General features: G+C 44.1%; 1 protein-coding gene and 1 long non-coding RNA gene across 2 annotated transcripts; one reads left to right on the forward strand and one right to left on the reverse strand.

Annotated features, from left to right (window-relative positions):
* Nucleotides 1-13,107: 13,107 nt before the first annotated feature.
* On the forward strand, nucleotides 13,108-15,436 carry LOC123124200 (F-box/FBD/LRR-repeat protein At1g13570). Its single transcript, XM_044544861.1, has 5 exons — nucleotides 13,108-13,369; nucleotides 13,602-13,719; nucleotides 13,801-14,664; nucleotides 14,749-14,898; nucleotides 15,005-15,436. Exons 2-5 carry the CDS (start codon nucleotides 13,609-13,611, stop codon nucleotides 15,323-15,325), a joined length of 1,446 nt encoding a protein of 481 aa, XP_044400796.1. The 5' UTR covers nucleotides 13,108-13,369; nucleotides 13,602-13,608; the 3' UTR covers nucleotides 15,326-15,436.
* A 25,808-nt stretch (nucleotides 15,437-41,244) lies between these two features.
* On the reverse strand, nucleotides 41,245-46,649 carry LOC123119270 (uncharacterized). The gene is made up of 3 exons (XR_006458578.1): nucleotides 46,315-46,649; nucleotides 45,669-46,115; nucleotides 41,245-41,770 (listed from the first exon to the last, which is right to left on the reverse strand). It is a non-coding gene; the product is annotated as an uncharacterized lncRNA (long non-coding RNA).
* Between the last annotated feature and the right edge of the window lie 25,440 nt (nucleotides 46,650-72,089).

Here is a 72,089-nt window from a genome sequence, read left to right on the forward strand (position 1 = left end):
TTAGAATTAAAGATCATGAATGCTATGCTTTGTGTGATTTGGGTGCTAGTGTTTCCACGATTCTAAAAGCCTTGTGTGATTTGCTAGGATTCCATGAATTTGATGATTGTTCTTTAAACTTGCACCTTGCGGGTTCCACTATTAAGAAACTTATGGGAAGAATTAATGATGTTCTTATTGTTCCAAATAGGAACTATGTGCCCGTAGATTTCATTGTTCTTGACATAGATTGCAATCCTTCATGTCCTATTATTCTTGGTAGACCTTTCCTTAGAACGATTGGTGCAATTATTGATATGAAGGAAGGGAATATTAGATTCCAATTTCCATTAAGGAAAGGTATGGAACACTTTCCTAGAAAGAAAATAAAATTACCATATGAATCTATTATGAGAGCTACTTATGGATTGCCTACCAAAGATGGCAATACCTACATCTATCCTTGCTTTTATGCCTAGCTAAGGGCGTTAAACGATAGCGCTTGTTGGGAGGCAACCCAATTTTATTTTAGTTTTTCGCCTTTTGCTTCTGTTTAGGAATAAATCTTTGATCTAGCCTCTGGTTAGATTTGTTTTTATGTTTTAATTAGTGTTTGTGCCAAGTTAAACCTATAGGATCTTCTTGGATGATAGTTATTTGATCTTGCTGAAAATTCCAGAAACTTTCTGTTCACGAAAACAATTGTTTAAAATCACCAGAACGTGATAAAATATTGATTCCAATTTCAGAAGATCAATAAACAAATTGTCTAGGTCTTCCTATTTTGGTAGAGTTTTTTGAGTTCCAGAAGTTTGCGTTAGTTACAGATTACTACAGACTGTTCTGTTTTTGACAGATTCTGTTTTTCGCGTGTTGTTTGCTTATTTTGATGAATCTATGGCTAGTAAAAGAGTTTATAAACCATAGCGAATTTGGAATACAGTAGGTTTAACACCAATATAAATAAAGAATGAGTTCAATACAGTACCTTGAAGTGGTGTTTTCTTTTCTTTCGCTAACGGAGCTCACGAGATTTTCTGTTGAGTTTTGTGTTGTGAAGTTTTCAAGTTTTGGGTAAAGATTTGATGGATTATGGAACAAGGAGTGGCAAGAGCCTAAGCTTGGGGATGCCCATGGCACCCCAAGGTAATCTAAGGACACCAAAAAGCCAAAGCTTGGGGATGCCCCGGAAGGCATCCCCTCTTTCGTCTTCGTCCATCGGTAACTTTACTTGGAGCTATATTTTTATTCACCACATGATATGTGTTTTGCTTGGAGCGTCTTGTATGATTTGAGTCTTTGCTTTTTAGTTTACCACAATCATCCTTGCTGTACACACCTTTTGAGAGAGACACACATGATTCGGAATTTATTAGAATACTCTATGTGCTTCACTTATATCTTTTGAGCTATATAGTTTTTGCTCTAGTGCTTCACTTATATCTTTTAGAGCACGGTGGTGGATTTGTTTTATAGAAACTTTTGTTCTCTCATGCTTCACTTATATTATTTTGAGAGTCCTACAAAACAGCATGGTAATTTGCTTTAATCATAAAAATTAGTCCTAATATAATAGGCATCCAAGATTAGTAAAAAAATTCTTATGAGTGTGTTGAATACTATGAGAAGTTTGATGCTTGATAATTGTTTTGAGATATGAAGATGGTGATATTAGAGTCATGCTAGTTGAGTGGTTATGAATTTGAGAAATACTTGTGTTAAAGTTTGTGATTCCCGTAGCATGCACGTATGGTGAACCGTTATGTGATGAAGTCGGAGCATGATTTATTTATTGATTGTCTTCCTTATGAGTGGCGGTCGGGGACGAGCGATGGTCTTTTCCTACCAATCTATCCCCCTAGGAGCATGCGCGTAATACTTTGCTTTGATAACTTGTAGATTTTTGCAACAAGTATATGAGTTCTTTATGACTAATGTTGAGTCCATGGATTATACGCACTCTCATCCTTCCACCATTGCTAGCCTCTCTAATACCGCGCACTTTTCGCCGGTATCATACACCCACCATATACCTTCCTCAAAACAGCCACCATACCTACCTATCATGGCATTTCCATAGCCATTCCGAGATATATTGCCATGCAACTTACCACCGTTTCGTTTACTATGACACGCTTCATCATTGTCATATTTGCTTTGCGTGATCATGTAGTTGGCATCGTATTTGTGGCAAAGCCACCGTTCATGATTCTTTCATACATGTCACTCTTGATTCATTGCATATCCCGGTACACCGCCGGAGGCATTCACATAGAGTCATATTTTGTTCTAAGTATTGAGTTGTAATTCTTGAGTTGTAAGTAAATAAAAGTGTGATGATCATCATTATTAGAGCATTGTCCCAAGTGAGGAAAGGATGATGGAGACTATGATTCCCCCACAAGCCGGGATGAGACTCCGGACGAAAAAAAAGAAAGGCCATATAAAAAAAGGAGAATGCCAAAAATAATGAGAGAAAAAGAGAGAAGGGACAATGCTACTATCCTTTTTCCACACTTGTGCTTCAAAGTAGCACCATGATCTTCATGATAGAGAGTCTCCTATGATATCACTTTCATATACTAGTGGGAATTTTTCATTATAGAACTTGGCTTGTATATTCCAATGATGGGCTTCCTCAAAATGCCCTAGGTCTTCATGAGCAAGCGAGTTGGATGCACACCCACTTAGTTTCTTTTGTTGAGCTTTCATATACTTATAGCTCTAGTGCATCCGCTACATGGCAATCCCTACTCACTCGCATTGATATCTATTAATGGGCATCTCCATAGCCCGTTGATACGCCTAGTTGATGTGAGACTATCTTCTCCTTTTTTTCTTCTCCACAATCACCATCTATTCCACATATAGTGCTATGTCCATGGCTCACGCTCATGTATTGCGTGAAGATTGAAAAAGTTTGAGAACACCAAAAGTATGAAACAATTGCTTGGCTTGTCATCGAGGTTGTGCATGATTTAAATATTTTGTGTGGTGAAGATAGAACATATCCAGACTATATGATTTTGTAGGGATAACTTTCTTTGGCCATGTTATTTTGAGAAGACATAATTGCTTAGTTAGTATGCTTGAAGTATTATTATTTTTATGTCAATATTAAACTTTCGTCTTGAATCTTTCAGATCTGAATATCCATCCACAAATAAGAGAATTACATTGAAAATTATGCTAGGTAGCATTCCACATCAAAAAATCTGTTTTTATCATTTACCTACTCGAGGACGAGCAGGAATTAAGCTTGGGGATGCTTGATACGTCTCCAACGTATCTATAATTTTTTATTGTTCCATGCTATATTATGTTCTGTTTTGGATGTGTAATGGGCTTTATTATACACTTTTATATTATTTTTGGGACTAACCTATTAACCGGAGGCCTAGCCCAAATTGCTGTTTTTTTGCCTATTCCAGTGTTTCGCAGAAAAAGAATATCAAATGGAGTCCAAATGGAATGAAACCTTTGGGAACATGATTTTTGGAACAAACGTGATCCAGAGGACTTGGAGTCTACGTAAAGCAATCAACGAGGAAGGCACGAGGCAGGGGTCGCGCCCTCCACCCTCGTGGGCCCCTCGTTGCTCCACTGACGTACTTCTTCCTCCTATATATACCCATATACCCTGGAAACATCATATACGGAGCCAAAACCCTATTTCCACCGCCGCAACCTTCTGTACCCGTGAGATCCCATCTTGGGGCCTTTTCCGGCGCTCCGTCGGAGGGGGCATTGATCACGGAGGGCTTCTACATCAACACCATAGCCTCTCCGATGATGTGTGAGTAGTTTTCCTCAGACCTTCGGGTCCATAGTTATTAGCTAGATGGCTTCTGCTCTCTCTTTGGATCTCAATACAAAGTTCTCCTTGATCTTCTTGGAGATCTATTCAATGTAATCTTCTTTTGCGGTGTGTTTGTGGAGATCCGATGAATTGTGGGTTTATGATCAAGATTATCTATGAACAATATTTGAATTTTATCTGAATTCTTTTATGTATGATTGGTTATCTTTGCAAGTCTCTTCGAATTATTAGTTTGGTTTGGCCTACTAGATTGATCTTTCTTGCAATGGGAGAAGTGCTTAGCTTTGGGTTCAATCTTGCGGTGTCCTTTCCCAGTGACAGCAAGGGCAACAAGGCACGTTTTGTATTGTTGCCATCGAGGATAAAAAGATGGGGTTTATATCATATTGCATGAGTTTATCCCTCTACATCATGTCATCTTACTTAAAGCATTACTCTGTTCTTATGAACTTAATACTCTAGATGCATGCTGGATAGCGGTCGATGTGTGGAGTAATAGTAGTATATGTAGAATCGTTTCAGTCTACTTGTCACGGACGTGATGCCTATATACATGATCATACCTAGATATTCTCATAACTATGCTCAATTCTATCAATTGCTCGACAGTAATTCGTTTACCCACCGTAATACTTATGCTATTTTGAGAGAAGCCACTAGTGAAACCTATGGCCCCCGGGTCTATTTTCTATCATATTAATCTCCCGACAACAAGCTATTTCTGGCGCCGTTTATTTTACTTTGCATCTTTATTTACTCTTTATCATAAAAATATCAAAAATATTATCTTATCATATCTATCAGATCTCACTCTCGTCTGTGACCGTGAAGGGATTGACAACCCCTTTATCGCGTTGGTTGCGAGGTTCTTAATTGTTTGTGTAGGTGTGTGGGACTCGAGCATGGTCTCCTACTGGATTGATACCTTGGTTCTCAAAAACTGAGGGAAATACTTATGCTACTTTACTGCATCACCCTTTCCTCTTCAAGGGAAAACCAACGCAGTGCTCAAGAGGTAGCACATATCGTATAATCATACCCGCGGATACTTGAGGTGACATTGGAGTATCTAGGTGACATTAGGGTTTTGGTTGATTTGTGTCTTAAGGTGTTATTCTAGTACGAACTCTATGATAGATCAAACGGAAATAATAGCTTCGTGTTATTTTACTACGGACTCTTGAATAGATCGATCAGAAATGATAACTTTGAGGTGGTTTCGTACCCTACCATAATCTCTTCGTTTGTTCTCCGCTATTAGTGGCTTTGGAGTGACTCTTTGTTGCATGTTGAGGGATAGTTATATGATCCAATTATGTTATTATTGTTGAGAGAACTTGCACTAGTGAAAGTATGAACCCTAGGCCTTGTTTCCTAGCATTGCAATACCGTTTACGCTCACTTTTATCACTTGCTACCTAGTTGTTTTTATATTTTAATATTACAAATACCTATATCTACCATCCATATTGCACTTGTATCACCATCTCTTCGCCGAACTAGTGCACCTATACAATTTACCATTGTATTGGGTGTGTTGGGGACACAAGAGACTCTTTGTTATTTGGTTGCAGGGTTGTTTGAGAGAGACCATCTTCAACCTACGCCTCCCACGGACTGATAAACCTTAGGTCATCCACTTGAGGGAAATTTGCTACTGTCCTACAAACCTCTGCACATGGAGGCCCAACAACGTCTACAAGAAGAAGGTTGTGTAGTAGACATCACGTGCCAACATGCTATTAAAATGGTTGTGATGTAGTATGACAAGGTGGTATCCTCCTCGAGTGGCTTGACTTGGCATATGTTCACGCATGTAGTTAAAACAGAATCAACATAGCCTCCACGATATTTATGTTCATGGTGATTTATATCCTACTCATGCTTGCACTCATTGTTGGTTAATCCTAATGCATGTTTATGACTGTGTCACTCTCTAGTTGGTCGCTTCCCAGTCTCTTTCTAGCCTTCACCTGTACTAAGCGGGAATACTACTTGTGCATCCACTTCCATAAACCCCAAAGTTATTCCATATGAGTCCACCATACCTTCCTATATGCGGTATTTAGCTGTCGTTCCAAGTAAATTTGTATCTGCCAAACTCTAAACCTTCAAATGAAATTCTATTTTGTATGCTCGAATAGCTCATGTATCAACTAGGGCTGTCTATATCTTCCATTCTAGGTGGGTTATTCTCACGATGAGTGGACTCCGCTCATCATTCACGAGAAAATGGCCGGTAACCAGGATGCCCAGTCTCATGCTCAAATCAAATCAAAATAATTGCAAACAAAACTCCCCCAGGATTGTTGATAGTTGGACGGTACCTGTTGTTTCGGACCAGCCGTGGAATGTGCTTATTGGTGGTGGGGGAGTATAAACTTTACCATTCTATTTGGGAACTGCCTATAATGTATGTAGCATGGAAGATATCGAGATCTCTTGGTTTTTATGTTGACAATGAAAAGTATGCCGCTCAAAATATTATTTATCTCTGTTTCAAAACTCAAGCTCTGGCACCTCTGCAAATCCCTGCTTCCCTCTGTGAAGGGGCTATCTATTTACTTTTATGTTGACTCATCATCCTCTTATAAAAGGCACCAATTGGAGAGCACCACTGTTATTTGTATGCATTGTTATTAATTTACATTGAGTATGACTGTGACTGGATCTCTTTTGCCATGAATTACAATGTCTAGTCAGTCCTTGATCTTTAGGGGTGCTCTGCATTTATGTTTTGTGGTCTCAGAAAGGGCTAGTGAGATACCATCTTGTTATATCATATCATGATTGTTTTGGGAAAGTGTTGTCATCCAAGATTTATTATTATTTCTCACTAGTTGATTATGCCATTTATATGAGTAAACATGAGACCTAATGTTATTGTGAATATGGTTAGTTCATGATCTTTGCTGAAAACTTGAATGCTGGCTTTACATATTTGCAACAACAAGATCAAACAGAGTTTGTAAAAGTTTTTCTTTATCACTTTCAATTTGTCAACTGAATTGCTTGAGGACAAGCAAAGGTTTAAGCTTGGGGGAGTTGATACGTCTCCAACGTATCTACTTTTCCAAAAACTTTTGCCCTTGTTTTGGACTCTAATTTGCATGATTTGAATGGAACTAACCCGGACTGGCGTTGTTTTCAGCAGAATTGCCATGGTGTTATTTTTGTATAGAAATAAAAGTTCTCGGAATGACCTGAAACTTCACGGAGTCATGTTTTGGAATTAATAAAAAAATACTGGTGAAAGAATCAACAGAAGGGGGCCCACACCCTGGCCACAAGGGCGGGGGCGCGCCCCCTGCCTCGTGGCCCCCTGGACCTCCACCGACCTAAACTCCAACTCCATATATTCATGTTCGGGGAGAAAATAATCAAAGAGAAGGATTCATCGCGTTTTACGATACAGAACCACCGCCAAGCCCTGTTCTTCCTCGGGGGGCTGATCTGGAGTCCGTTCGGGGCTCCGGAGAGGGGAATCCGTCGCCATCGTCATCATCAACCATCCCCCATCACCAATTTCATGGTGCTCACCGCCGTGCGTGAGTAATCCCATCGTAGGCTTGCTGGACGGTGATCGGTTGGATGAGATTTACCATGTAATCGAGTTAGTTTTGTTAGGGTTTGATCCCTAGTATCCATTATGTTCTAAGATTGATGTTGCTATGACTTTGCCATGTTTAATGCTTGTCACTAGGGCCCGAGTGCCATGATTTCAGATCTGAACCTATTATGTTTCATGAATATATGTGAGTTATTGATCCTATCTTGCAAGTTATAGTCACCTACTACGTGTTATGATCCGGCAAACCCCGGAGTGACAATAGTCGGGACACTTCCTGGTGATGACCGTAGTTTGAGGAGTTCATGTATTCACTAAGTGCTAATGCTTTGGTCTGGTACTCTATTAAAATGATACCTTAATATCCCTTAGTTTCCATTAGGACCCCGCTGCCACGGGAGGGTAGGACAAAAGATGTCATGCAAGTTCTTTTCCATAAGCACATATGACTATATTCGGAATACATGCCTACCTTATATTGATGAACTGGAGCTAGTTCTGTGTCACCCTATGTTATAACTATTGCATGATGAATTACATCTGACATAATTATCCATCATTGATCCATTGCCTACGAGCTTTTCACATATTGACCTTTGCTTAGTTACTTCTCCGTTGCTACTGTTATGATTGCTACAAAACTGCTACTGCTACTTTTGCTACCGTTACTGTTACTTCCATACTACTTTGCTACTAAATACTTTGCTGCAGATATTTAGTCTTTCAGGTGTGGTTGAATTGACAACTCAGCTGCTAATACTTGAGAATATTCTTTGGCTCCCCTTATGTCGAATCAATAAATTTGGGTTGAATACTCTACCCTCGAAAATTGTCGCGATTCCCTATACTTGTGGGTTATCATTCACCTCTTCGTTCTAGTGACTGACACGCTTATCCTGCTGGACACGAATCCAAAAGCGGAAGTCAGCCACCACAAGCACACAAGCTATGATGAGGAGCAATACTCTCTTCACGTATCACCTTACAATGTAGGGAAGCACGATTGTCTTCTCTTCTAGAGAGGACAGAATCGATCTGGCTAGATTGTTAGCCACTACTGAAAGTCACCCGATGTGATTCTCTCCTTTTAAAGAGTGTGTTAGCTACAATCATGTTGTAGGCTAGGGAAAAACTTAAGATATGTACTGTTTTTGTACTACACTGTGAAAAAATGGGTTTAACTTTCGTGGCTAGGTGAAGAGCACATGGGAGTTCTCCTATGCTTGAATGGTCATTTGGTGGTTACGGGTGTGTTTTATGAAAACTGAATTCACGACACTAACTTGCATCTAGCAAGAGCACATGACGCGACAAGCAAAATCATAGCGGATATAATGTAAGCGCAACACCAATTGCATCTTGATGGTATGGATCGGTCTCCCGCTGAAGAACCATGAGCGAGAAGAAGATGAAGAGGAACATAAATTCAGGGAATGGCGAGCGGGTGGTAGGGACATAGGGAACAGAGGTTGTCCTTCACAAGGAGGCATCACAATGGAGATGACATGGGAAAATTTTCCATGAGTGCAGAGGCGTGGAACCTCTACCTGGGAAAGAGGGGGGTTCATGCTGGTCTGCCCTATGTGGCGTTGATTCCCCTCTAGAGGTTCCACGTGGCTTTCGGACTCTAGAAAAGGTTGGGATCTCCGAGGAACTCGTGCAACCAAATGAGTCATAAATGTTTGCCCTAACTAACTTTAGTTCCTAAATCCGCCGCTGATCTAACGGGGTGTCGGATCTGACCTGTCATGGTTGGATCTGGCTCCTGTGGTGGTGCTTTGGCTTGGGTTGGTGGTTGGAGGTGTAGCGTCAGGTGAAGACCTTGCTGCTGGTTTTTGGGCCGGGCAGGCGATGGTGACGCCTGCTCGTGTTGCTTCCTTCTCGAAGGCGTCGCTGAGGCATTCCTGCTCGCTTCACTATGCAAGGATGCTCGATGGAAACCCTTGGATCCCCTGGGATCAAACGATGATAGAGACGTGCTTCGCATCTCTTGAGGCATTGTTCCAGGAGCTCCTTACCGGCCCGAGCGAGTGTTGCTTGGACGTGTCCGTCCGGCAATGAGAGCGGTTTTGCTTATGTGACAACGATGAAGGTGGGGACCATTGTCGAAGGCGTGGCATTGGTCGTGGTAGTTGGCTCTTCTCCGACCTGTCCATAAGATTACCTCGGCTGCTTGTTACTGTGAAGTCGAAGCTGCGATGTGGGGCACCGATGGTGTACGATGACGGGCGACAGGTGGTCCGCTCAGCGATCTTTCGGGACGCCAGCCTTGTTGTGTTCTCTGTAGTTCTCTGTCTGGGTCAGAGCTGCCGATGCGGGTGGATGGCGTTCCGCCTTGTAAGTACAATGTTGTTTTGCAGACAATAGGATTGTCGTTTTCTCTTTTTCTTTGATCTTCAGATCCTTCTCGTGCTGTTCTACTACCCCTTTCTGCTAAATCTAATCTAACTTTACCTAATAATAAATAAAATTGGGTTTCTAGTCGTCTGTCATGGCATTTTGTAGAAAAGTCTCTCTGTTTCAGAGAATTCAACCCGCAGTCCTGTTTTAAGTAAGGACGATTTTTTTTTCGTATTTTACACAAAAGCCCCTGTGTTTTCTTGAAATCAACCCGCCGTCGGATTTAAGTCACACCCGAACTGTTATTTTACATTTTTGAAAACCCCCTGACCTTTTAGGTAATTCATCCGCGCATCATATTTAAGTCAAATGCTTTTCTAAATCATCCATATCTTTTAAACCGTAACTCTGATTTGAACATGTTATATATGAATTTTGATTAGAAAAATATGTAAAATATGAATATGAGATTAATTTTACCTGTTAGGTATTTTTAAATAGAAGATATTTAAGTCAAACAAATGATTTTCTAAATTATCCGTATCTTTTAGACCGTAACTCTGATTTTAACATGTTATGTATATGAAATTTGATTAAAAATGTGTGGAATCTGAATATGATGTTAATTTCACATGTTAAATATTTTTTAAATATTGTTTTGGAAGCAAACTTATAATTTATAGCGCACGATCCATTTTTCTTTCGTACCGGCGGCGATCCGGATTGCAAATAAGCACCCCATTATAACCATATAGGAAAAAAAACATCGATAACAACACATGCATACCTCTGAAAAACGTCCCAGGGGAAAACAACAGATTTCTCATCGCGAGAGTGAGAGAAATCGAGAGAGAGAGGGAGAGGGAGGAGAGAGGGAGAGAGAGACGCCTTAGAGCATCTCCAGCCGCGCCCCCAACAGGCCCTCCCCAGGCGATTTTTCCACGTCGGCGCCCAAAAAACGCCCCAGTCGCGCCCCCAAGACGCCGAATTTTGCCAGCTCGGCCCGTTTTTGGGCCCGGTGCATTGGGGGCGCTCGGGGGCTCCGTCGCAAGGGAAAAGCGCACCTGGGGCCACACTGCCAGGCGAAAAGTCAAGCCGACCGTCCAGATTCGCCTCCGACCCCCCGCGCTCGGCCGCCGCCCTGCCGATCCTGGCGCCGTCCACCACCCACCACGGCTAGATAGGCCATTCCCCACCGGAAAAGAGAAGAGGTTTCACAGAGGCAGCCTCTCCACCGTCGTCTGGGCGACTTTTCCGGCGTTCCGGCCGCGCATGGGCTTTACACCGGCGGGTGTGCGCCCACCTCGCCCGCAGGGTGTTCGGCGATTTGTCTGCCCGACCCGGCGATGGACTCGGACGACGAGGAGGCGCTCGCGGCGTTGCTGGAGGAGGAAGCCGAAGCCGACATCCAGGAGCAGGAACATCTCATGGTGCTCGCCGCCCTCGCCGGCCTGCTTGGGAGCAATGAAAAGCCGCGGCGAGGTGGCTCGGCGTCGGGGCGGGTGAAAGCAAAGAACCGGCATCGTCTGGAAGGCTACTGCATACTCTACTCCGACTACTTCGCCGACGCTCCATTGCATGGCGAGAAAACATTTCGGCACCGTTATCGGATGAGCCGAAAGCTTTTCCTCAGGATTGTGAATTCCATCCGGGAGCTCGACAGCAACTTCAAGTGCAAGAAGGATTGCACCGGCACACTTGGATTCACCTCAATCCAGAAGTGCACGACAGCTATGAGGATGCTTGCATACAGAGCTCCCGGTGATTCACCCGACGACTATGGGCGCATGGGCGAGTCCACGACCATTGAGTGTTTCTACAAATTATGCAGGGCGGTGGTGGCAGTGTTTGGACCGCAATACTTGCGACCCAATGCTGAAGACATTGCTCGGATCCTAGCACAGAATGCAGCAAGAGGATTTCCTGGGGTGCTTGAAGCATCGGCTGCATGCATTGGAAATGGAAGAACTGTCCATTTTCTTGGCAGGGGTTGTACAAAGGCGCCAAAGGCGGTTGCAGTGTGGTACTTGAGGCAGTGGCCACATAGGACCTCTGGATTTGGCACTCTTTTTTTGGGATGCCAGGAACTCACAGTGACATCAACGTCCTGCAGTGCTCCCCTGTCTTTGCCAAGCTTGTTGAAGGTCATTCTCCTCCGGTGAACTTCGAGGTCAATGGGCGGCACTACAACAAGGGGTACTACCTAGCTGATGGCATCTATCCGAGATGGTCGACATTTGTGAAGACTATCTCAAACCCTATGCCAGGAGGCAAGAACACCTTCTTTGCGAAGGTTCAGGAGGTTTGCAGGAAGGATGTCGAGCGGGCATTTTGGTGTGCTCCAATCTCGATTTGCTGTTGTCCAGTACCCTGCTGAGACCTGGTCGAAAGATCAAATGTGGGAGATCATGACTTGCTGTGTCATCTTGCACATCATGATCATTGAGAGCGAGCAGGAAGAGCCAGTGTTTGACACAGAACCATATTACAGACAGGGTCCTCTTGCCCAAGTTGATCACCAGCTACCGGCAACCTGAACTGCCTACCTCAATATGCGTCAGGAGATCCGAGACCCACAGGTGCATCAACAACTGCAACATGATCTGGTGGAGCACCTATGGAGGCTCAAGGGCGACGCCGGGAACAACGTGTGATGAAATATGAGTTTTTATTTGTTGAACTATATAATTTGTATTGAACTATTTGTTGTTGAACTATTTGATTTCTATTGATTTTCTGTGATGAACTATGGAGGCAAAACAATTATTTATGGAGAATTCACGCCGAACCGCGTCGAATATGGGCCGACTCGCGCCGATATCGGGCCATTTTTCGACGAAAGTGGGCCGAATAATGGGCCGAAATCGGCGCCGGGGGCGACGACTGGGTGCCCAACCGCCCCCAGAGCCGATTTTGCCGCCGGCTCGCCCCCAGGCAGCGATTTTTATGCCTCCTGGGGGGGGGGGGGCAACGGCTGGAGATGCTCTTAGGATTAAGCATATTCAAACACATTTTGCTTTGTGTGAACACTGAGGCCATCGCCGACGAGGGTGAGAAGGTGAATAAGCGGCAACACAAATATGATGTGTTGCTAAAATAAAGAAGATAGACCTATTGTGGTCTTGAGTGATGGTTGTTGGGTTAGGAGCGTGCGTTATGTTTTTTGTTCCGTTGCAACGCACGCACGGGCTTTTTTCAGCAGTTTGCTGGATCATTAAAGAAAGAAAACAAGGTTGCCGGGCCGACAGGTCCGAGCCCGAGGCACGACGGGACCGTGCGATGCTGGTCCGACCCGGCGTAATAAGCATTGGGCGCGAATCAGATACGGAGGCAAATTAGTAAAAGTCAACGTCATTTCCGAATACGGAGGCCAGATATGGGGCTGGCTGCACAGATAAAAGGACGCCCGCTGGGAGGGCTCTGTTTCTTGCCTGTCCGTCCCTGCGTTCCGACCTCGCTGCCCGTCCACTTTCGACCTTCGCAACCGCGCCTTCGCCGCTCGCCGCTCGTCGCCTCTCCGGCCTACCCACCTCCCGTCAGGGTTTTGGTCCTAATCCTGGAAACCAATATCGTGGGTTGCTCCCCCCAGATCTCTGCCTCCGCGGCGAGTGGGGAATAAGAGGGAGCCGCCGCCACCGCCGGCCGGCACCTCCGCTTCGCAGGTTGCCTCTGCTCTCTAATCCTAGTATTACTTTCCTCTTTGCCCCGCTGCGCCCCCACCTTTTTTTTAGTTACGGGCGGCAGAGCTAGTAAAGATGCGATTTTTCTGATGCACGCCACGCGACTTACTGATTCTAGTTTCAGACAAAATTCAGTTTACGCATACTTGCATTATTATCTCAAGTCCTTATTAACCCCCTCTTGTTCTCCAACGTTCCTCGATGTTCTTTTCAGCACTGGAATGGGGAACTATCTGACGAGTAGAATAACAGCAGAGAAGGATGCCCATGTCAAGCAGACATCGAAGAATCGCAATGGAAGGCCTGGCCTTAAATTTCATGACCTTCCAGAGGTATGTTAGTTTTGCCTTTCAACTTGACCCTCAGGGTAAATAGATTTCTCTACTTAAACTTGTCTTCTCCTTTTGCTCAAGGATGTACTATGCACAATTTTATCCAAATTACCTGCAAAAGAGGCTGTTCGGACCAGTGTTTTGTCGAGTGACTGGAGATGTACATGGACAGCTTGCCCCAGACTAAGCTTTGGTGCCGACGATATTAGTAAGAATGTGAAGGGGAAACCTCAGCGCACCCAGATGTTCATCGACCATGTTAATGCGGTTTTGCGCAAGCACAGCGGCAGGGCTGTTGACCAACTTGAGATTAAATTTATATTCGAGAGCAAGCTTGTTGATTACCTCAATAATTGGATTAGATTTGCTATGTCAGTCCACACAAAGAGTCTAGCTTTTGATTTGGCGCCACCTAACAATTTCCCGGAATATGGGGATCATTACAGATTCCCATTTGAACAATTTACAGACAACAAAAGTGTATCCTGCCTAGCCTGTCTTCAACTCAGCTTTGTACGTTTCGAACCACCTCCTACCAGTTTCATAGGTTTCCCAAACCTAAGAAAGCTTCATCTTCATGTAGTCAAGACCACTAGGCAGGATCTCGAGAGTGTCTTGTGCAGTTGCGTTAATCTTGAGTGGCTGAGCTTACTCAGATGCCATCTCAAGGATGAAATGAAGGTGGTTCGGCGGCCATTATCCCACCTGCGGTACTTGCATGTCGTGCACTGCGATATAACCAAGATAGAGTTCGATGCTCCAAATCTCTCCACCTTTGTTTATGATGGACCATACAGGCCTATTACCCTCCATCATGCTACTAAACTGGAAAATGTAAGATTTTGGTTCCGCGGTGCAGTTTTTCAGCATGCTACCGCTTCACTCCTCAATGGGCTACCAGATGTACAAAACCTGACATTGCAACTTGGAACGCAACGGCTAGAGGTATTTTATATTGTGACAACATTCGAGTTATGGTTTAGTTTGTCCCACTAATCTTGCAATAACGTTTGCTGTTTTATCTTTCAGAGCCGGTGGACGTTAAATAGCCCTCGGGTGTTTTCTCACCTCAGGCATGCGCAGATACTTTTGATTATACATCATGAAGATAGTGACAAAATCCTCTACTTGGTTTCTTTTCTGAGGGTTGCTCCATTCATTGAGAGGTTGGAAGTACATGTGAGTAATATTCTCAATCGTTTTTTCTTTTCCTTTGCAAGGTATTATTTTCAACTTGCATGTAGGTGGCAGCAAGAAACCCTACTAATCTTGATGACTTATGCAGTTTCATGGCCTTTATACTTTGTGGTTTGCAACCGATGGACCTTCGAGACAAGAAATACCGCCGTGTGAAGATAAATATGTGAATCTGAAGGACATGCGTGTTACAGGATTCAAAGGGGCAAGAGGCCAAGCTGAATTCCTCATGCATGCCGTTGAAAATGCTCCTGCAATAGAGGCCGTAACTGTAGATACAGCTCAAAGGCTAACTGATGCTTGGGATCCAGAGGAACCAACCCCTAGACTAGATAGTGCCGCTCTTGATATGGTTAGAGGCCCTCTCCTTAAGAGACTCCCACCGAATGCAAAACTTTCACTTATTTAAGCCAGAACTGTTTTTTTTTTTGTATATATGTAGCTGCCGGAAGTAGATTAAATCTTACATTTAATTTCTCTTTAATTGTTAAACTGAGAGCAGCGTTGATTTACCCTTTTACGACTCCGGGTGCTGCTTGTTTTCTCTATGGCTGATTCATTTAGGGATACAAAGGGGAAGTAGCACCAGCACCAGGAGCGAATAACTACTACTACGAGTTTTGGGCTAGGAAAGTAGCCTTTGTACCTGCTCTTCAAGTGGTAGCCATCCACAAATATTATTGGCCCTGCATCCCTTAAGAAACCCTCTCTTGCAAGCATCATAGGACCAGTACAGTGATGCCAAATGGTCCTTTCAAAGCAGATCATCCTTCTCCTTGACCTTTGTAGTGCAGACAGTGAATTTGCTATCAGGGTTGTTCGTTCTCAATTCTTGGTCATAGTTCCGTAACTGGTTGTACTGTTGTGCTTCATCTTCAGGGATTATATCAAGTGCCGCCTTCCTTGCCATGCCTAGTTTCATTTTGTTAGGCAACAACTTGAACTCTCTGCACTTTCTTCTGAAATGTTTTTTTTTTACTATGAAGACAGTAGGAAAGGCTCCTACTGCATATATATTACTTTGTAATATGGATACAATTACATCTGGGTGTTACATACAGGTGGAGGTGGGGGTGATTACACCCAAAAGTTACAAAGTATTAGCAAGCAACTATTGGATGGAGTCTAAGAGTGCAGTAATAAATTGCACTTTGGAGGGCTGCACTCTATATCTAAGGTTGGAAAAATCCACCTTAAACCTCTGTTTCCAGGCTTCTACAGTAGGCTTGATCTTTCTGAAATGGTGATTGTTGCGCTCTTTCCATAAGCTCCAAGCTGACGTTAGGAAAATGTCCATCCATAGTTTGCGGGGTTGCGTGTTTTTCTGATGGCTTATCATTGCAAGTCTGTGATCATACATGTTCCAGTGGAAGCCAAGAGATCTCCAGCAGTCCTGACTGAAAGTGCATAGAAAAAATAGGTGCTCAACCGTTTCTTCAACGTGTTGGCCACACAGAAGGCAATCAAAATTGGTGCCGATGTTATAATGCCTCCTTTTGAGCATATTCCTGGTGTTGAGGCGGTCAGCAAGCAAGAACCTACCGAAGACCTTAATCTTGGGAATGCATTTGGCTTTCCACAACCAACTGAAAGCTTCATGGGCGTGTGGGATATGCCCCCCCCCCCCCCCCCCCCCCCCCCCACACACACACTGCCATGTCTTGAGCAGCCACAGGAGCGATCGTGGCCACATCAGCTTGTAATTCTCTTAGTTCATCACGAGCTTGTATAGAGAGGGGGAGGTGGAAAGTTTCATGCAAGTCTGCTGACGTCAGAAGCTCTTTCATGGAGATGTCTTCAGATATGGCGTAAGAGTAGGCTCTTGGATATGCATCAGCATAAATGGTTTGATTCCAGTTATCCTTCCAGAAGAGAGCAGAAGACCCACTCCCGATTTTGATGCATGTAACACCCCGATAGGTCGGCATAAGCTGGATTAAATCTTTCCACCAGAAAGATCCACAAGAATCATGAGCGTGTGCGACTGTGTCGCCGTAGTAAGACTCCCAGATCAAGTGAACCCAAGGGATATCGTGTCCGTTGTAGAACTCGTGGAGGAACTTTAGGAGGAGAGCATCATTCTGTATCTTTAGGTTAATGACACCTAAACCCCCACTCTTCTTGGGTCTACAGACCATATCCCATGCAGCTAGCGAATTGCTCTTAATGCCATCGTCAGTCTTTTTTTTGCCACAAACAGTGCCGTCTGATTTTGTCGAGTTGGGCCACAATTTTTGGGGGGAGATGAATGGTGCCCATCGAGAACATGATTAGAGATGTGATCAACGAGTTCATGAGGGAAAGTTTTCCAGCGTACTGTTGGGAAACATAGTAATTTCAAAAATTTCCTACGCACACGCAAGATCATGGTGATGCATAGCAACGAGAGGGGAGAGTGTGTCCACGTACCCTCGTAGACCGAAAGCGGAAGCGTTAGAACAACGCGGTTCATGTAGTCGTACGTCTTCACGATCCGACCGATCCAAGTACCGAACACACGACACCTCCGAGTTCAGCACACGTTCAGCTCGATGACGTCCCACGAACCCCGATCCAGCAGAGCTTCGAGGGAGAGTTCCGTCAGCACGATGGCGTGATGGCGGTGATGATGATGCTACCGACGCAGGGCTTCGCCTAAGCACCGCTACGGTGCTACGATATGACCGAGGTGGATTGTGGTGGAGGGGGGGCACCGCACACGGCTAAGAGATCAATGATCAATTGTTGTGTCTCCAAGGGGTGCCCCCCTCCCCGTATATAAAGGAGTGGAGGAGGGGGAGGGGGCCGGTTTCCTATGGCGCGCCCCATGAGGAGTCCTACTCCCACCGGGAGTAGGACTCCCCCCTTCCAAGTAGGAGTAGGAGAGGAGAAGGAAGGGAGAGAAGGAGAGAAGGAAAGGGGGGCGCCGGCCCCCCCTCCTTATCCAATTCGGACTAGAGGGGGAGGGGGCGCGCGGCTGCCCTGGCCGCCCCTCCTCTTCTCCCACTAGGGCCCATTAGGCCCAATATACTCCCCAGGGGGTTCCGGTAACCCCCCGGTACTCCGGTATATGTCTGAAACCTCCTGAAACACTTCCGGTGTCCGAACATAGTCGTCCAATATATCGATCTTTACGTCTCAACCATTTAGAGACTCCTCGTCATGTCCGTGATCATATCCGGGACTCCGAACTACCTTCGGTACATCAAAACACTAAAACTCATAATACCGATCGTCACCGAACGTTAAGCGTGCGGACCCTACGGGTTCGAGAACTATGTAGACATGACCGAGACACGTCTCCGGTCAATAACCAATAGCGGAACGTGGATGCTCATATTGGTTCCTACATATTCTACGAAGATCTTTATCGGTCAAACCGCATAACAACATACGTTGTTCCCTTTGTCATGCTCAACGCTGGCACCAAATAACAATTATTCAGGTCTAAAATTAATCCCGAAGGTAGATGTAGAGGTAGCGTGCCGACGGCGATCACATCGACTTTGGAACCATTTCCCACGCGCATCGTCACCTCGTCCTTAGCCAATCTTCGCTCAATCTGTAGTCCCTGTTTCGAGTTGCAAATATTAGCAACAGAACCAGTATCAAATACCCAGGTGCTACTGCGAGCTTTAGTAAGGTACACATCAATAACATGTATATCACATATACCTTTGTTCACCTTGCCATCCTTCTTATCCACCAAATACTTGGGGCAGTTCTGCTTCCAGTGACCAGTCTGTTTGCAGTAGAAGCACTCAGTCTCAGGCTTAGGTCCAGACTTGGGTTTCTTCTCTTGAGCAGCAACTTGTTTTCTGTTCTTTTTGAAGTTCCCCTTCTTCTTCCCTTTACCCTTTTTCTTGAAACTGGTGGTCTTGTTGACCATCAACACTTGATGCTCCTTCTTGATTTCTACCTCCGCAGCCTTTAGCATTGCGAAGAGCTGGGGAATTGTCTTATCCATCCCTTGCATATTATAGTTCATCACGAAGCTCTTGTAGCTTGGTGGCAGTGATTGAAGAATTCTGTCAATGATACTATCATCCGGAAGATTAAATCCCAGTTGAATCAAGCGATTGTTATACCCAGACATTCTGAGTATATGTTCACCGACAGAACTATTCTCCTCCATCTTACAGCTGTAGAACTTATTGGAGACTTCATATCTCTCAATCCGGGCATTTGCTTGAAATATTAACTTCAACTCCTGGAACATCTCATATGCTCCATGACGTTCAAAACATCATTGAAGTCCCGGTTCTAGGCCGTAAAGCATGGCACACTGAACTATCGAGTAGTCATCAGCTTTGCTTTGCCAGACGTTCATAACATCTGGTTCAGCTCCTGCAGCAGGTTTGGCACCTAGCGGTGCTTCCAGGACGTAATTCTTCTGTGCAGCAATGAGGATAATCCTCAAGTTACGGACCCAGTCCGCATAATTGCTACCATCATCTTTCAACTTTGCTTTCTCAAGGAACGCATTAAAATTCAACGGAACAACAGCACGGGCCATCTATCTACAACAACATAGACAAGCAAAATACCATCAGGTACTAAGTTCATGATAAATTTAAGTTCAATTGATCATATTACTTAAGAACTCCCACTTAGATAGATATCCCTCTAATCATCTAAGTGATCACGTGATCCAAATCAACTAAACCATAACCGATCATCACGTGAAATGGAGTAGTTTTCAATGGTGAACATCACTATGTTGATCATATCTACTATATGATTCATGCTCGACCTTTCGATCTCAGTGTTCCGAGGCCATGTCTGTATATGCTAGGCTCGTCAAGTTTAACCTGAGTATTCTGCGTGTGCAAAACTGGCTTGCACCCGCTATACAAGAACGTTGAGCTTATCACACCCGATCATCACGTGGTGTCTAGGCACGACGAACTTTTGCAACGGTGCATACTCAGGGAGAACACTTGTACCTTGAAATTTTTAGTGAGATATCATCTTATAATGCTATCGTCAATCAAAGCAGAATAAGATGCATAAAGGATAAACATCACATGCAATCAATATAAGTGATATGATATGGCCATCATCATCTTGTGCCTTTGATCTGTATCTCCAAAGCACCTTCATGATCACCATCGTCACCGGTGTGACACCTTGATCTCCATCGTAGCATCGTTGTCGTCTCGCCAACTATTGTGTCTATGACTATAGCTACCGCTTAGTGATAAAGTAAAGCAATTACATGGCGATTGCATTTCATACAATAAAGCAACAACCATATGGCTCCTGCCAGTTGCCGATAACTCCGTAACAAAACATGATCATCTCATACAATAAAATATAACATCATGCCTTGACCATATCACATCACAACATCCCCTGCAAAAACAAGTTAGACGTCCTCTACTTTGTTGTTACAAGTTTTACGTGGCTGCTACGGGCTGAGCAAGAACCATTCTTACCTACGCATCAAAACCACAACGATATTTCGTCAAGTTAGTGTTGTTTTAACCTTCAACAAGGACCAGGCGTAGTCACACTCGGTTCAACTAAAGTTGGAGAAACTGACACCCGCCAGCCACCTGTGTGCTAAGCACGTCGGTAGAACCAGTCTCGCGTAAGCGTACGCGTAATGTCGGTCCGGGCCGCTTCATCCAACAATACCGCCGAACCAAAGTATGACATGCTGGTAAGCAGTATGACTTGTATCGCCCACAACTCACTTGTGTTCTACTAGTGCATATAACATCTACGCATAAACCTGGCTCGGATGCCACTGTTGGGAAACGAAGTAATTTCAAAAATTTCCTATGCACATGCAAGATCATGGTGATGCATAGCAATGGGAGGGGAGAGTGTGTCCACGTACCCTCGTAGACCGAAAGCGGAAGCGTTAGAACAACGCGGTTGATGTAGTCGTACGTCTTCACGATCCGACCGATCCAAGTACCGAACGCACGGCACCTCCGAGTTCAGCACACGTTCAGCTCGATGACGTCCCACAAACTCCGATCCAGCAGAGCTTCGAGGGAGAGTTCCGTCAGCACGACGGCGTGATGACGGTGATGATGATGCTACCGACGCAGGGCTTCGCCTAAGCACCACTACGATATGACCGAGGTGGATTATGGTGGAGGGGGGCACCGCACACGGCTAAGAGATCAATGATCAATTGTTGTGTCTCCAAGGGGTGCCCCCTCCCCGTATATAAAGGAGTGGAGGAGGGGGAGGGTGTAGGGTAACGCAGCAGAAAACAAAAAATTTCCGACCTATGCACCAGCCCAGGACCACTATGGAGACTGCATACATGGTTGGATCTTTTTCGTTACCGACTCGTAGCGCAGCGGGAAGTAGAGTCGATGGCGATCGGCGGTGCAAATCCCCGCAGCTAGGATTTACAACCTCCCAACCGCAAGGATGTATACCCTCATCTGCTCCTCAGACAGCCCTCCGGGAGGCGGTCGAACAGCCCCCCGGACGGTGTCGCGGACAGCCCTTCGGGAGGACCTTCGAAACTCGAACGGTCACTCGGACAGCCCTTCGGGAGGACCTTCAAAACTCGGACGGTCACATGGACAGCCCTTCGGGAGGCACTCACGAACTAAGACCGAAACTACGATCTCTCTACAGAGTTGCACACATACGGTGTCATCTATCCGGCAGGGCTTCGCCGTCCAGAACTAGTTCCTGCCGGAACCCAGACAGCCTTACGGCTCTACGAAACTCTTTTCGTGGGAGGGAGAGAAGAAGCCAGATAATGCATGGCATGTGTATGAGAGCAAGGGATGAGTGTGGAGGGCTGCCCCTCCACCTCTATTTATAGGAAATCCCAAGGGGGTAGGGTAGTTTCACAAAAAACCCAAAATGCACATGAATGAAGTCCTTCCACAAGGACCTAGGAGTGAAACCAAGGAACAAGAGGGTCCCCAAGGGGGGATACCCCATGTGGCCGGCCACACCCCCATGAGGGGCCCAAAAAATGGCTCCTATCCATCCATGTCATCCCCAAGATCTTTTGGAGCAAAGCCCCAAAAGGTGGCTTTCCATAAAGTAACCATAAAGCTGATTTTCACTATTCACGACGACATTTTTCAGCGTCTGATCGAACTGAAAATATTTATGTGGGCTAAGAACATTTCAAGTACCCACTAAAATGATTTTCAACGCGTTCCGAAACAATTCCGGTTTTAGTGATTTTCATCTGCGAAACGCATCTGAAGTGGCTCCGGCAGCTCCGGAACATTTCCGGTTTTTATCTCAGAAAATTCCAAAAAGCTTCCAGAATGATTCTGGCATCCTCCAAGAATTATCAGGCATGTGCCGAAACCAATTTGACTTAATGGTGTATCCCGAAACAACTTTTCGGTATCATCGAAACTTATCCGATGACCTCTCTCTGCGGTACGATTCCGCTGTCCGAAACTTTTTCGGTGATTTTCTCTCAGACTCCCTGTCTAGTATTCAGCAGATAGATGACCCTTAAGCGTGTGACCCTATAGGTTCGGTGAAGTATAGACATGACCCGGAACCCCTTCCGATCAATGATCAACATAGGAACCGTGGACACCCATATTGACCCCTATACCCACACGAATAAATATTCGAGTGAACCCCCAGTTGCCGTGTCCTAGTCCTGTTGCTTCGCGATATGTTACAAATACCCGAGGTGAGACATGTTGGCATTCCTGTGGATCAACAACTTGTCCACTATGCTAGCTACCTCGTTACCGGTATTGTTCTCTTTTCTCGTTATCGTGTTCCGGCATCCCCGTGATCAAATCACAAAGTGTCTGGCCAGACGATGATGGATACCGTAACACCGAGAGGGCCCAGAGATATCTCTCCATCGTCGGAGGAGCAAATCCCAATCTTGAGCTATCAAGTTACTTGACACACTTTTCCATGAACCCGTAAGCCGCCGTAATAGCCACCCATTTACGGATGACGTTTAACAAACCCCAAAGTTCATGAAGCAAGCATGAAGAAACTCGATACTCTCATGGTATAAGGAATCATGCAAACGTTAACCATCTCTGTGTTATGTACCAATAAACTTGTGACGAATGAATCTCATAGCATAACATCATGCCGGGTCGATTCAACACAAATGTTCTCTTAACATTGTGCCCTCAAGGTTGCTGACATAGACATGCCCATGATCAGGAAAACATAACCATCATGCAACACTTGAGCTAGTCTTAGAGGCCAGACTAGGGATACATTTTACCGTTTATTATTCCACACGTGCATATGAGTCTTCCTCCGAGCCTCGTGGTTATTGCAGACTCGAGAACCATAGCAGTTATAGCATGGAACATAAACATAATTATGAACTCGGAGATAAATAATATCATTTATTATTGCCTCTAGGGCATATCTCCTACAGACTCCCACTTGCACTAGAGTCAATAATCTAGTTAATGCTAATGCACTTTACACCTGTGGCACACCGGTGTAAATATGCTTTGCTTGTGGTATAGCCTGATGTCCAACGGATCTGACGACTTCAGTTCCGTGTGTATCTTTGCATGTCCTCGCGTTTTCACGTTTTCACAAAATTCATATTTTGTGTGGACTTGGCTTTGTATGTATGTGAATCACAGGTCGAACCTGGATTCCTCAGACTGAGTTATGGAGCAACTACCTGCAGTAGTGTCCCATTGTCAAAAGCCATCTTGGAACTATACTAAGTTCATGAATGAACTATATGATTCAACATCTTCTTTGTCGCTTCTAAAGCGTCAACATACTTAGCCCTTGTTATAGAATTCGCCACAGTAACTAGTTTGAACAAATTCCAACTAACTGTGCCACCACATTGTGTGTTACACAAAACCCTTAATTTAAATCAAAAATCGCATGGAGAAAAGATGAAGACTGTATCGATGTAACATTTTACAACGAACTCTTCATGATCTCTGCTTGCGAGAAAACCATGTCATCAGTACTTACTCTAGTACTCTGTGACATCTTTCACTGTTGTCCCATGATCAGTAATTTGATCACTTTGGTATCCATACTCGTAACACCTTGGGAGTATCGGACATATCTGGTTGTTTTACATACCATGGAATACATGATTAATCCAAACACAAAAGTGTGTGGAATCTGCATCATGTATTTTACTCATCAGTGTTTTGGGACACCGAGTCTTGCAAAAACTCTTTCCATGTGACTTTGGCAAGAATCACTCCTTGGCGTTTTAAATGCTAAAAGGTTTTAGCATCTTGTCAATATGTATTCATTGCTTAGCCCCATTAGGTAAATCTATCTCCATAGATCATCATGCCTAATATTGAGGCTATTTAGCCTAAGCACTTCATCGAAAAACTATTTTCAAATGAAGTCCTAATTTGTGTCAAGAAATTTATTTCCAATTACCAATGTGCCAAGCACATAAGGTTTTTAGAAATATTATTACGCTCCCACTAACTTTCTTGAATTACAAGCATCTTCGTTACCCATTGATGAAGTCAAAACCCCTTTGACCATTTCATCAAAACATGAAGATTCCAACTCCATTTTGCTCTCTTCTGTCCATTGCTGGAACTCTGAAGTTTGCATACCTACTAGCATCCTCTGGATCGACAAATTACTTTGGACTGTATCATATACAAGTCCTAGCTTTCATTTCCATCAGATGGAAATCCTTTTATCATCCATGTTTCATATCTCATGATTGAAATATGTATTAATTGCTAGTTCAACCCGAACCGACTTTAAGCATCGCTACGATGAAAACAACCTCATCGTAGTCAACTCTTGAACTTGTTATTTCAACAAGTCGAGCTTTATGGATAAAACATTTTATCCGTATCAGTTTTAAGTTCCATAAATATTCGTTAGACTCTAAGTCTTCCGAAAGGTGTATCAAGGTTTTAATCTTGAATCACTTATATGGAAACTAACTCGGGTTGTATTGGCATTTAGCCAATTCCGGAGTCAGGGCCCATCAATGCTTCCTTGTGTATCGTAGGTATAATGTTGTCTAACAACAATATCTCGTTTGCGCACCTGAGAGGTTTGCACGAGCCTTGCCTACATGGTTCAGCTGCAAGTTCGACCGAAGTTCATACATTTTATTGTAGAGACTTCTGTATCAGTCGCAGTAGGAAAGTCTGGAATTTCTTCCAAGGTCTCTTTCCTTTGATCTGATGAAGATACTGTTTATCTCGTCGAGTTGCACTATTGTCCCACTCACCTTTTAGAAAGAACCATTCTCTTTAAAAGCACACCGTTTCACGGCAAAACTATTTGCCTCGGTATAGTGAGGGAGGAATACCCAACATTTTGGTATAACCTACAAAGTAGCACTTGTCTGATTTGGAATAGGTTTGTAACCTTTTACACAAGCCCCATATTCCAAATGTTAAGAAAAGATATAACATGGTTGGGCGTACCATACCATGGCTTCATTTCAACAGACCCGATGTAGCTCTTTTCAGTGTAAAAGCCGCAGTCTCTAAAGCATCACTTTAAAAGGGATAATGGCAAATTTATTTATGTCATCTTTCACCTTACCATGTCATAAATGGTTTGATTACATCTCCACGGACTTTCCACTTGCAGTGGTGTTCCGGGAGGTGCAAGTTATGAAACCCCTTTCACAACTCATCAGACATTCGCTAAACATGTAACTCAAATATTCCTTTGTGCAATCAAATTGCAGAAACATAATTTTCTTGTTACAATAACTTCTACTTCATTTTTGAGAACCTTTCGAATTATTTCAAAAGATCCAGACTTACGTCTCATCAAGTAAATATCCATATATCTACTTGAGTCATTTCTGAAGATAAATAAATCCACCACTAACAACACTTATCGGACTACACACATCAAATGTATGATCACTAATAAGTTTGTTGTTCGTTCCTTATGGCCTGTGAACGGTATTTTAGTCACTTCACTTTTCGGAGGAAAGTTGCAAGTGTCAGATGATTCAAAATCAAAAAGACTTCAAAATCCATCATAATGGAAATTTCCATGCGGGTTTCTCCAATGTGACCAAATGTAGTGCCACACTTGTGTGGTATTCTTTTAGTCTTGCGACATTTAGCGTCAGTGTTATGGATGTATCATATTACCCTCAATATTCATAACATACGTCCCATCGATGATGGAAGTATGGCCCTTATGTTATTCATAATACTTAACAACAATTGTTGTTTTTATGAACAACTCTTTTGCAACAAACATTGTGCAATGGGCTAGAGTGTATGAAACTCTAAAATGAATTATGAAAGTAAACCCAGAGGTATTGTATTATTATCAATATTCATAACATACATCTCATTCATAATGAAAGTATGGCCCTTGTGTTATTCATAACATCGAACATAAAAAGTTCTCTTATGAACAACCTTCTTGCAAGATACCTTATGCAATGGGATAGAGTTTGTAAAACTCTAAATGAATTATGAAAATAAATACAGACGGCAATACACTGATGGAAGGTATAGTAACATTTACTATGTTCCCTGTGTATACCTTAACCTCATTTCTAGCTAGTCTTTCAGGCCATAGTAGTTCTTACATCGAGTTGCAACAGAATGCAATCGAGCGGGCAATTTTGTGATGAACTCACAATACCCAAGAATTAGTGATTAACATGTTTAACCATAATTCGCAAGAACTATATCTTTGACCAGCCTTCTATACATCAAAACTTGTATGACATTCATACATGAGCTGGATATTCCAGTCTTCTTTCCTTTTGCCTTTATACTTCTAACAGTTTAACTTTTAGTATTTCTCCTACTCTCAGAAGAAGCACCCAACTTAAGAGTGGCATTAGCCCCGGACTTCCTAGGCGTGTAAGTCATACTAACACCCTTTGGACACTTCCTTTCTCTTTAAGTTGTTTTTTTATTCACCTTTCATTATTTGACAGGCGTTCTTCTGGATCCCTTTCCCAACAGTCAAATGCATAGTAAACACTTTTACTAATACTTGCAAACAAACATTGCTTTGTTTGTATCTGAAAATAATTTTCAGTTCCATGAATATCATATAACTATCCCAACTTTCGAAGTTTGGGTTTCATGGAAGCAACCATATTCCACTTGACCGTAACAGAATTCTAGCTTTCATTAGTTGTATTGCTTGCAAGGCTTATAGTGATGTGCATTACCGAGAGGGCCCAGAGATACCTCTCCGACAATCGGAGTGACAAATCCTAATCTCGATCTATGCCATCTCAACAAGTACCATCGAAGACACCTGTAGAGCACCTTTATAATCACCCAGTTACGTTGTGTCATTTGGTAGCACACAAAGTGTTTCTCCGGTAATCGGGAGTTGCATAATCTCATAGTCATAGGAACATGTATAAGTCATGAAGAAAGCAATAGCAATAAACTAAAACGATCAAGTGGTAAGCTAACGGAATGGGTCAAGCCAATCACATCATTCTCCTAATGATGTGATCCCGTTTATCAAATGACAACTCATGTCTATGGTTAGGAAACTTAACCATCTTTGATCAACGAGCTAGTCTAGTAGAGGCATACTAGTGACACTCTGTTTGTCTATGTATTCACACATGTATTATGTTTCCGGTTAATACAATTCTAGCATGAATAATAAACATTTATCATGAAATAAGGAAATAAATAATAACTTTATTATTGCCTCTAGGGCATATTTCCTTCAGTCTCCCACTTGCACTAGAGTTAATAATCTAGATTACACAGTAATGATTCTAACACCCATGGAGCCTTGGTGTTGATCATGTTTTGCTCGTGAGAGAGGCTTAGTCAACGGGTCTGCAACATTCAGATCCGTATGTATCTTGCAAATCTCTATGTCTCCCACCTGGACTTGATCGCGGATGGAATTGAAGCGTCTCTTGATGTGTTTGGTTCTCTTGTGAAATCTGGATTCCTTTGCCAAGGCAATTGCACCAGTATTGTCACAAAAGATTTTCATTGGACCCGATGTACTAGGTATGAGACCTAGATCGGATATGAACTCCTTCATCCAGACTCCTTCATTTGCTGCTTCCGAAGCAGCTATGTACTCCGCTTCACACGTAGATCCCGCCATGACGCTTTCTTTAGAACTGCTCCAACTGATAGCTCCACCATTCAATATAAACACGTATCCGGTTTGCGATTTAGAATCGTCCGGATCAGTGTCGAAGCTTGCATCGACGTAACCATTTACGACGAGCTCTTTGTCACCTCCATAAACAAGAAACATATCCTTAGTCCTTTTCAGGTATTTCAGGATGTTCTTGACCGCTGTCCAGTGATCCACTCCTGGATTACTTTGGTACCTCCCTGCTAAACTAATAGCAAGGCACACATCAGGTCTGGTACACAGCATTGATACATGATAGAGCCTATGGCTGAAGCATAGGGAACAATTTTCATTTTCTCTCTATGTTCTGCAGTGGCCGGGCATTGAGTCTTACTCAACTTCACACCTTGTAACACAGGTAAGAACCCTTTCTTTGCCTGATCCATTTCGAACTTCTTCAAAACTTTGTCAAGGTATGTGCTTTGTGAAAGTCCAATTAAGCGTCTTGATCTATCTATATAGATCTTGATGCCCAATATATAAGCAGCTTCACCGAGGTCTTTCATTGAAAAACTCTTATTCAAGTATCCTTTTATGCTATCCAGAAATTCTATATCATTTCCAATCAACAATATGTCATCCACATATAATATTAGAAATGCTACAGAGCTCCCACTCACTTTCTTGTAAATACAGGCTTCTCCAAAAGTCTGTATAAAACCATATGCTTTGATCACACTATCAAAACGTTTATTCCAACTCCGAGATGCTTGCACCAGTCCATAAATGGATCGCTGGAGCTTGCACACTTTGTCAGCACCCTTTGGACCGATAAAACCTTCATGTTGCATCATATACAACTCTTCTTCCAGAAATCCATTCAGGAATGCAGTCTTCACATCCATTTGCCAAATTTCATAATCATAAAATGCGGCAATTGTTAACATGATTCGGACGGACTTAAGCATCGCTACTGGTGAGAAGGTATCATCGTAGTCAACTCCTTGAACTTGTCGAAAACCTTTCGCAACAAGTCGAGCTTTGTAGACAGTAACATTACCGTCAGCGTCAGTCTTCTTCTTGAAGGTCCATTTATTCTCGATGGCTTGCCTATCATCGGGCAAGTCAACCAAAGTCCACACTTTGTTCTCATACATGGATCCCATCTCAGATTTCATGGCCTCAAGCCATTTTGTGGAATCTGGGCTCATCATCGCTTCCTCATAGTTCGTAGGTTCGTCATGGTCAAGTAACATGACCTCCAGAACATGATTTACCACTCTGGTGCGGATCTTACTCTGGTTGACCTACGAGGTTCGGTAGTAACTTGATCTGAAGTTTCATGATCATCATCATTAGCTTCCTCACTAATTGGTGTAGGTGTCATAGGAACCGGTTTCTGTGATGAACTACTTTCCAATAAGGGAGCATGTACAGTTACCTCATCAAGTTCTACTTTCCTCCCACTCACTTCTTTCGAGAGAAACTCCTTCTCTAGAAAGGATCCATTCTTAGCAACAAATGTCTTGCCTTCGGATCTGTGATAGAAGGTTACCCAATAGTTTCCTTTGGGTATCCTATGAAGACACATTTCTATGATTTGGGTTTGAGCTTATCAGGTTGAAGCTTTTTCACATAAGCATCGCAACCCCAAACTTTAAGAAACGACAACTTTGGTTTCTTGCCAAACCACAGTTCATAAGGTGTCGTCTCAACGGATTTAGATGGTGCCCTATTTAACGTGAATGCAGCCGTCTCTAAAGCATAACCCCAAAATGATAGCGGTAAATCGGTAAGAGACATCATAGATCGCACCATATCCAGTAAAGTACGATTACGACGTTCGGACACACCATTACGCTGTGGTGTTCCGGGTGGCGTGAGTTGCGAAACTATTCCGCATTGTTTCAAATGAAGACCAAACTCGTAACTCAAATATTCTCCTCCACGATCAGATCGTAGAAACTTTATTTTCTTGTTACGATGATTTTCCACTTCACTCTGAAATTCTTTGAACTTTTCAAATGTTTCAGACTTATGTTTCATTAAGTAGATATACCCATATCTGCTCAAATCATGTATGAAGGTGGGAAAATAACGATATCCGCCGCGAGCCTCAATATTCATTGGACCACACTCAGTATGTATGATTTCCAACAAATCTGTTGCTCGCTCCATTGTTCCGGAGAACGGCGTTTTAGTCATCTTGCCCATGAGGCATGGTTCGCAAGTACCAAGTGATTCATAATCAAGTGATTCCAGAAGTCCATCAGTATGGAGTTTCTTCATGCGCTTTACACCAATATGACCCAAACGGCAGTGCCACAAATAAGTTGCACTATCATTATCAACTCTGCATCTTTTGGCTTCAACATTATGAATATGTGTATTACTACTATCGAGATTCAACACAAATAGACCACTCTTCAAGGGCGCATGACCATAAAAGATATTACTCATATAAATAGAACAATCATTATTCTCATATTTAAATGGATAACCGTCTCGCATCAAACAAGATCCAGATATAATGTTCATGCTCAACGCTGGCACCAAATAACAATTATTCAGGTCTAAAATTAATCCTGAAGGTAGATGTAGAGGTAGCGTGCCGACGGCGATCACATCGACTTTGGAACCATTTCCCACGCGCATCGTCACCTCGTCCTTAGCCAATCTTCGCTCAATCTGTAGTCCCTGTTTCGAGTTGCAAATATTAGCAACAGAACCAGTATCAAATACCCAGGTGCTACTGCGAGCTTTAGTAAGGTACACATCAATAACATGTATATCACATATACCTTTGTTCACCTTGCCATCCTTCTTATCCACCAAATACTTGGGGCAGTTCTGCTTCCAGTGACCAGTCTGTTTGCAGTAGAAGCACTCAGTCTCAGGCTTAGGTCCAGACTTGGGTTTCTTCTCTTGAGCAGCAACTTGTTTTCTGTTCTTTTTGAAGTTCCCCTTCTTCTTCCCTTTACCCTTTTTCTTGAAACTGGTGGTCTTGTTGACCATCAACACTTGATGCTCCTTCTTGATTTCTACCTCCGCAGCCTTTAGCATTGCGAAGAGCTGGGGAATTGTCTTATCCATCCCTTGCATATTATAGTTCATCACGAAGCTCCTGTAGCTTGGTGGCAGTGATTGAAGAATTCTGTCAATGATACTATCATCCGGAAGATTAAATCCCAGTTGAATCAAGCGATTGTTATACCCAGACATTCTGAGTATATGTTCACCGACAGAACTATTCTCCTCCATCTTACAGCTGTAGAACTTATTGGAGACTTCATATCTCTCAATCCGGGCATTTGCTTGAAATATTAACTTCAACTCCTGGAACATCTCATATGCTCCATGACGTTCAAAACATCATTGAAGTCCCGGTTCTAGGCCGTAAAGCATGGCACACTGAACTATCGAGTAGTCATCAGCTTTGCTTTGCCAGACGTTCATAACATCTGGTTCAGCTCCTGCAGCAGGTTTGGCACCTAGCGGTGCTTCCAGGACGTAATTCTTCTGTGCAGCAATGAGGATAATCCTCAAGTTACGGACCCAGTCCGCATAATTGCTACCATCATCTTTCAACTTTGCTTTCTCAAGGAACGCATTAAAATTCAACGGAACAACAGCACGGGCCATCTATCTACAACAAGATAGACAAGCAAAATACTATCAGGTACTAAGTTCATGATAAATTTAAGTTCAATTAATCATATTACTTAAGAACTCCCACTTAGATAGACATCCCTCTAATCATCTGAGTGATCACGTGATCCAAATCAACTAAACCATAACCGATCATCACGTGAAATGGAGTAGTTTTCAATGGTGAACATCACTATGTTGATCATATCTACTATATGATTCACGCTCAACCTTTCGGTCTCAGTGTTCCGAGGCCATATCTGCATATGCTAGGCTCGTCAAGTTTAACCCGAGTATTCTGCATGTGCAAAACTGGCTTGCACCCGTTGTACGAGAACGTTGAGCTTATCACACCCGATCATCACGTGGTGTCTCGGCACGGCGAACTTTGGTAACAGTGCATACTCAGGGAGAACACTTGTACCTTGAAATTTTTAGTGAGAGATCATCTTATAATGCTACCGTCAATCAAAGCAGAATAAGATGCATAAAGGATAAACATCACATGCAATCAATATAAGTGATATGATATGGCCATCATCATCTTGTGCCTTTGATCTCCATCTCCAAAGCACCGTCATGATCACCATTGTCATCGGCGCGACACCTTGATCTCCATCGTAGCATCGTTGTCGTCTCGCCAACTATTGCTTCAACGACTATCTCTACCGCTTAGTGATAAAGTAAAGCAATTACATGGCGATTGCATTTCATACAATAAAACGACAACCATATCGCTCCTGCCAGTTGCCGATAACTCCGTTACAAAACATGATCATCTCATACAATAAAATATAGCATCATGTCTTGACCATATCACATCACAACATGCCCTGCAAAAACAAGTTAGACGTCCTCTACTTTGTTGTTGCAAGTTTTACGTGGCTGCTACGGGCTGAGCAAGAACCATTCTTACCTACGCATCAAAACCACAACGATATTTCGTCAAGTTAGTGTTGTTTTAACCTTCAACAAGGACCAAGCGTAGTCACACTCGGTTCAACTAAAGTTGGAGAAACTGACACCCGCCAGCCACCTGTGTGCTAAGCACGTCGGTAGAACCAGTCTCGCGTAAGCGTACGCGTAATGTCGGTCCGGGCCGCTTCATCCAACAATACCGCCGAACCAAAGTATGACATGCTGGTAAGCAGTATGACTTGTATCGCCCACAACTCACTTGTGTTCTACTAGTGCATATAACATCTACGCATAAACCTGGCTCGGATGCCACTGTTGGGAAACGAAGTAATTTCAAAAAATTTCCTATGCACATGCAAGATCATGGTGATGCATAGCAATGGGAGGGGAGAGTGTGTCCACGTACCCTCGTAGACCGAAAGCGGAAGCGTTAGAACAACGCGGTTGATGTAGTCGTACGTCTTCACGATCCGACCGATCCAAGTACCGAACGCATGGCACCTCCGAGTTCAGCACACGTTCAGCTCGATGACGTCCCACAAACTCCGATCCAGCAGAGCTTCGAGGGAGAGTTCCGTCAGCACGACGGCGTGATGACGGTGATGATGATGCTACCGACGCAGGGCTTCGCCTAAGCACCACTACGATATGACCGAGGTGGATTATGGTGGAGGGGGGCACCGCACACGGCTAAGAGATCAATGATCAATTGTTGTGTCTCCAAGGGGTGCCCCCTCCCCGTATATAAAGGAGTGGAGGAGGGGGAGGGGCCGGCTTCCTATGGTGCGCCCCATGAGGAGTCCTACTCCCACCAGGAGTAGGACTCCCCCCTTCAGAGTAGGAGTAGGAGAGGAGAAGGAAGGGAGAAAAGGAGAGAAGGAAAGGGGGGCGCCGCCCCCCTCCTTGTCCAATTCGGACTAGAGGGGAGGGGGGGCGCGGCTGCCCTGGCCGCCCCTCCTCTTCTCCCACTAGGGCCCATTAGGCCCAATATACTCCCCGGGGGGTTCCGGTAACCCCCTGGTACTCCGGTATATGTCCGAAACCTCCCGAAACACTTCCGATGTCCGAACATAGTCGTCCAATATATCGATCTTTACGTCTCAACCATTTCGAGACTCCTCGTCATGTCCGTGATCATATCCGGGACTCCGAACTACCTTCGGTACATCAAAACACTAAAAATCATAATACTGATCGTCACCGAACGTTAAGCGTGCGGACCCTACGGGTTCGAGAACTATGTAGTCATGACTGAGACACGTCTCCGGTCAATAACCAATAGCGGAACCTAGATGCTCATATTGGTTCCTACATATTCTACGAAGATCTTTATCAGTCAAACCGCATATCAACATACGTTGTTCCCTTTGTCATCGGTATGTTACTTGCCCGACATTCGATCGTCGGTATCTCAATACCTAGCTCAATATCGTTACCGGCAAGTCTCTTTACTCGTTCCGTAATGCATCATCCCGCAAATAACTCATTAGTTGTATTGCTTGCAAGGCTTATAGTGATGTGCATTACCGAGAGGGCCCAGAGATACCTCTCCGACAATCGGAGTGACAAATCCTAATCTTGATCTATGCCAACTCAACAAGTACCATCGAAGACACCTGTAGAGCACCTTTATAATCACCCAGTTACGTTATGACGTTTGGTAGCACACAAAGTGTTTCTCCGGTAATCGGGAGTTGCATAATCTCATAGTCATAGGAACATGTATAAGTCATGAGAAAGCAATAGGAGTAAACTAAAACAATCAAGTGCTAAGCTAACGGAATGGGTCAAGTCAATCACATCATTCTCCTAATGATGTGATCCCGTTTATTAAATGACAACTCATGTCTATGGTTAGGAAACTTAACCATCTTTGATCAACGAGCTAGTCTAGTAGAGGCATACTAGTGACACTTTGTTTGTCTATGTATTCACACATGTATTATGTTTCCGGTTAATACAATTCTAGCATGAATAATAAACATTTATCATGAAATAAGGAAATAAATAATAACTTTATTATTGCCTCTAGGGCATATTTCCTTCATGTACGACATCAAGGACATGGCAGCCGTGATGTTCCTCTCAGCTTTGCATATCAACGGGGTCAGATCTTGGATTGATGGTCGAGTGGTGCCCAAAGGAAGTCCTAGGTACGTGTACGGCATGGAGCCCACAGAACAATCAAAGTGGTCAGCCAGATCCTTACATTTATCAGGTGGGGTGTTTATCGGTACTATGGTAGATCTGTGAAAGTTGATCTTGAGGCCAATGGACGTGGCGTAATCCTCTAGGATTTCTTTGATCTTGGTAGCTTGTCGGATGCATGCAGACATAACAATAATCGTGTCATCCGCATACTGTATAACAGGGTATTCACCACATTGTTGTTGTGTTGAATGGGGAATTCCAGGAGATTACAACGAAGGGCATCATTAATAGCTGTCTGAAGCAAGTCGGTGGCAATGACAAAAATAAGTGGTGATAGGGGGTCACCTTGCCTCACACCACATTTGCACTGAAAGATTTTTCCCGGTGTGCCATTAAGCAGGACAGAGGATTTTCCGGAAGTGAAGAGACATTGGATCCACTGAATCCATTTGTTGTTGAATCCCACATTTTTCATAATTTGCAACATTGTAGAGTGCTGAATTGTGTCAAATGCTTTGGCAAAGTCTAATTTCAGTAGTATTATCTCTTTCTGCGACGTTTGACATCGGTGTATGTATTCGAAAGCCCACACCAGACAATCATGTATCGATCGCCCACGCAGGAATCCGTACTGGTTGCGGTGGACGATTTGGAGAATGATTTTCTGGAGTCGGTTGGCCAAAAGTTTAGTGATCAGTTTGAGACAGCAATTGAGCAGAGTGATCGGGCGAAAGTCGTTGACTGTCTCTTGCGAGTTGTTCTTATATAGGGATCAGCGTAATGTAACCGTAGTTCAGGCATTCCAGATCAAGATTCCCATTATGGAATTCATCACATAAATTATAGAAGTCTTCTTTTATGACTGGCCAGCAGGCTTTTAAGAAGGCTCGATTGAAGCTGTCAGGCCCAAGTGCCCGGTCAGGGGGCATGTCCTTGATTACTGTGTCAATCTCAGCATGTGTGAATAGAGTTGTGAGGTTATCAAAATCAACCTACTGCCTGAGAAGAGCTGAGAGATTAAATTTCATATTAGGCCTAGTGCACGTACCCAACCTTTGTTTAAAGGCCTCAAACAGAATGGACTCCTTGCCAGTGTGGTCATTTACAGTTACCCCTTGATAAGATTTTAAAGTAGCAATGCAGTTACGTCTGAATCTTTCTGTGGCCACAGTCTGGAAGAACTTCGAGTTTTCGTCCCCAAATTTAATCCAACGGACAGTGCATCTCTTCCTCCAGTATTCTTTCTGGTAGGTGAGTAATCTAAGGAGGTGGTTTTTGAGGATGTTTCTGAAGTTACGTTCAGGGATGGAGAGGGCTCTACGCTCTTCAATAACATCAAGTTCAAGTAGTGCCTTATTTGAATTGTCAATGGCTACTTTTAGGCAGGAAATATTTTTGCTCCAGAGACTTAATGCATGCCGTACAACCTTGAGCTTTTGGCAGAGGATAGACGCCGAGTTTTTATCTTTACCAAATTTGATTGGTCTATTCCAAGCCGATTGAACAACTTCCATAAAGCCGGGATGTGCAATCCAATAAGATTCAAATCTGAATATTCTGCTCTTCGGAATGTTGGATTGAATTACCACAGTACAGGGAACAGGATGGCCCAACGGGTTTACCATCGTGTTGGGGAAAGATGTAGTCCAGTTGGGAGAGGTGAAGAACCAGTCGAGCTGTTCCAGGAGGGGATTTAGTTGCATTGTTGTTGTCAAGTCTATCTTCTGATTATCTCTGAACTCCTCAATAAATCCGTGTGTGAGAATTTTAACAGTGAGACACTTTGAATAGAGTACCTTTTGATGCGTGCGTGCGTGTGCCATTGTACTGTCCTTTGAAGCTTTCAGCAACCAAGGGCATCCTTGTGAACACCTTTGAAGCTTTCAGCAACCAAGGGCATCCTTGTGAACACAGTATAACCTCATTTCTAGGTTTAAAAATCTTAACTATGTTCCTCACAGTGTAGGCATTCAGTGTGATCCTTAGTTCTTTCATTTCACCAAATACCAAACCAACCCTGAACATTGGATTTCATGTCACCTTCTGCATTGTAGGCCCTGAATCTGTAGTACGTTTTTTCAAATTCTGCTTTGGATAGATTCAGATCATCATCATCATCCAAAGGATCATCTTCTTCTACATATCATTCCTTCTCATTGTTATCACCTACTTCTGCATCTATATTCTCGAGGAACAAATCCTCATCCAGATCTTCCACATCATAATCACTCTCATAGAAATCAGAGTTTGTTTTCTCTCCTTTCTCTGCATCCTCTGTTTGCTCTCCCTGCTCTACTTACCTCTCCCTGCTTTGCTTCCTCTTCTTGGTTTGCAACATTGCCTACTCTTCTTCCGCTGCAACTCAGAGTTGGTAACGATCCGATCTAGACTTGTATGGATCTACATATTGATGTTGGTTCTTGATCCGTAGGGCCGATTTTTTTCTACTACGTTTTCCAACAGTGGCATCATGAGCGATCTATGAGTAGTTGTAGGTTACGATCTAGAATACATGTGTTGTGTGTTTATTGCAAAAAATAGTAGTAGGTTAGATCTATTGCTAAAATTTTTGAGTAGTAGATGAGTTCTATTGCTTAATAAAAAATTGTGGGTGGAAGATAACACCTATTGTTAGTAGACGCAATCTTATACTTGATGTTCTTGTTGCTTCCCTTGAATTTGTGGTTTTCTGATCTTGGCGGCATTGTGCAAACTTTGTTATAAAGTTTTGGCAATCTGCGATCCTTCCATGCTTCTCTTAGTATGTTGGTCGACAGATCAAAGAAGTTCTTCAATTCTTTGGGTTTCATGTTAGTCAAGAAATATGAAATTCTGCAAATTGCAGTGCATGTAGATTTTGATCTACATGGGGTCATGCGTATTGACGAAGCTTAGTGTAGTGCTACAAATTTTTAATTATCTTCCATGACACACCTCACAAAGTTAATCTAGCAATAGGACGATGATCATACTTGATGATGGACTTAGGTAGATAGTGTTTGATCTCAAACCCTGGAAGCCACATAAATTAAAATGTTGCATAAACCGATTAGATGACATCTAACTTGGTTTTACAGGGAGCATGTGATGTGGTATAGCCTTCATCATATTGATGTGATTTTGTATGAGATGACTATATATTATAATATTTTATGTGACCTGCGTGTCACAATACGGCATGATGGTTGGAGCCATTTGGTTGTCACTTTAATGACATGCGTGTCAAATTTGATGTAATGCGATTTTATAGAGTAGCTATAGAGATAACGGTGATGAAATAATATTACATATGGTGGTGACAAGCTTGCGAAGGAGGACCCCGACGCAGGAGGATGTACCGGATGACACAGAAGAAAAGCTGAAGAAACTGCTGCCACGGTGGTGATTCTCGAAATTGTTGTCATGGCAGTGTTTTCACGTTGCCACTTCAAACAGTTTTTTCATAAATCCGTTTTTGTTAAAACTGCTGCCATGAAAACGTTGTTCTGTTGCCACGATAATGTTTTTGGCTGAAATTTCACGAAGACGACGAAGACTTCTCCGACAGAAAGGACTATGCCATATCATACTATTTTGAATTGCCTGAGATGTTTATCTCTTTTATTTGCACTCTACAAGAGTGTCTCCCGTCTGGACCCACTTCCCGCTGGAGAAATAAATGTTAGCACATACTTTGATGTCCTGGGACTTAAACCAATGATGTGGGCCATGAGGGCACTTTTTTTACAAACTAGAATCTAAGTACCAAATTGCAAAACTAGGCGATATATTACTGTTGTCATAATTTTCGCGGTACAAAACTTAGATCTGGATGTGCATTTGGTAAGCTTGGTTTCACTCCACTTAAGTTGAGACTACAAATGACTAAATGAGGAGAAGGCAAGTTTTAGTGAACATAACTTGACAATAGAAGTCTAAGTTAAACAAGGAAAATGAACTTTCAGCAAACATAACTTCACAGGACAAGATATAGAATAACATGATGAGGAAGATATAATTATTGATAATTACCTGTCCGGAGAATCATTGTAGTTGTAAGGAGAAATTTCCATAGGAACGACAGTCAGCTTGAAGATTCATGTGATCCATACAAGGAGGCCGCATAATCAGTGGATGATTTACGATGGGAAGAGTGCATGGCATGAACTAGGGGTTTCAAAGGTCAGGTATGAGGGACAGAACATTATAAGGTGATGTAATGAGAACTTGAGCAGGCATATAAGTGCATGGATGTAAAACGAATTGAGAAAGAGAGGGCTAAAGGATTCTAAGAAAGTATTCTAAGAGGGACAGAACATTCCTTGGTATACATGCTAATACTCCGAATTTCCATTTGTTTTCCAGGAACTTTCCGGTCGAGCCAAGTTCCGAATCACAACGAGAATGAAGGGTTGGTGCTACGTGCCCTGTGAATTCTCTTAGGATCAACCCTCACCTCTCCCCCAATTTGATGAAGCACGAACAAGTGAGACATAAATTCGCACATGTATACGTCCCAATCATTCATGGTACTTGATGAAACAATTACGCAACAAAGTAGATGAAGAACATGTAGCCGAACAAATACTATGGATCAAGCGAGATGTAGGAAACCAAAGTAACGAAACCAGCATAAACAGATCAGAAATCAATCTCGCTGGCAATTCTCGACGTGCTTTCATGGCGCAACAGTCAAAGATTAAGATCGTAGCTTTCCTGTTCTTTCTTAACTCAATAAAAAACAACTTCCTCCAGCACTACTAACATGATAGGAATATCACCCTATCAACATAGTTGCCAATCGAAAAATTGATGTGCACCTTGTGAGTAACCTTTAACTTTTCAGTGTGATACTTCCACTCGACCCGGTAGGGTTGCCGGTGTTTCCACACATGTAATCCTAAAGAATCCACCACCCCCTTGCTGGCCGTATGGGCGTAGCTTCCACCATCGATGATCAACTTGCAATTGGTGTCGTTGATTTGCACACGGACTGAAAAGTATTCCAGCGTTGCCCCTTGTCCTCAGTTCGGTCTTCTTGCACTCGAGGACGAATATGATTCCGCAGCTTCAAAACTCAAGGCCTCCTTTTCAAGATCTTCATACTTCTCTCTAGATGTGTCATCCACTTTCTCTTCATCACTAGCTGATGTATATCCATATTTTTTAAAAACAAGTATATCCATCTTTCATGAGCAATACTCTCTTCTCATGAGGACACTCATGCTTCATATGTCCCCAGCCTCAACACTTGCAGCAATCTATATCACTAGTGCGTGCGATGGATTGTGCACTGGAATCAGCTCTTGATGCTACTATTTTTGTAACATCCTTCTGCACTAAACTATTAGATCGATTTGATGACACCATCTTGAAACTGGTGCCACCTTCATCAGGTTTTTGCTGAGGACATCGCCACGAGTTGGAGGAGGTGTTATGAAAAACATTGTCTTAGCGTCACTCAATTTGCTGATCTGCACACTCAGCTTGGTGCACAAGATCTTGCATGTTGTAATAAACCACCATCTCTACACAATTTTGCACCTCAGTGTTCACCCCGTCAAAGAAATGTGTCATCGTCGCGTTCGGTCCCCATTGTGCATGTATGTATTGTAAGCAATTCCATTTTCTTGTAATATTCCTCAACACTCCTATTACCTTGAGAGAGCCACTGCAAGTTGTGTTACATATCTCTTTTATAGTGCTAAGGAACAATACATCACCTCATGGATTATTTCGTCTCTCCCCAAGTCTTCGTGTGATGTTTTGAGCGATAAATTTGATTCCATCAAATTAGTGTGTAACCTGTAAAGTCAATTCCAACAAGTTGAACTTTTTTCTCTTCGCTATAATGATGGGTGTCAAAATTTTGATCAACAACATTTCCCACTCCAAATATACTTCTAGTTCACACTTGCCCAAGAATGAATGAATTGAACTTTTACACGCCCAATTTCATCTATATCTATACCAATATAAAAAGACCCAAAGGGGTAGATCCAACTGATCTCGGCCATCGAACTAAGTCAATCCAACGACCTAGATTGCTCCAATGGCGAGCGTTAAATGTGTTTAACGTGCAATTAATATTATACCAAATATTGCACTAATCACATGATTAACGCACAAATAATAACATACCCAATATCCGCGTGCAATTAATATCATACCAAATATTGCACTAATCACAGGATTAACGCACAAATAATAGCATACCTAATATCCGTATGCAATTTATATATTGCCTAAATATGCAACGCACGCATTTACTAGTCATCAAAAGGAACACATGTAGCTTGACCCGCTCGGTCATGTGCTCTGCCACAAGCGGTAACTTCGGGACGGCGCTCATAGTGTCGCATACCCCACCGCATGATCGACTTCGTCATCAAGGTCGTCGTCATCTCTAGCATGTAGTCGTGCCACTAGACGGGGATCATGCACATTGGCATTCCCGTGGCGAGCCGGTGGTGTGTAACATAGTGGAGCAGCTGGTGGTGGTGAGGATTCCATCGCCGGCGTATTGGTGAGGTCCAGATCATCAATCCTTTTGCCAACCTTCACCTCAAGCGCTTCATGATATTATTTGAGGTAGTCACACGTGTGGTTAAAACAATCCCAAATATTTTAAGGAATATCATCCGCGTACACGGGACGTACAACTTCCTCAAAATCAGTAACAACTTTGATGTTCTTGTTAACCGAGTTTGACATCTTAAACAACAATGTATCATGATCGACCTTTGCTCTGGATACCACTTGATGAAGTCAAGATGCAAATTCATGCGTGCTTGTAGACCTCCTAATCTTTCACGGTACGCAACAAAATAGATGAAGAAGATGTAGCCGAACAAATACTATGGATCATGGGAGATGCAACAAGCTAAAGTAACAAAACCAGCACAAGATAGACCAGAAATGAATCTCGCTAGCAACTCTCGCGTGTTCTCACGACGCAACAACCAAAAAGATTAAATTCGTAGCTTTCTTGTACCTTAACTCTAGATAAAAAAAAAACTCCTCCACCAGTACTAACTTGACAGGGATTTGACTATTCAAAATTGTGTTAGCAGATTTAGCATACGGTGCGATTCTCAGGATTCCTTTGCCATCTTTCTTCTCTTGACTAGAAGGGCATGCGCGCTTTGCTGCACCTCTTAGTCCTTGTCGTTGGAATATCCTTGTAGAAAGAGTAGAAAAATAAACCCTTTCAAGTAATACTATTATTCAGTAATAAGGATTATCCATATGAAATTTAATAAATTCAAGTTTATTTAGAAACACTTATAGAGATAAAGACCCTCACGACAAGCATGCGCACTTACCCCTATGAACGTACGCAACCAGTGGCGAATCTAAAAAAACGCTCTTTTAAAGAAAAAATTTATTATCTCCTAATACGTATGTGCAAATAAACTGAAATTTTCCTAGATTACTACTGGAAAGATCTAGTATTTACCATAACTTTTTCTGATGTTTTAAAAAATATAAAATTTTGAACAAAATTTTGAGTTTAACGAGATAGCCATTATCTACAAACCCATTTATCGAAATAAGCCCAAACTTTCTCAGATTAGTCTTCTTTCTCTTTCTCTTCATTTCTTTACGGATTTGCTATTTTACAGCTGAGTGTTTTGTAATTCGTCGTCATTCGAATTGTTGTCCGTCCGTTTTTGCGCCGAGATTCGCGCTGGTTTTGTTTTTTGTTCGGGTTCGTTTCCGGGTCCGCTTTTTTTTGCCGGGCGCGGTTTTCTGTCCGCCCGTTATCGCCGGTCCAGCTCTGTTCGGTTTTTGTCTTGTTTGAATTTGGGAGAGCGTGTCTTTTGCACTTTCCCAATTCTGGACGCTCTGTTTCGATAAGCTCGAGGGCGAGCTCGAGCGGCGTAGCACAGCAGGCGATTCTCTCTGTCCATGGCGATTCTCGCCGCTCAATTTTGATTTCGGTTCCTTTCTTTTGTTCCTCTCTCCCGCTCTCTTCCGCTCTGCCCGTGTGCTTTTTGCTTGCGTCTTGGTTCCAGATCCAGGTGAGTTCATGTCGTTCCTGTCGTCGTGCCCTTGTCGTCTCGCACGCTGTTGTAGTTGTAGATGCATGATGTTGTTGACTCCCTGCTGGAGGTGGAGATGCCTGATTTGTGTGTGTGCCGTCGAGCACCTGCTTGTAGTTGTAGATGCATGACTTTGTTGACTACCTGCCGGAGTTGGAGATGCGTGATTTGTGTCTTCCCGAGCACCTGTTTTGTAGTTGGAGATGCATAATAGATGCATGATTTTATGGTTGATTCCCTACTGGAGGTGGAGGTGCATGATTTGTGCGCCTCCCCGCGCCGCTGATGTAGTTGTAGATGCGGTGGTTGTTTTCCTGTCTCCTGTCCGCGGGTTGTTGTAGTTTGGGGGATTATGTAGATGTGAGACCCCCCCCCCCCCCCCCCCCAGGTAAGTGATTCCGCGGATTTTTGTGTTTATTTATTCCTGATGCTTGCTGCTGTATGCAGCTATGTAGCTTGCTTTTGTGCCTATACAGGGTTAGGTTTTTTATCATGCTGATGTATAATTCACCTAAGATGTTTGTATGATGTTTTGAGTTCAAGCAGGCATGTATTTTTTGAGTTTAATTTCAGTGTAATTTGTGACAGCGCATTCAGTGTAATTTTCTGAAGGGAGTTGGGGGATTATGTACATGCCCCCCTTCATGTATAGCACTTTTCAGTGTATTCTAGCCAATTTTTACAGTGTAATCCCAGCATATTTTGTTCCAAGTTTACAGTGTAATTTGTCCTGCACTTACAGTGTAATGTACCCAATGTTTACAGTGGAATTTGTCCTGCACTTACAGTTTAATGTATCCAATTTCTACAGTGAATTTGTCCCAAGTTTACAGTGTAAGCTACACATTATTTACAGTGTAATTTTATCCCAAGCTTACAGTGCACTTTGTCTTGCAGTTTTTTTTATCTAATGTTTTTCCAGTGAATTGTCCTAGTGTAATTACAGCGGATTGGAAGTGTAATTTGAATGTAGTTTTACCCGACAATGTCACTGTACTTTGCTTGGATTGGTACTATAGGACTTTTCAAATGCTTCAGCTAACTTTATTTTTCACCAACTTTTACTCTATAGTTTCTATGGTTCAGTACTGTAATTGTCAGTTAGATTACAGTGATTTTGTATGTTTTAATTGGATGCCTTTCACTGTTATTTAACTTCTTTTTCCTTTTTGTCCTCCTTGTTTATAGGTTTAAATGGGTAAGCTATGGAAAGCCTCTCATCCGGATGTTCCTGTAGTATCATCTTTAGAGAGTGCAGATTCTGGGGGTGAACCTTTCGTGCCTAATGATTTTGCAGAAGATGGTTCCTGTTGCAGATTCATGTTGTAGAACAGGTTTGTGTTCCAGGGATTGGATTCTCCTCCCCCATCTTCGCTTGCTGGCATTTCCTGATGCAATTCTGCCTCCAGTTTCTGCAAAGTAAGTTTATTGATTTTTAGTGTGTTTTCCTTCGGCATTTTCCTGTAATAGTTATTCAGCTGTTGCTTTGCTTACATTGTCATCTCTTGTTGTGATGAAACTGTCATCTGATTTGCTCCTGGAGTTTTCGTAGATAGTTTCGGTAATGTTCGTAGATCCCTCTCCTGAATGTACGTGCAAGGTTCATCACAAGTTCTTTTTTTAGACATCTCCTGAATGTACCCAGTATTTTTTTGATTTTGGGATTTTTACCTTGTATATAATGTCGGAATGAAGGAGCGCAGCAAAGCGTTTAGTAATAGATGAAAGTTTTTTTTTTGAAATGCTTCTTTCTATTGGGAGAGGGGCAGGAGATAGTCCCTGTATTTTCTAGGGGTTTTGCACTGCAATTTACTAGGTACTTACAGTGTAAAAACCCTTAGATTTGCACTGGATTTTTACATGTTTAATTTCACACTGGAATTTCTAGGGATTTTACAGTGGAAAATTTCCAGGTAGCTACAGTGTAATTTTCATATTTTACACTGTAAGTCTGCATTTACAGTTTAATTTACTATGTAATTTACACTGTAAGTACATCATTTGTCTTCACTGCATTTTTTACTCTGTAAAGTGTACTTTCAATGTAATTACACCATTTTCTTTACTCTGGAATTTATGGGAAATCTACACTTGAAATTTCTAGGCACAAGACTAGTTACATGGGGATTTACACTGTAATTTTCTAGGATCTACACTGGATTTTTGACTAGATTTACACCGGATTTACATGGGGATTTTTTATGATGTCTATGATTTACACTGTAACTTCATCTTTTGTCTACATGCTTACAATGGAATTTATGGGGATTTTACAGTGTATACTTTTCAATGTAATTCCATCATTTCTTTATTCTGGAATTTATGGGAATTTTACACTGGAATTTTCTAGGTGCAAGAGTAGTTTACATGGGGATTTACACTCTAATTTTCTGGGATTTACACTGGAATTTTGACTAGTTTACACTGGAAATTTACACTGTAATTTTCTGGGATTTTACACTGGAATTTTGACTAGTTTACATGGCGATTTACACTGTAATTTTCTGGGATTTTACACTGGAATTTTGACTAGTTAACATGGGGATTTACACTGTAATTTCTGGGATTTACACTGGAAATTGACTGGTTTTACATGGGGAGGTTTTACACTGGAATTTTGACTAGTTTACATGGGGATTTACACTGTAATTTCTGGGATTTACACTGGAAATTGACTGGTTTTACATGGGGATTTACACTGTAAAATTCTAGGATTTACACTGGAAATTGACTAGGTTCCTGAAATGTTTTCTGATGTCTATGATTCACACTGTAATTTTTGTGTATTTACAATGTATAATTTACACTGGAATTTATGGGGAATTTACAGTGTAATCTGTTAGGAACAAGACTAGTTACATGGGGATTTACACTGTAATTTTCTGGTTTTTTACACTATGGAATTTTCTGGGATGTTCTATGATGTTGATCTATCTGTTTTGTACATGAAGGAAACTCATTCAGTTTTTGTTCTTGCAAGAGGTGAAGAGAGATGATGGATGAGGGAGTTGGTGTTCGACTGTTTTTGCTGACCTGTAGATGATCGTGTTGTTGATCTCCCTGCTGCTTCTCCTCAGGTACATTTCCCTCTCCGAATTTTGTGTTTGCTCTTCCTTCTTCTCCTCCTCCCCGATCTGCCATGGCTGCCTCTCCCATGGGCGGCTCCCAGATTTGTTCCAGCCCTGTTTTGTGGAGGGGCTTGGTCTTTGCGTGCGTTGCAAACTTGCTGGCATGTGCTATGTGGTCCCCTGATCGGGAGGGGGGTTTGTTTGTCCAGGACGAACCGCGTGAGATGTTTACCCGACCCGTTTAGGTGTTCTTTTCTGTTTTTTGGTGATTTTGCTGCTAATACAGATGTATTGTGTTGATTGGTCGGGAAATTTGACTGTTTTCGAATTGAAAAACAGTCAAATGTCAAATAGACAGTCCCTTTCTTTAACTGCTTGGAAACCAACTGTGCAAACTTCTTTCTCTTCATTTCTACAAATAATGAAACAAGGATAGAAATTAGTTCATGAATTAATAATAACTAGAGCTACCTAGAACCTATAGCAAATAAATGATTGACAATTTGACATTTGACAACAGAGTAGCATACTACAGCACATCACTGAACAAGCATCAAAACAAAGCAAATAAATTAATAAATAAATAGCCAGAGTACAGAGAAGAAATCTACCAGGCACAGGCAGGGGAGCCTCGATTGCCTCGGAGTCGGAGGTCCTCAGGCGCAGTCCACTGCTCAGGCGATGGGCGACGGACAGGCGTCGGCTGGCTCAGGCGATGGGCGACGGCCGACGACCGACGAGCTGCCCGCCTCCCCGTGCTGGCTCCCTCGTTGGGCGACGACCGGCGGAGTGCCGAGGTCTGCGCGGTGTGGCGAGCTCCGCGCCGCGGCTCCGCCAGCTCCGGCTGCCCGGCGGCTAGGTCGTCGACCCGGCAGCTAGGTCGTCGAGACTCGAGTGCTTTTCGAGAGCTGGGGCGCGTGCGGCCGTGCGGCTGACTGCTCGTTTCCTCGCCTGCCCAATTTGCTTACATGGGCCGGCTGGCCGGCTTTCCCTCGGCTTGCCGATGCATAGTAGTAAAAATAAATTTCGCGATTTTAGAGGGTAGGCTCGAGCCTATGGAAGAGCCGGTAGATGCGCCACTGTACCCAACCCTACTTCTTTGAGCACCCCAAGAGACTGAATAAACCAAATAAAATTCCTGTGGAAATTACATGAGTGCATATCTGATATCATTTACAAATTACAAACAAAGCTCATCCTGACTGGAAACTTTGACCTATGTCCGTCAATGGCATACTAAAAGAACAGTTGTATCCAAGATGCCTTTAGGCCATCTCTGCTTGTGACTATTCCTTCATCAGACATCATCAGATCCAACTGCCATATGATTTCCCAGGCCATCAATATCTGTGCTAGACGAACAACCTGCGTTTAGTACAATAATACAAAAGCAAAGTATACAATTGGAAAATAGAGCAAGCGACAGTTAAGAAAGAAACAAAATGGTGAAACGGAGAAATAATTTTCACATAACTCTAAATCATCCAACTTTCCTTTTCCTGTACAGGATAAATTATATGAGTTATGCTTTATGCAAAAAAAAAAAATTGAAACTGGGCAAAAGATTTGCCACTTTCATTGATTAAAAAGAAGGTTTAGAGTTTTTGGCCAAAAGCCAAATTACAAAATGTTACTCTCACGGCACTACACTACTCAAATACTTGGCCCCTGCAAGCAGTGGCGGCTTTAGGAATTTGCAACCGGGCATTCATGTGTATTCATTTTGCCAAAATCATTGTTGTTTTTTGAAAATTGTCACTGTTTTACCAAAATCAACACTGTTTTGTAAAAATCATGGGTATTCACATGAAGACCCAAGAATACCCCTAGCGCCGCCCCTGCCTGCAAGGCACCAAAGCTTTGAAACATTTTTGATTCTAGCAATAAGAACCCCAACCGGCACCGCGGTGTTACGGAAGACGTGTGCATTCCTCTCGTTCCAAATTTCCCATGAGATCAGCATAATAAGAGACATCATCGCCCGTCGAGATTGCGATGCGTTGGAGTCAATGAGGTTCCACCAGGCTTTCACCGAATGGACCACCACCCAGGCTTTATGCAAATTCATTTTATGGAATTTATGTTGGAAATATGCCCTAGAGGCAATAATAAATAGGTTATTATTATATTTCCTTGTTCATGATAATCGTTTATTATCCATGCTAGAATTGTATTGATAGGAAACTCAGATACATGTGTGGATACATAGACAACACCATGTCCCTAGTAAGCCTCTAGTTGACTAGCTCGTTGATCAATAGATGGTTACGGTTTCCTGACCATGGACATTGGATGTCGTTGATAACGGGATCACATCATTAGGAGAATGATGTGATGGACAAGACCCAATCCTAAGCCTAGCACAAGATCGTGTAGTTCGTTTGCTCAGAGCTTTTCTAATGTCAAGTATCACTTCCTTAGACCATGAGATTGTGCAACTCCCGGATACCGTAGGAATGCTTTGGGTGTGCCAAACGTCACAACGTAACTGGGTGGCTATAAAGGTGCACTACGGGTATCTCCGAAAGTGTCTGTTGGGTTGGCACGAATCGAGACTGGGATTTGTCACTCCGTGTAAACGGAGAGGTATCTCTGGGCCCACTCGGTAGGACATCATCATAATGTGCACAATGTGACCAAGGAGTTGATCACGGGATGATGTGAGTTACGGAACGAGTAAAGAGACTTGCCGGTAACGAGATTGAACAAGGTATAGGGATACCGACGATCGAATCTCGGGCAAGTAACATACCGATGGACAAAGGGAATTGCATACGGGATTGATTGAATCCCCGACATCGTGGTTCATCCGATGAGATCATCGTGGAACATGTGGGAGCCAACATGGGTATCCAGATCCCGCTGTTGGTTATTGACCGGAGAACGTCTCGGTCATGTCTGCATGGTTCCCGAACCCGTAGGGTCTACACGCTTAAGGTTCGATGACGCTAGGGTTATAGGGAAAGCATGTACGTGGTTACCGAATGTTGTTCGGAGTCCCGGATGAGATCCCGGACGTCACGAGGAGTTCCGGAATGGTCCGGAGGTAAAGATTTATATATGGGAAGTCCTGTTTTGGTCACCGGAAAAGTTTCGGGTGAAATCGGTAATGTACCGGGACCACCGGGAGGGTCCCGGGGGTCCACCAAGTGGGGCCACCAGCCCCAGAAGGCTGCGTGGGCCAAGTGTGGGAGGGGACCAGCCCCAGGTGGGCTGGTGCGCCCCCCCACCAAGGCCCAAGGCGCATGGGAGAGTGGGAGGGGGCAAACCCTAGGTCCAGATGGGCCTTAGGGCCCATCTAGTGGGGCGCCTCCCCCTCTCCTCCCCTTGGCCGCCCCCCTTGATGGGATCTAGGGCTGGCCGCCTCCTCTTGGGGGTGGAAACCCTAAGGGGGGCGCAGCCCCCTTCCCCCCTATATATACTTGAGGTTTGGGCTGCCATACAGACACGAGAACGTCTCCTTTTGGTGCAGCCCTACCCCTCTCCCTCCTCCTCCTCTCCCGCGGTGCTTGGCGAAGCCCTGCGGGATTGCCACGCTCCTCCATCACCACCATGCCGTCGTGTTGCTGCTGGATGGAGTCTTCCCCAACCTCTCCCTCTCTCCTTGCTGGATCAAGGCGTGGGAGACGTCACCGGGCTGCACGTGTGTTGAACGCGGAGGCACCGTTCTTTCGGTGCTTAGATCGGAATCAACCGCGATCTGAATCGCTACGAGTACGACTCCCTCATCCGCGTTCTTGCAACGCTTCCGCATCGCGATCTACAAGGGTATGTAGATTCACTCCCCTTCCCCTCGTTGCTAGATTACTCCATAGATTGATCTTGGTGATGCGTAGAAAATTTTGAATTTCTGCTACGTTCCCCAACAGTGGCATCATGAGCTAGGTCTATGCGTAGTTTCTATGCACGAGTAGAACACAAAGTAGTTGTGGGCGTCGATGTTGTCAATTCTTCTTGCCGCTACTAGTCTTATCTTGTTTCGGCGGCATTGTGGGATGAAGCGGCCCGGACCGACCTTACACGTACACTTACGTGAGACAGGTTCCACCGACTGACATGCACTAGTTGCATAAGGTGGCTAGCGGGTGTCTGTCTCTCCTACTTTAGTCGGAACGGATTCGATGAAAAGGGTCCTTATGAAGGGTAAATAGAAATTGGCAAATCACGTTGTGGTCATACGTAGGTAAGAAACGTTCTTGCTAGAAACCTACAAACCACGTAAAAACTTGCAACAACAATTAGAGGACGTCTAACTTGTTTTTGCAGCAAGTGCTATGTGATGTGATATGGCCAGAAGATGTGATGAATGATATATGTGATGTATGAGATTGATCATATTCTTGTAATAGGAATCACGACTTGCATGTCGATGAGTATGACAACCGGCAGGAGCCATAGGAGTTGTCTTTATTTTTTGTATGACCTGCGTGTCATTGAATAACGCCATGTAAATTACTTTACTTTATTGCTAAGCGCGTTAGCCATAGAAGTAGAAGTAACCGTTGGCGTGACAACTTCATGAAGACACAATGATGGAGATCATGATGATGGAGATCATGGTGTCATGCCGGTGACAAGGATGATCATGGTGCCCCGAAGATGGAGATCAAAGGAGCATGATGATATTGGCCATATCATGTCACTATTTGATTGCATGTGATGTTTATCATGTTTTGCATCTTATTTGCTTAGAACGACGGTAGCAAGTAGGATGATCCCTTATAATAATTTCAAGAAAGTGTTCACCCTAACTGTGCACCGTTGCGAAGGTTCGTCGTTTCGAAGCACCACGTGATGATCGGGTGTGATAGATTCTTACGTTCGAATACAACGGGTGTTGACGAGCCTAGCATGTACAGACATGGCCTCGGCACACACGCAATACACTTAGGTTGACTTGACGAGCCTAGCATGTACAGACATGGCCTCGGAACACGGAGGACCGAAAGGTCGAGCATGAGTCGTATAGAAGATACGATCAACATGGAGATGTTCACCGATCTTGACTAGTCCGTCTCACGTGATGATCGGACACGGCCTAGTTGAACTCGGATCATGTTTCACTTAGATGACTAGAGGGATGTCTATCTGAGTGGGAGTTCATAATCAGATGAACTTCATTATCATGAACATAGTCAAATAGGTATTTGCAAATTATGTCATAGCTTGCGCTTTAGTTCTACTGGTTAAGATATGTTCCTAGAGAAAATTTAGTTGAAAGTTGGTAGTAGCAATTATGCGGACTGGGTCCGTAAACTGAGGATTGTCCTCATTACTGCACAGAAGGCTTATGTCCTTAATGCACCGCTCGGTGTGCTGAACCTCAGCGTCGTCTGTAGATGTTACGAAACATCTGACATACACGTTTTGATAACTACGTGATAGTTCAGTGCGGTTTAGAATTGTGGCACCAAAGACGTTCTTGAAACGTCGCAGAACATGTGAGATGTTCCGAAGACTGGAATTGGGATTTCAGACTAGTGCCCACGTCAAGAGGTATGAGACCTCTGACAAGTTTCTTAAGCCTGCAAACTAAGGGAGAAAAGCTCAATCGTTGAGCATGTGCTCAGATTGTCTGAGTGCCACAATCGCTTGAATCGAGTGGGAGTTAATCTCCCAGATGAGATAGTGATAGTTTCCCATAGTCATTGCCACCAAGCTAGTAGAGCTTCGTGATGAACTATAACATATCAAGGATAGTTATGATGATCCTTGAGCTATTCGCGATGTTTGACACCGCGAGAGTAGAAATCAAGAAGGAGCATCAATTGTTGATGGTTAGTAAAACCACTAGTTTAAGAAGGGCAAGGGCAAAAGGGATACTTCATGAAACAGCAAGTCGTTTGCTGCTCTAGTGAAGAATCCCAAGGTTGAACCCAAACCCGAGACTAAGTGCTTCTGTAACGAGAGGAACGGTCACTGAAGCAGTACTACCCTAGATACTTGGTAGATGAGAAGGCAGGCAAGGTCGACAGAAGTATATTGGATATACGTTATATGAATGTGTACTTTAATAGTACTCCTAGCAGCACCAGGGTATTAGATACCAGTTCGGTTGCTAAGTGTTAGTAACTCGAAATAAAAGCTGCGGAATAAACGGAGACTAGCTAAAGGTGAGATGACGATGTGCGTTGGAAGTGTTTCCAAGGTTGATGTGATCAAGCATCGCATGCTCCCTCTACTATCGAGATTTGGTGTTTGCGTTGAACATGATTGGATTATGTTTATCGCAAAACGGTTATTCATTTAAGGAGAATAATGGTTACTCTGTTTATTTGAATAATACCTTCAATGGTCTTGCACCTAAAATGAATCTCGATCGTAGTGATACACATGTTCATGCCAAAAAGATATAAGATAGTAATGATAGTACCACATACTTATGGCACTGCCACTTGAGTCATATTGGTATAGAACGCATGAAGAAGCTCCATGTAGATGGATCTTTGGGCTCACTCGTTTTTGAAATGAATGAGACATGCGAACCATGTCTATTGGTATATATGCATGAAGAAACTCCATGCAGATGGATCGTTTGGACTCACTTGATTTTGAATCACTTGAGACATGCAAATCATATCACATGGGCAAGATGACTGAAAGGCCTCGTTTTCAGTAAGATGGAACAAGAGAGCAACTTATTGGAAGTAATACATTTTGATGTATGCAGTCCAATGAGTGCTGAGGCATGCAGTGGATATCGTTATGTTCTTACTTCACAGATGATTTGAGTAGATGCTGAGTATATTTACTTGATGAAACACTAGTCTGAATTATTGAAAGGTTCAAGTAATTTCAGAGTGAAGTTGAAGATCGTCGTAACAAGAGGATAAAATGTCTGTGATATGATCATAGAGATGAGTATCTGAGATACGAGTTTGGCACACAATTGAGACATTGTGGAAAGTGTTTCACAATTAATACCGCCTGGAACACCATAGTGTGATGGTGTGTCCGAACATCACAACTGCACCCTATTGGATATGGTGCACACCATGATGTTTCCTATCAAATTACCACTATTGTTTATGGGTTAGGCATTAGAGACAACCACATTCACTTTAAAAGGGGCACCACGCAATTCCGTTGAGACGACACCGTTTATAGAAACCTAAGTTGTCGTTTCTTAAAAGTTTGGGGCTGCGATGCTTATGTGAAAAAGTTTCAGGCTGATAAGCTCAAACCCAAAGCGGATAAATGCATCTTCATAGAATACCCAAAAACAGTTGGGTATACCTCCTATTTCAGATCTGGAAGCAAAAGTAATTGCTTCTAGAAATGAGTCCTTTCTTGAGGAAAAGTTTCTCTCGAAAGAATTGAGTGGGAGGATGGTGGAGACTTGATAAGGTTATTGAACCGTCGCTTCAACTAGTGTGTAGCAGGGCACAGGAAGTTGTTCCTGTGGCACCTACACCAATTGAAGTGGAAGCTTATGATAGTGATCATGAAACTTCGGATCAAGTCACTACCAAACCTCGTAGGACGACGAGGATGCGCACTACTTCAGAGTGGTACGTGATCCTGTCTGAGATATCATGTTGTTGGACAATACTGAACCTACGAGCTATGGAGAAGCGATGGTGGGCCCATATTCGACAAATGGTTAGAAACCATGAAATCCGAGATAAATGGATCTTTGAGAAGAAGACGGACGTGGACGGTAATGTTACCGTCTATGAAGCTCGACTTGTGGCAAAGAGTATTTTCACAAGTTCAAGGAGTTGACTACGATGAGTTTTTCTCATCCGTAGCGATGCTTAGGTCCGTCGGAATCATGTTAGCATTAGCTACATTTATGAAATCTGGCAGATGGATGTCAAAACAAGTTTCCTTACCAGTTTTCGTAAGGAAAGGTTGTATGTGATACAATCAGAAAGGTTTTGTCGATCCTAAGGATGCTAAAAGGTATGCTAGCTCCAGCGATCCTTCCATGGATTAGAGCAAGCATCTCGGAGTCAGAATATACGCTTTGATGGGGTGATCAAAGTTTTTGGGTTTATACAAAGTTTGTTAGAAACTTGTATTTACAATAAAGTGAGTGGGAGCGCTACAACATTTCTGATAAGTATATGTGAATGACATATTGTTGATCCGAAATGATGTAAAATTTCTGGAAAGCATAAAGGGTTGTTTGAAAGGAGTTTTTCAAAGGAAGACCTGGATAAAGCTACTTACATATTGGGCATCAAGATCCATAGAGATAGATCAAGACGCCTGATGATACTTTCAAAAGACAGCACACCTTGACATGATTTTGAAAGAGTTCAAAATAGATCAGCAAAGAAGGAGTTCTTGGCTGTGTTACAAGGTGTGAGTATTGAGTGAGACTCAAGACCTGACCACAGCAGAAGATAGAGAAAGGACGAAGGTCGTCCCCTATGCTTTAGACGTAGGCTCTATAGTATGCTATGCTGTGTACCGCACATGTAGTGTGCCTTGCCATGAGTTGGTCAAGAGGGTACAATGGTGATCCGGGAAAGGATCTCATGACAGCGGTCGAACTTATCCTTAGTACCTAGTGGACTAAGGAATTTTCTCGATTATGGAGGTGGAAAGGAGTTCGTCGTAAAGGGTTACGTCGATGCGAACTTTGACACTAATCCGGATGACTCTGAGTAGTAAACCGGATTCGTATAGTAGAGCAATTATTTGAAATGGCTCCAAATAGCGCGTGGTAGCATCCACAAGATGACATAGATATTCGTAAAGCACACACGGAATCTGAAAGGTTCAGACCCGTTGACTAATAACCTCTCTCACAAGCATAACATGATCAAACCAGAACTCATTGAGTGTTAATCACATAGAGATGTGAACTAGATTGTTGACTCTAGTAAACTCTTGGGTGTTGGTCACATGGTGATGTGACCTGTCAGTGTTAATCACATGGTGATGTGAACTAGATTATTGACTCTAGTGCAAGTGGGAGACTGTTGGAAATATGCCCTAGAGGCAATAATAAATAGGTTATTATTATATTTCCTTGTTCATGATAATCGTTTATTATCCATGCTAGAATTGTATTGATAGGAAACTCAGATACATGTGTGGATACATAGACAACACCATGTCCCTAGTAAGCCTCTAGTTGACTAGCTCGTTGATCAATAGATGGTTACGGTTTCCTGACCATGGACATTGGATGTCGTTGATAACGGGATCACATCATTAGGAGAATGATGTGATGGACAAGACCCAATCCTAAGCCTAGCACAAGATCGTGTAGTTCGTTTGCTCAGAGCTTTTCTAATGTCAAGTATCACTTCCTTAGACCATGAGATTGTGCAACTCCCGGATACCGTAGGAATGCTTTGGGTGTGCCAAACGTCACAACGTAACTGGGTGGCTATAAAGGTGCACTACGGGTATCTCCGAAAGTGTCTGTTGGGTTGGCACGAATCGAGACTGGGATTTGTCACTCCGTGTAAACGGAGAGGTATCTCTGGGCCCACTCGGTAGGACATCATCATTATGTGCACAATGTGACCAAGGAGTTGATCACGGGATGATGTGAGTTACGGAACGAGTAAAGAGACTTGCCGGTAACGAGATTGAACAAGGTATAGGGATACCGACGATCGAATCTCGGGCAAGTAACATACCGATGGACAAAGGGAATTGCATACGGGATTGATTGAATCCCCGACATCGTGGTTCATCCGATGAGATCATCGTGGAACATGTGGGAGCCAACATGGGTATCCAGATCCCGCTGTTGGTTATTGACCGGAGAACGTCTCGGTCATGTCTGCATGGTTCCCGAACCCGTAGGGTCTACACGCTTAAGGTTCGATGACGCTAGGGTTATAGGGAAAGCATGTACGTGGTTACCGAATGTTGTTCGGAGTCCCGGATGAGATCCCGGACGTCACGAGGAGTTCCGGAATGGTCCGGAGGTAAAGATTTATATATGGGAAGTCCTGTTTTGGTCACCGGAAAAGTTTCGGGTGAAATCGGTAATGTACCGGGACCACCGGGAGGGTCCCGGGGGTCCACCAAGTGGGGCCACCAGCCCCAGAAGGCTGCGTGGGCCAAGTGTGGGAGGGGACCAGCCCCAGGTGGGCTGGTGCGCCCCCCCACCAAGGCCCAAGGCGCATGGGAGAGTGGGAGGGGGCAAACCCTAGGTCCAGATGGGCCTTAGGGCCCATCTAGTGGGGCGCCTCCCCCTCTCCTCCCCTTGGCCGCCCCCTTGATGGGATCTAGGGCTGGCTGCCTCCTCTTGGGGGTGGAAACCCTAAGGGGGGCGCAGCCCCCTTCCCCCCTATATATACTTGAGGTTTGGGCTGCCATACAGACACGAGAACGTCTCCTTTTGGTGCAGCCCTACCCCTCTCCCTCCTCCTCCTCTCCCGCGGTGCTTGGCGAAGCCCTGCGGGATTGCCACGCTCCTCCATCACCACCATGCCGTCGTGTTGCTGCTGGATGGAGTCTTCCCCAACCTCTCCCTCTCTCCTTGCTGGATCAAGGCGTGGGAGACGTCACCGGGCTGCACGTGTGTTGAACGCGGAGGCACCGTACTTTCGGTGCTTAGATCGGAATTAACCGCGATCTGAATCGCTACGAGTACGACTCCCTTATCCGCGTTCTTGCAACGCTTCCGCATCGCGATCTACAAGGGTATGTAGATTCACTCCCCTTCCCCTCGTTGCTAGATTACTCCATAGATTGATCTTGGTGATGCGTAGAAAATTTTGAATTTCTGCTACGTTCCCCAACAATTTATACTTGAGGAGAAACACCTAAACTCTATGGATCTAGACCTTACTTTTCAACTATTTGAGCACTGAACCTGAAGAAAAGTCTGCTCATGGGTTTCTTTGTTGATAAAGTTATAAGCATCGTCTCTAACATAATATAAGGTAATTTTGCTATAATAAGGAATAACCAATATATACTTTTGTAGAACATATGAAATCAGTCAAAAATATGGTCCTCCGCTGTACCAAATGCACCATGATCATTAGACTCCCGAATAGTGCCACGGGTACCTCAAGCAACATACTCAACTAATATATTTCACAGCCTCTCCGAAGAGATAGAAACATAGCATGTCATCAATGTGTTACAGTTCCAACGTAGCAAAATTGATGCGGAGCATCCTAAGGTCATTCCCATGGACCAACCTACGTCTCCCACGACACCACTTGGACCCATGACAAGAGCCCGAACAAAGGCTATCGAAGATAAGGTGAACTCGCTCCTTTCCGAACTACTACTTTCGACACATGAGACATGGCTACTACCTCAAACGGAAACACTATGTGTGCTTAGGTACTTGGAGGATAACCATGGAACATCTACATCCATTGGACAAGACGGCGAGGACACCAAGTGCGAAGGACAAGAAGAAGGACTGTTGAATAAACTACAGCCACCGGACGACCGGTCGGGACCGGACGTCCGACGCCTGAAGCTCAACATGCCCAAGTCCTAGCCAACACAGGCTACAGCGAGCGGACGTCCGGCCAGGACCGGACGACCGGCCACACCCTCCAGCGAGCGGACGACCGACAAGGTCCGGACGTCCGGCGACTCCGCACCCGAGCCAAAATTAACGGAAGTCCGAAGCCGCCGGACGTCCGGCGCATCCTTCACAGAACGGATTTAGCGGAAGTCCGACGACACCGGACGTCCGGACGCCCATGAGCCACCGGACGACCGGCCCCCAGCGGACGTCCGGTACCTGTCTGCGCACAGTTTCGGGCCGAAGCCCATGTACCCCTTCACTTCGCCCCTCTTTTGCACTAAGACTATAAATAGACCTCTTCCTCCTCCTAGCTACCAAAGTGGAACGGCAAGTACAAGAAGACTTCAAGTATGCCAAGTTCTCATCCAAGTCCTATGGTTTCTCCAACACCCAAGCTTCAACGACTCCAACACCTTCTACCTCAACAAAGCCATCTACAAGCAACCGCGACAAGTCAAGTTACAAGAAAACTTCGACAAGCTCAAGTCGTCCTCCTAATACAAGCAACTTCAAGCCGAAAGTTTCATCATCATCTACCCCAACCGATGAGACCATCAAGAAAAGTTCCTTCAAATGCTTCACATGCGGAGGCCGAGGCCACAAGTCCTTCGAGTGCACAAACAAGCGCACCATGATCCTCAACGACGACAGAACATATGACTCCATAAGTGAAGGAGAAATGGAAGCCCTTGAGCAAGTGGCCATGCACCGCCAAGTGAACAACGAAGACGAAGATGATCAAGTCTTTTGTGACGAAGATTCGAGCCCCGCTCTCGTTGTCTCCAAGGTCTCGACTCTTCAACATCAACAAGACGAAGACCAAAGATGCCATATCTTCCACACCAAGGCCGGAATCAATGGAAGGTCCGTCAAGGTCATCATCGATGGAGGGAGTTGCCATAACTTAGCGAGTGAAGAACTATGCTCCAAGCTCCAATTGGTCAAGATGAAGCACCCGCACCCTTACAAAGTACAATGGCTAAGCGACAACGGCACCATCCAAGTCGAGCATAGGGTACAAGTCTCTTTCAAGATCGGAGCTTACGAAGACACTTTGGAGTGTGATGTCCTTCCGATGACCTTTGCCACCTCCTTCTTGGACGGCCATGGCAATTTGACCGAGGTGTCATCCACAATGGTCGTACAAACCATTATAGCTTCAAGATGAAAGGAAAGGAGTATGTGCTACGCCCTATGTCCCCAAGCCAAGTGCTCGCCGACAAGCAAGCCACCCATCGTGGAGAGAGTAGTGAGAGAGCGAACTACCAAAAAGAGAGTGAGCGCCACAAGCCCAAATTGAGCGCCCCCACGATGAGCGACAAGAAAAACTTAGTTCTATTTGCCACCAAATGTGAGATGAGAGAAGTGTGTGCGAACCCATCAAGTGTCCTACACTATGTCCTATTGTGCAAGGACGAGGCACCATAAACTAACACCTCTCACGATCTACCTTTAGTGTTATCTTCTTTATTGCAGGAATTCCAAGATGTTTTCCCCGATGAGCTACCTCCGGGTCTACCTCCACTACGAGGCATCGAGCACCGCATCGACCTCATCCCCGGAGCGCCACATCCAAACAAGGCCCCCTATCGAGTCAACCCCGAAGAAACCAAAGAAATACAAAGGCAAGTAAAGCATCTCATAGACCATGGACATGTGCGTGAAAGTTTGAGTCCTTGTGCCGTACCGGTCATTCTTGTGCCCAAAAGAGACGGTAGCTTTCGCATGTGTTCCGATTGTAGACCATCAATGCTATCACCGTTCGCTATAGGTACCCCATTCCACGCCTTGATGATATGCTTGATGAACTTAGCGGTGCCACTATCTTTTCCAAAATTGATCTTAAAAGTGGTTACTATCAAATCCGCATACAAGAGGGTGATGAATGGAAAACCGCTTTCAAAACAAAGTTTGGTTTGTATGAGTGGTTAGCCATGCCTATGGGTTTATCGGAAGCACCCAGTACTTTCATGCGTCTTATGCATTATGTGTTTCGACCTTATATTGGCGAATTTGTTGTTGTCTACTTCAATGATATCCTTGTTTTTAGCAAATCTCTCAAAGAGCATGTCACCCACCTTCGCACCGTGCTACAAACTCTTCAAAAAGAGCAACTTTATGCTAATATGGAAAAATGCCTCTTTGGTGTTGATAAGCTTGTTTTCTTGGGTTTCGTAGTATCTTCTAAGGGTGTTCATGTTGATGCATCTAAGATCAATGCTATAAAAACTTGGCCCCAACCAACCAATTTGCAACAAGTGCGTAGTTTTCTCGGTTTAGCCGGTTTCTACCGTCGATTTGTGAAGGATTTTAGCACCATTGCATCTCCTTTACATGCTATGAGTAAGAAAAATGCACCCTTTGTTTGGGGACCATCTCAAGATAGTGCTTTCAATGAGCTTAAGAACTTGCTTACTCATGCTCCCGTGCTTGCATTACCCAACTTTGACAAACCTTTTTAAATTCATTGCGATGCTAGTGGTAATGGCATAGGAGGCGTGTTAACACAAGAGAAGCGCCCAATTGCTTATTTTAGTGAGAAACTTTCCGGTGCGCAACTCAATTATCCCATCTATGACAAAGAGCTATATGCTTTAGTATGAGTTTTACGTGAATGGGAACATTATCTCCGCCCTCATGAATTTATTATCCATACCGATCATGAAACGCTTAAATACCTGAAAGGTCAAACTAAGTTGAACAAGCGTCATGCTAAATGGAGTGAATTTATTGAGTCTTTTCCTTATGTCATCAAGTATATTAAAGGTAAGGAAAATGTTGTGGCGGATGCGCTTTCTCGTATATGCATGCTTGTTACTCAACTTGAGTTGGATGGGATTGGCTTTGAGAACATAAAAGACTTGTATGCGCATGATCCTACTTTTGAAACTCCTTATGCTAAGTGTTTGACGCATACATCTTGGGAATGCTATTACATCAAAGATGGTTATCTTATGAGAGCTAACAAACTTTGCATCCCCGAGTCTTTTCTTCGTTTGTTGCTTTTGCAAGAATCTCATGGAGGAGGACTAATGGGACATTTTGGACGCGACAAGACACTTGCTACGCTCTCCAAGAACTATTTTTGGCCAAAGATGTTTCGCGACGTCAACCGCTTCACCAACCGATGCTATACATGTCGCAAAGCTAAGTCTAAAGCTCAATCTCATGGCCTTTACATGCCACTTCCAATTCCATATCAACCATGGGAAGATATTAGCATGGATTTTGTACTTGGTTTGCCTAGAACTAGAAATGGAAAGGATTCCATGTTTGTTGTTGTGGACCGATTCTCTAAAATGGCACATTTCATTCCTTGCAACAAGATAGACGATGCTTCACATGTTGCCAATCTCTTTTGTAGGGAAATCTTGCGACTTCATGGAGTGCCAAAGACGATTGTCTCGGACCGCGACGTCAAGTTCTTGAGTTACTTTTGGAAGACTTTATGCGCCAAGCTCGGAATCAAGCTCCTATTCTCCACGGCATACCATCCACAAACCGACGGCCAAACGGAAGTGACGAACCGAACACTCTCCACTCTACTACGCGTCTTGATCAAGAAGAACATCAAGGAGTGGGAGGAGTGCTTACCTATCGCCGAGTACACCTACAACCGTGTAAGACATTCGACTACCGGCAAGTCCCCTTTCGAGGTCGTCTACGGCTTCAACCCGTTGTTCCCATTGGACATTCTTCCTCTACCACTACAAGAGCGCATCAACATGGACGCGAGTGCCCGAGTCAACTACCTCAAGAAGATGCATGAAGATACAAGGCACACCATCGAGCGCCAAGTACAACGACTCGCGACCAAGCTCAACGTCAACAAACAACCCATGATATTCAACATTGGAGACTTGGTGTGGCTACACCTTCGCAAGGACCGCTTCCCCAACGAACGCAAGTCCAAACTTCTCCCACGAGCCGATGGACCCTTCAAGGTGTTAGCACGCTACAACAACAATGCTTACAAGATCGACCTCCCGCGCGACAAGTACAACGTAAGCGACGTCTTCAACATCAAGGATCTTTCGCCCTACCATGGTGATGAAGATTTCGATCCGAGGTCGGATCTTTACCAAGGGAGGGGAGATGATGCGGAGCATCCCAAGGTCATCCCCATGGACCAACCTACGTCTCCCACGACACCACTTGGACCCATGACAAGAGCCCGAACAAAGGCTATCGAAGATAAGGTGAACTCGCTCCTTTCCGAACTACTACTTTCGACACATGAGACATGGCTACTACCTCAAACGGAAACACTATGTGTGCTTAGGTACTTGGAGGATAACCATGGAACATCTACATCCATTGGACAAGACGGCGAGGACACCAAGTGCGAAGGACAAGAAGAAGGACTGCCGAAGAAACTACAGCCACCGGACGACCGGTCGGGACCGGACGTCCGACGCTTGAAGCTCAACATGCCCGAGTCCCAGCCAACACAGGCTACAGCGAGCGGACGTCCGGCCAGGACCGGACGACCGGCCACACCCTCCAGCGAGCGGACGACCGACAAGGTCCGGACGTCCGGCGACTCGGCACCCGAGCCAAAATTAACGGAAGTCCGAAGCCACCGGACGTCCGGCGCATCCTTCACAGAACGGATTTAGCGGAAGTCCGACGACATCGGACGTCCGGACGCCCATGAGCCACCGGACGACCGGCCCCCAGCGGACGTCGGTACCTGTCTGCGCACAGTTTCGGGCCGAAGCCCATGTACCCCTTCACTTCGCCCCTCTTTTGCACTAAGACTATAAATAGACCTCTTCCTCCTCCTAGCTAGGGTTAGCAAAGGATTAGCTCATGTTTGTGTGAGAGCTTTGCTCATCCACTTGGTTACCTTCTCCTCGGAGATCGCGCCTCCACCGGAGAAGATCCTTCCAAGCGGATTCAAGACCCCCTCTTGGGTGGCCCCATCAAGACCTCCTCACGGAGAAGAACCGGTTACCCTTTGTATCGTCCGTTGTTGACTTTGGATCTTGTATCTCCCCTTGTGCTTCGAGGATCTAGCATATGTGTGACTATATCTTGTTGGTTTGAGAGTTCCTCTTGTGTTTTCCCTCGTTTTCCCCTCGTGTTCTTCGTGTCATTAGTTGGGATCCGCTCCTTTCATGAAAGATCGGCCGTTTCGGGTTTCACCCTACATAAAAAATCATTTGCATACTTTAGAACTAAAACCATCATTTACGAAAGCAGTTTTGCCATGTGTCTATCTCTTACGGAAGCAGTTTTGCAAAATTTACCTTCACCATTGGCATTAGCTTTCTGCCCTATAGATGTGTATTTAGCAAAAGGAATCAACGCTATCATGTACATAGCCAGCCAAAGCATCCTAGGATCTCCACCACTATCTTGATCAGTACCTTGCGGGACACATCCCTGAAGACATACAGAGGGCATGTACCCATGTCACCAAAAACAACTCTGGGGGGTCCTAACAAAACAACAACTCCCGGGGTTTGAAAATGACATCCCGACGGTGCTCATCAACCATACATCCTACTGCAAGGTGCATCTAAGAGGGATCAATCATCGTGTCCATTGGTACATGTGGTAGAAAAATATCTGACCAGTGACTAGCAAATGTTTCCTGACTCGGGCACATATAGTAAATATATGCAGGTGTGCACACATAATATCCAACCAAAATGGCATCACAAGTTCACCATGATCCATGACTACATCCTCAGTAAACTTCGGCTATCAATCCATCTATCCTATGGCACTTCCGATGCTTGAGAAATAGCCAAAGGCTGCATTATTTTTACACAAAACATTTCCAGCTCGCTAGGTAGCCAGAGTAGATTGTAGAGTCAATGTACTACATAAGGGCATGAGACTATGGGTACTTCTGAAAGCACTGACAATAGGCAATGGATACTAGTCATTGGTTTCAAAGCAAAGGTATCCGGTATAGGGGGTCGTGGGCAGGTTAGGTCTACAATGTCAAACAATCATTTATATAATCTTCATACAATTTTTATGTTTGAACAATTTTGTTTTGATTTAGTTGTTAACAGAAGTTTTTTTTTCTACAAAAAGTAGTTTCTCGCATAAAAATCATTTCCTATTTTAAACAGAAATATATTGGAACCTTTGGCACAGCTGAAAGGTACGAATCTGATCATTTACTTAATTAAATGATGGCACTAATGCTTATGACCTGGTTCTTGTATTGGATTGAGAAATTTACAGTTGCTGAAGGACAGATGAGCATCTTCACACAACTATACAAGAGATTATGTTGGTTTCCTACTGTTGCTTACTACTCATATCACCTCACTCCAGATCTAAATGAGGGTTATCCATTACACAATAAGACAACACTCTCAGCTTCGGAAATGGTTTAAAAATCTTACTGTTTTTAATCATTGTCTGATGCCTTTGTTCCAAGATCTTATGCACGCAAACCATCCTGGGACCGAACAGAGCTCCTTACGTTTTCCAACTTGTCGGTTCTCTTCTTGGATGTCCCGCAAGAACCCCCAGCATGCAAAGCCTCATTTGCAGGGGTACCGTAGGACTGATCAATAGCCATCCTCATGCTGCAAATATATTTGCCGGCACGGCACCTGAATACAAAAAAAAAGAAACTAATGTTAATAGCATAAAGCATGCACACAAATGCAGGATGGAAGACATGTGAGCCAAGTAAAGTTTTACAAAGAAACATTCCCTAGAACCGAAGCTGGTTCAAGGCCAGTTAGTTATATGTATTTTTTCTAAAAATCACATAGAAAGCATGTGTTATATCAGCATCGTGATTTGAGAGCCACTAGTAGAAAACAGGGCTTTGGTTCGGGCCTGGCCAGCCCATTAGTCCCGGTTCTGCACGAATCGGGACCCATGGGGGGCATTCGTCCCGGTTCATGAGCCCAGGGGGCCGGCCGGGGCCTCGTGGGCATTGGTCCCAGTTCGTCTGGACCCGTTTGTCCCGGTTCTAGGCACGAACCGGGACCAATGGGCCGCGCTCCTGGCCCACAGCCATTGGTCCCGGTTCGTGGCACGAACCGGGACAGAATGGGGAGTTGTAGTCCCGGTTCCAGCCACGAACCAGGACAAATAAGTTGCCTATATATACCCCATCGCCGCGGCAGAGCACTTCACAGTGCTCTGTTTTTTCTGGCCGGCGAGGGGAGGGCATTTGGGTGCTCTAGCTCACCTCCTATGCACATGAGGTGTTCGATGAAATGCCCGAGCCACACTAGTTAAGCTTTCTCCTCTCGAAGCTCGACCTCCGAGCTCCATTTTTCCCGAGATTTGTCTAGGTTTAGCGGTCCGTCACGCCCCGTCCCCATCTTCACCGCCGTCGATCGCCCGCGCCGATCTCGTCGCCGGCACCACCGTGGTGAGCCTCTTGTTCTTATCTTCTTTCTGAAAGAAAAAATTCTTACTTTAGATAGATACTTGTCTAATTTTCTTACTTTTGACACACATAATTATATATAATGCACACAGATGAACTGGCAATGGATGTACGGTGACAGACATACCCCCCCCGAGTACATTAAGGGCATGCATAATTTTCTCGAAGTGGCTGAGGCAAACAAGCAGAATGGTTTTATGTGTTGTCCATGCCCTAAATGTGGGAATACGAAGCCTTACTCTGACCGAAAAATCCTTCACACCCACCTGCTTTACAAGGGTTTCATGCCACACTATAATGTTTGGACGAGGCACAGAGAAATAGGGGTTATGATGGAAGACAACGAAGAAGAAGAGGACGATGACAAGTATGTGCCCCCTGAATACAGTGATGCTGCAACGGGGGAAGCTGCTGAAGATCAAGAGGAACCAGACGATGTGCCCGATGATGATGATCTCCGCCGGGTCATTGTCGATGCAAGGACACAATGCGAAAGTCAAAAGGAGAAGCTGAAGTTCGATCGCATGTTAGAGGATCACAAAAAGGGTTGTACCCCAATTGCGAAGATGGCAACGCAAAGCTCGGTACCATACTGGAATTGCTGCAGTGGAAGGCAGAGAATGCTGTGCCTGACAAAGGATTTGAGAAGCTACTGAAAATATTGAAGAAGAAGCTTCCAAAGGATAACGAATTGCCCGACAGTACGTACGCAGCAAAGAAGGTCGTATGCCCTCTAGGATTGGAGGTGCAGAAGATACATGCATGTCCTAATGACTGCATCCTCTACCGCGGTGCGTACGCATGCCCGGTATGCAGTGCATTGCGGTATAAGATCAGACGAGATGGCCCTGGTGATGTTGACGGCGAGCCCCGTAGGAAGAGGGTTCCTACGAAGGTGATGTGGTATGCTCCTATAATACCACGGTTGAAACGACTGTTCAGAAACAAAGAGCATGCCAAGTTGATGCGATGGCACAGTGAGGGCCGTAAGAAAGACGGGAAGTTGAGAGCACCCGCTGACGGGTCGCAGTGGAGAAAAATCGAGAGACGGTACTGGGCTGAGTTTGCAGGTGACCCAAGGAACGTATGGTTTGGTTTAAGCGCGGATGGCATTAATCCTTTCGGGGAGCAGAGCAGCACTCACAACACGTGGCCCGTGACTCTATGTATGTATAACCTTCCTCCTTGGATGTGCATGAAGCGGAAGTTCATTATGATGCCAGTTCTCATCTAAGGCCGTAAGCAACCCGGCAACGACATTGATGTGTACCTAAGGCCATTAGTTGAAGAACTTTTACAGCTGTGGAATGGAAACGGTGTACGTGTATGGGATGAGCACAAACAGGAGGAATTTAACCTGCACACGTTGCTGTTTGTAACCATCAACGATTGGCCCGCTCTCAGTAACCTTTCAGGACAGACAAACAAGGGATACCACGCATGCACACACTGTTTAGCTGACACCGAAAGTATATACCTGGACAAATGCAGGAAGAATGTGTACCTGGGCCATCGTCAATTTCTTCCGACCAACCATCAATGTCGAAAGAAAGGCAATCATTTCAAATGCGAGGCAGATCACCGGAAGAAGCCCGCCATGCGTACCGGTGATCACGTACTTGCTATGGTCAATGATTTACACGTAATCTTTGAAAAGGGTCCCGGCGGACTAGCTGTTCTGAATGACGCCGAGGGACGCGCACCCATGTGGAAGAAGAAATTTATATTTTGGGACCTACCCTACTGGAAAGACCTAGAGGTCCGCTCTTCAATCGACGTGATGCACGTGACGAAGAACCTTTGCGTGAACCTGCTAGGCTTCTTGGGCGTGTATGGGAAGACAAAAGATACAGCTGAGGCACGGGAGGACCTGCAACGTTTGCACGAAAAAGACGGCATGCCTCCAAAGTAGTATGAAGGTCTTGCCAGCTACGCTCTTACCAAAGAACAGAAGGAAATCTTCTTTGAATGCCTGCTCAATATGAAGGTCCCGACTGGCTTCTCGTCGAATATAAAGGGAATAATAAATATGGCAGATAAAAAGTTCCAGAACCTAAAGTCTCATGACTGCCACGTGATTATGGCACAACTGCTTCCGGTTGCATTGAGGGGGCTTCTACTGAAAAACGTCCGATTAGCCATTGTGAAGCTATGTGCATTCCTTAATGCAATCTCTCAGAAGGTGATCGATCCAGAAATCATACCAAGGCTAAGGAGTGATGTGGTGCAATGTCTTGTCAGTTTCGAGCTGGTGTTCCCACCATCCTTCTTCAATATCATGACGCGCGTCCTAGTTCATCTAGTCGACGAGATTGTCATTTTGGGCCCGTATTTCTACACAATATGTACCCCTTTGAGAGGTCATGGGATTCCTAAAGAAATATGTCCGTAACCGCGCTAGGCCAGAAGGAAGCATCTCCATGGGCCATCAAACAGAGGATGTCATTGGGTTTTGTGTTGACTTCATTCCTGGCCTTAAGAAGATAGGTCTCCCTAAATCGCGGTATGAGGGGAGACTGACTGGAAAGGGCACGCTTGGAGGGGACTCAATAATATGCAGGGACGGGCATTCTTGGTCTCAAGCACACTACACAGTCCTACAGAATTCTACCTTGGTGACCCCGTATGTCGATGAACACAAGAACAGTCTGTGCTCCAAACACCCGGAGCAGTGTGACGACTGGATTACATGTGAACACATCAGGACTTTCAGCAGTTGGTTGGAAACACGTCTCAGAGGTGACAACACTATTTGTGATGAGCTGTACTCGTTGTCCAGGGGACCATCTTCGACTGTATTGACTTACAAAGGATACGAGATAAATGGGAATACATTTTACACGATCGCCCAAGATCAAAAGAGCACCAACCAAAACAGCGGTGTCCGCTTTGATGCAGCAACCAAGAGGGGAAAGGACACATATTATGGTTACATAGTGGACATATGGGAACTTGACTACGGACATGATTTTAAGGTCCCTTTGTTTAAGTGCAAATGGGTCAATCTGTCAGGAGGCAGGGTACAGGTAGACCCACAGTACGGAATGACAACAGTGGATCTGAACAATCTTGGGTACACTGACGAACCGTTCGTCCTAGCCAATGATGTGGCATAGGTTATCTATGTGAAGGACATGTCTACCAAACTGAGAAAAAAAGATAAGGAAGCGAATACATCATACGATGAGCCAAAGCGCCACATAGTTCTTTCAGGAAAAAGAGACATCATGGAAGTGGAGGGCAAGACAGACATGTCCGAAGATTATGAAAAGTTTCATGAAATTCCTCCCTTCAAAGTCAAGGGTGACCCAAGCATCCTGATAAACGATGAAGATTATCCATGGTTACGACGCAATAAGCAAAGGACACACGCGAAGAAAAAGTGAAGACTTTCTCTCCACAACTATTATGATGATACCATGCCAACTTTCAACCTTTTCGTAGTTCATTTGAAATGCCTGTTGTAACAGACGAGTTTCCGTATGAAACCCTGATATCTCGAAATAGATTGTCCGTAGTTTATTTTTTATAGGGTATGTCGTTGTCAATATACCCCCTCCCGATAACTTCAACACGAGGGGGGGTCGATATACCCCCTCCCTGAAAATATTATTTTCCCATGTATGTATGTCGTCGTTGTCGATATAACCCCCTCCCCGATAACAACCTTAGAATCGGTACTAAAGGAATCAACTAAAAAGCTTTTATAAACCTCTAGTATTATTGAAACTAAAATTATATATAATTTATGCAACTAAAATTATCAAAGTATTTTCTGTTCAAAACATTAAAAGCAAAAATAATTTTCATAAAATAAATACAAAAAGCAAAAAATAAAATAAAATAAATAAGTATAAACAAAATAAACTTTTATAAATAAGTAGAAACAAAATAAAATAAATAAGTAGAAATAAAATAAAATAAACTTTTATAAAATAAATATGTAGAAAGAAAATAAAACAAAACAAAACAAAATAAAATAAAATAAAATAAACTAAAATAAAATAAAATAAACTTTTATAAAATAAATAAGTAGAAAAAATAAAATAAATAAAATATAATACAATAAAATAAATAAAAATAGCAACAATAAGTATTTTGTTGTAAGTAGAAAAAAATATAAAAACTAAAGCAACAAAGAAAACAAGAAAATGGAAAAAAAATGCCACCTACTAGGCCATCACGGCCTGAATACGACTAGAAACCCACCTATGGGCCAGGATTCAGGCCCGTAGAAGGCCCAGTAGGCCCACAGGCAGATACAGTGTGTTTAGACCCGAAAGCCTGCATTTGAGAGGAGCTCGAGAGGGCAGCGGGAGTGGGGCTTATAAACCACTCTCGAGCTCCCTCAGCTAGCGAGGTGGGACTAAACTTTCGTGCCACGATGCGGGCAGCACAAGGCCTTTAGTCCCGGTTGGTGCCATCAACCGGTACTAAAGGCGTACATTGGTACCGGTTCATGGCACCAACTGGTACCAATGCCCACCCTTTAGTCCCGGTTTGTGCCACCAACCGAGACCAAAGGCCTCTGCTTCCCGTCCTTTGGGCTGTTGAAAGGCGACCTTTGGTCCCGGTTGGTGGCCCCAACCGGGACTAAAGGGGAGCTTTGGTCCCGGTTGCTGCCACGAACCGGGACCAAAGGTCTGTCTATATAAGCCACACTTGTGAAATTTTCGGTTCAGTTCTTCTTCCCACTGCCCCGACGCCGTCGCCGCGCGCTCCCCTGCCCCGACGCCGTCGCCGCACGCACCCCTGCCCCAACACCGTCGCCTGGCCGCCGCCCCCCTGCCCCAACGCCGTCGCCGCGCGCCACCCCTGCCTCGACGCCGCCCCGCGCCGTCACTGCCCGGTCCGCGCCGCCCCTGCCCCGACGCCGTCCCCAGTGAGCCCCGGCCCCTGCCCTGCCCCCTACCGCCGCCGCTGCCGTGGCCGCCGTAAAAAATATATGATTAGATGATTTTTTGTTCATAGATGTGATTTTTTTGTTCATATATCATATGATGTTTTTATATTGTTCATAGATGATCGATCATATTTGTTCATGAAGTCGTTGTAGTTAGTTGTACTGTTTAGGGTTAGGGTCGTCGAGGAAGGAAATTAAGGAAAGAAGAAAAGAGGAAGAAGGAAGAAGAAGAAAAATAAGAAGAGGAAGAAGAAGAAAAAAGAGGAGAAGGAGAAGGAATAGAGGAGAAGAAAAAAATAGATTAAAATCTATTTTTTCTTCTTCTCCTCTATTCCTTCTCCTTCTCCTTTTTTTTCTTTTTCTCCTCGGACATGTGATGAGGGGGGAGAGGAAAAAGGAAAATAAGAAGAGGAAGAAGGAGAAGAAGAAGAAGAAGAAGGAGAAGAAGAGGGGAGGAGGAAGTGGAGAAATAAATAAGAAGAGGAAAAAAGAAGAAGAAAAAGAGGAGAAGAAGAAAGTAATAGAGGAGAGCCTCTATTCCTTTCTTCTTCTCTTCTTTTTATTTTTTATTTTTTTCTTCTTCGATCTTCTCCTCTATTCCTTTCTTCTTCTCCTCTTTTTTTCTTCTTCTTCCTCTTCTTATTTTTTATCAGGTATGTCGTTATCGATATACCCCCTCCCCGATAACTTCGACATGAGGGGGGGGGGTCGATAAATAATAGAACTAGTTAAACAAGTTTATTTTTAGTAAGTGCTTAGTAGTTGAACTAGGTGATTTAATAAAACTACTTTATTTTACTATAGAAGTAGTTTATTTTAGTAAGTACTACTTTATTTTATTTATAGTAAGTGCTTAGTAGTTGAACTAGTTGATTTAATAGAACTACTTTATTTTACTATAGAAGTAGTTTATTTTTAGTAAGTACTACTTTATTTTATTTATAGTAAGTGCTTAGTAGTTGAACTAGTTGATTTAATAGAACTACTTTATTTTACTATGGGTTCTTCAATGGGTTTGAAACCGCAGCGATCGCCCCCCTTGTCCCGATGAACATGACTCATATCTGTCATCGGATTACATCCAGGAGATGGATCCTGTTGCTGCAACGGCCTCAGAACCGAAGCAGATCGTACCCTCCGAGGCCACAAAGTCCGTGGCGTTGGAGCCGCACACGGAATCGACATCCTACAATGTTTGCGTCAATGGAACTCTGGACTCGTCCCCGGCTATACGTTCCGGATCAGGTACGCCTGCGGACTCCGAGCTGGATCGGTTATCGATTTTCGAATTTAGCGCCGCAGACATCTTCCAGCAGTCACCTTTGGGTGACATGCTAAACTCTTTAAAGAATTTGTCCTTGGAGGAGGACTCACGGTCGAACTATGTTCAGATCGAGCTAGAGGCGGATGACGAGGAATTTCGCTTCCCACCCGCCACCCACTTCATAGCCACTGTCAATGACTTAACCGACGTGCTTGACTATGGCTCCGAAGACATTGACGGTATGGACGACGATGCCGACATGGAGCAAGGCCAAGACCCGCCATTTACTGGATGTTGGATGACCACCTCTTCGTATGACGTGTACATGGTTTATACACCTAAAGGATCTGGCGACTACAAAGAAGAGCCAGACGCGAATAAACCCTCTGAGACGCAGTCCAAGCGCCAGCACCCCAAATGCCGCTCTAAGCCTCGTCGCTCAAAAGATGGCAACACTGGCACCGGAGAAAATAGCACTCTGGGCGACGCCGAAAACAACGAAGACCCTGTCGGAGCTGCATCCGAACAGGAGGAACATGATAACAGGCAAGACAACCCTGATGAACAGGCCATAGAAGATGACTCGGAGGACGATAGTTACCGTCCACCCTCCGAGGAGGAGACAAGCCTCGGCAACGAAGACTTCATCGTGCCTGAGGATCCTCTGGAGCAGGAGCGCTTTAAGCTTCAGCTCATAGCCACTGCAAGGAGCCTGAAAAAGAAACAACAACAGCTTCAAGCTGAACAAGACCTGCTCGCCGATAGATCGACTGATGTCCTTACAACCGAAGAATACGACCTCAAGCACCCAGCCAAGAGCTACCCGAAACGCAGACTGCTACCTCAATTCGATGAGGAAGCACCGGAGCACATATCTCCCTCGTGTAATACGGAACGACCACCACGTGGTCGAGACAGGGCGGCCAACCGGCCACCCGCGGTCGGGATAAAGCGGCAACTCAGGCCGAACAGCAGCCTGCCCCACCGCCCCGTAAAAATAGAGACGGAGGAGTTCGGGGTCACACGTACGACCTCCGGCAGACCCTGGACAGTAGAGCAGGACATACAAGATCAATCTACGGATCGCGAGGACGTGCCTCGAGGCACAACGACGGCTACCTATTCGGACGTGACAAACCTAACCACGCCCGGGCCGAATGCCACAGACGGACTCCATCAGAGCTACGCCGCAATGCGGCCCGCTATAGAGGCGCCGCACACCCTCTCTGCTTCGCAGACGAGGTGCTGGATCACGAATTCCCTGAGGGGTTCAAGCCTGTCAATATCGAATCATACGACGGAACAACCGATCCCGCAGTGTGGATTGAAGATTTTATCCTCCACATCCACATGGCTCGAGGAGACGACCTCCACGCT

Source organism: Triticum aestivum, chromosome 5D (assembly GCF_018294505.1).
Source record: "Triticum aestivum cultivar Chinese Spring chromosome 5D, IWGSC CS RefSeq v2.1, whole genome shotgun sequence".
NCBI classification, from domain to species: domain Eukaryota; kingdom Viridiplantae; phylum Streptophyta; class Magnoliopsida; order Poales; family Poaceae; genus Triticum; species Triticum aestivum.

What these genes read in the sequence shown, in the direction of transcription:
- LOC123124200 (XM_044544861.1), top strand. Translation starts at nt 13,609, where the DNA reads ATGGGGAACTATCTGACGAGTAGAATAACAGCAGAGAAGGATGCCCAT. An exon ending in TTGGAACGCAACGGCTAGAG is followed by an intron (nt 14,665 to 14,748) that starts GTATTTTATATT and finishes TTTATCTTTCAG; the next exon opens with AGCCGGTGGACGTTAAATAG. An exon ending in TTGAGAGGTTGGAAGTACAT is followed by an intron (nt 14,899 to 15,004) that starts GTGAGTAATATT and finishes TGACTTATGCAG; the next exon opens with TTTCATGGCCTTTATACTTT.